A 72,089-nucleotide genomic window follows, 5' to 3' on the forward strand; every position below is an offset into this window, starting at 1 on the left:
CTGCCTGGTGATGACCGGCGACACCCAATCATACCCACTTTTTTTGTGGTAGGTGGGTCTCGACCAACTCTTCAACTAGATTCTCCCTGACATTTAGAATCATCTCCATAACTACCCCCATCTCCTCTAAACATAGAACCATTAGACGAACCAGATAGTTGATGACTACTCTTACTACCTGAACCCTTTGTAGACCTCTCGCTAGAATCTTTGTGAGACATACCTTATAGAGAAAACATAGTTGCTGCACGAAAAACACCTTAGATTTAGAAACCTTCATAGAGTAAACAATAGCATTAATTTTCACACAAATTTAGTTTCATAAGTGACCCCCAAGGCCCCTATTTATAGGAATGGGAGCACGACCTTTTCACATTTCTTGCCATCATTACGCTCTAAATTGTCATAACTGATACATTTAATGAGGCAACTATACATCTTCCCAAACAAGACTCTTGCACTTATGCCCCCTTTCGTCTTAACCTTTTTATCACCTTTACTCCTTGAGTTTGGGGGGCTACCATACCCTAAAGAAGTAGACCAAACAAAGGGGAATTTTCTTTGCAAAAAAATAATGATAAAAAGCAGCCTTTAGTATAATATTCATGTAAAAGACTTAGGGGCTGGTGTTCTATACAAACCAGACAAGCACTCAAATAGCCTTTAGTGTAAAGTACACGCAAAACACTGGAGGGCTGGTGTACTATAGGAGTCGAACAGGCCGCCAACCAAAGACCCACACATACAACACAACTGGATACATAGCGGTATAACAGAAATGAGTACTCAGGAGACTAAGAAGGTCAAGTACTTCACAGATCTTTAAAAGGGCAGGTGACTAACTATATATATTTAACGTGTGCTTAAGATCGCCTAGATAACAACAAATTTGGTCAACCACTCAGAACCATTAGCCAGAAGGAAAGAAGATATGGATGTCCAGCTGAATATACTATCGGATGAGAAGTAAGCAGACAGTGAAAGGAAATATACTATGCTAGTATGTTAACGAACCTCCCCTAACTTAGGCAAAAATAGAACCAAGTGAAGTTTGTCCAAAGGGAATTGGGCATGTAATGTAGGCCTAATTAAGCCTTATTAAACCCAATCAAACTTGGTCAAACCCAATTAAACATAATCAAAGCCCAAAGCTTAAGCCCTCAAAGAAACAAATAATGTGATACTAGGACAATTAAATTTCTATAAATATAGGTGGACCCCAGGTAATTAGAGGTACACAATTCATTAGTATCCTAATATGAGTTTTGACTTTGAGAACGTTTGTTAACTTGACTATCGGAGCCCATTTCTGCAGATTGCACAAAGCGACTAATGACGAAGACTCAACGGACAAAGCCGTGGAACATCCATCCAAGAAATTTCAAGACTATGGTAAGATAAGGTTTGAGCCTCATAGTAGCTTAATATTGTCCATACAGGAACAAAAATCATTATCAAGGTGTCTAAAAACCATTTTTAGTGGCAGTAGATGCATAAGATTTGACATGCTTGTACATCACAAAGGAGCAATTCACTTCATATAAGATTATTCTACTTACTTAATAAGAAACAAACCTTATTTTAGACCCTACATTATGTCATAATATTACGAGGATGGAAAATAAGGAATATTGAGGTACCCAAAGATGCAAAAAAAAGGGTTCCCATGACAAAAGTTGGGAGATGGGAATTTTCAAATGGGGAAAGTCACTAATTAATATCAATCTATTTTTTTGTTGAGATTGTGAAAGGAAATATTTACTGTATGGGTTTTGAAAAAGTATGAATCAAGTTTGTGGAGAAATATTTTGAAGATAAAAGTGAGGGCAATGGGAGTGTTGGAGAATGATCCTTCTCAAATATCAATAAATTTTTTATTGTATTAAATGGAAAAATTTTGGTGTTTGCTACTCAGAATAAGGTTTACTGATATCGCTTAATTGATAGCAAAATTCTTAAATTTTGGGATCACGAATGTGACTTCAACTTTATGCATTTCCCTTCTCACAAAGACAGGTTGTAGGTTGTGCACGTGGGATATTGGAAGTAGAAATTTATGTATACCCATACATGTGTAGCGATTTTAATATTTTCATTAACAATTTCACTTGGTTAGTTTGATCTTTTTTTTTGTAATTTTAATAAAAATTATATTGTTTATTTTTAATTTTAATTCACTTTGTTAGTTTGTATAAGTTCTATTATTTTAATCTCATAGTGACATGGTACAACTTTTTTTTTCAATGCCATGATTTTTGTTAACTTATTAATATATTTTATGTTAATTTTATTTCAAAATTAATTGGTAAAAGTTGTTGGAAAATGTATCTTTTGTTTTGAATATATCTTTTGTTTTCAATGTTAATAGACAAGTTACTCTGAAAATATGATATTTTATACTATGTTTTAAATTTTATAATATAATATAATATAATATATTATATTATTATATATTATACTATGTATATACTCAGCCTAACAAGGCCATTCAACTTTACTAAGCTAAAGTCCACAAACCTTATAAATATACCTAGTATTTCACCCAGAAATACACACTTTCAGAATTACATTCTCTTGCTCTATTATAGATCCAAACAATGGAAGGCTTAAGGGGACTGATAGTTTGTCTTAGAACATCGTTATCAACCCCACAGTGGGCGCCAATGTTCCGATTGCATGTTCGTCGAGTGTCGTTCTTGTTATCGACCCAACGGTGGGTGGCAATGTTCCCATTGCAAATTTGTCAAGTGTCATCATTAAGGTCAATTACCATACATATGAGGTATTATCCACTTTGGAGTGTAGAGTTCTGTCATGGTTCTTTCCTTAAAAGACGCCAAAGGCTTCTCAGAGGGTGGAAGGAGAAAGGAGTATTTAAATCATCTTTGACCTCAACTCCTAGGCGATCAAGGCCGGATTATTGAAGAGACCAGAGGGGGCCATGGCCCTCCAATATTTTTGAAATTTTTTTAAATTATATATATATATATATATATATATATATATATATATATATATATATATATATTATAAGCTTTTAAAATATTTTGAAATTTTTTAAACTATATGTATTGTGTGTTGAGAATTAATAAAAATTAAATTGGGTATCTTTTTATTTCTTTTATAAAGTATAACATTTAATACAAATAAATAATAAAAGATAAAATCAAATAAAATAAAGAATAAAAATATTTATTAAGATATTTTTTATTTGCAAATTATACTTATCTCTTACTCTCACTTGTTTTCTTATTGTTTCCGAAGAAAAAAAAATTTAAATATAAACTCATTATTTTTACTCTTATTCCTTCATTTATTCTCTTTCTTTCTTGAAAAAAAAAGGTAACCTCTTTTGTCTCACTTGATACTTAAATATTAGTTTAATAATAATTGACATTATTTTTTATGTCATGACCCTTTTGTGTATTCGTTTTTTATGAACACAAAAGAAAAATATAATATAGTATGTGTTTTTTCATAATTATTTTTTAATTATGGCTTGATTGTCATATATTTTTCTTTTAGTAATTATATATCATTTATTTTATTGAATTACGATAAATTATTTTTTATTCTTAAACTTAAAAAAGAAAATCGTATATTGATGAAAATAATATTAGTTTTAAATTTCAACTCCAACATTTTATTGTTGATACTTCTAACCATTTCGATTTGAAAAATTTATCAATCATGTTCAATCTTTGACAAAAATAAAAAAGTCGGACATTTTACTTTATTAATTGTGTAAGTCGTCTTATTTTAACTCTTTCTATTTCTACAGCTAAACAGGAAGATCATTTTCTGTAATGAAAATTATCAAAACAAGAATGTAAAATAAATTAAAAAAGATGATTTTTTTTTGCCGATAATATGATTATTTACATTGAAAACGAAATAAGTTTTGATTCAATTATTGATGAGTTCAAGGATCTGAATGAATGAATGACAATCCTGTAGATATATATGATTTCTTATATAGTTATCATTATACTAAATTATGTATTACTGAAAATCATTAAATATACAAATTTTGAGCATATTATTTTGGCTCCTCCTAAATGATTTGGTAAAGATCCACCATTGTAGACAATGTGGAACTATTGAACATGATAAGAACATATTATTTTATATTATATTATATTATATCAACAATATAAATAATCTATTTATAATATTGTTAATGTTATTATTAATATATGTATAATATTGTTTATCCTTTAAGCTTTACTTGATAAATATTGATAATCATCGTGATAACCACAATTATTATGAATATATATTACATTTTAATGTTATTCAAAATCATTATCTTAACAAAAGTTATAGGGGAAAAATGTTTCGAATTTATTTCAAAAATGTATATTCTTCTGTTAATTTTCTTTTATAATTTATATTCGTATAATAACAATAATTATAAATATGATAAAAATATTATTTAGTATTATATTTATAAGGCTCACTTATATTTTAGCCTTAATGTTTAAGGGCTGCCCAAATCAGTTGGGCCTAAGGTTGGTCAACCAGCCTAACACTCTCACTTCCATCTCACTTTTAGAAAATCAGTTTCTCAAACCCTCCCTTGTTCTCAACAGAAGCTCTGCTAGGGCTTGGTTCTCTCTTGTTCACGCTAGCTCAAAAGCTTACCCTGTCTCATGTAAGTTAGTTCTTGAACTATATTATCTCCTTTCTAAGTTGTTTCCGTGGTTTCTGTTGGGGTTCACAGTAGTAAACCTATTTTTCTTTCTGTGCCGTTATTCTCAGCTCTCGGGTCTGCTCCTAGAGCTGTTGGGCTCATTGGCTTAAGTGTTGAAGTTTGTTACTAGCTCCTTCAAGGTAAGGGAAGCTAGGGTTTCGAGTTTGGATGTACTTTGCTTGTTTTTTATGCTTTGTATTGTGCTTCTGATGTTTGTATGATGATTAACATGATATGAATATATATTCCACTTTGTTCTAGTGAATCTGTGTACTAGCCTGCGTGAACAATGGATCAGATCTAATAATCTCGCTCAAACGAGTGGAGCTTGCCTAAGCGAGAGTATCAGAAAACCCTCCCAGATGTTGTGAGAGCTATCACTCAGGCGACAAGCTCCAGTCTTGAGCGAGAATCCATCTCGCTCAAGCGAGGAGGTCTCGCCTAAGCGAGAGAACGTGACAGCACCATTGTTCCTCTTCTCGAGCTCTCGCCTAGGCGAAAGAAGCTCGCCTAAGCGAGGCCTTTCAGCTTGAGCGAGATCTGGGCGAGCATGTGCCCAAGATCTATTTTCTTCTCTATTCTTGGGTGTTTGCCACATGTTTTTGTTGGAGCATGTATTGTATATGGACTGGAATTGATAAGTTTGACATGATCTTGACATGTAACATGTATGGGATGGTTGGTTATAAAAGTGACATGGAATTGGTATGATCAATGATTTTAAAATTGTTGATGAAACATGATATTGGTGTGGTCAGGACGTAATTTCACGATAGTTTCGTGGTGGTGCCTCATTCGGTCAGGACGTAATTCCATGAATCTCTAGGTGAGATCTCATGGTGGCGCCTCTTTGGTCAAGACATAATTCCATAATGGTTGTGTGGTGGTGCCTCATTGGTCAGGACGTAATTCCATGACCCCTATTAGTGGGAGTTCATGGTGGTGCCTCATTCTTAGGACGTAATTCCACGAAGTTCGTGGTAGTGCCTCATTATATAATTTAGTAAGGATTCAAGGTAAGGATTGCATCCTGACACTCTAAAGAATCAGTTAGTCTCACGTAGAGCGTACTAACTCAAGTGGTAAAGGTAGTAGGAGGACTTAGATCTTTTAAGGCTAACCTTGTGAGTGGTGGGGTAAAACTCATTGGCAATTGGCTCTGTAGAGCAGTAGAGGCCACCAAAAGTGCAAGCATCCAGTGAATCTAACTCATTATATGTATCCGGATAAGTCATGTCTTGAGTCTTAGTGTAATGTTTGCGAGTCATCACATGATTGGTTGATGTATGTATCTTTGATTATGAAAACGTATGAAATCGTTTGATAATATGTTTTTCCTGCTCTAGTTTACCCTTTCTGCTTGTTTGTATGTTCTGTGTGTGGTTTTCTCTTTTTGCGATGGTCATCAATTTATTGATGGGAGCAGACACGAGAACTCCTCATGGTCAACAAGGTGATGGAGATTTCGCTGCATAGCTTATTGAGTTGGATCTCGCTTCTTGAGTTTCTTTTAGGGTTATGGCCCATGAATTGTCTTGCCTTTGAGTTCTTACTTTGAATATTGTCGAACCTTCATTCTATTTTTTTGTTAATGACATCGTAGTGTGCCTCAGTTTTATGTTCCAAGTATTATGGATAACTGTAAGGAGTGACAATATACTCCCTGACCTTGCTTCTTATATTATTCTGTGTGACATTTCATTTAATTAAGGTTATTATTTAAATGGGGTTTTACAATATCCACAAAAATGTCTACTTCTTAGGCCACACTATTAAAAGCGAATTAACATGATTTAAATTTATTTTAAAATTAATATTTTAAATTTTTTAAATTTTTTAAATTTTTTAAATTTTTTAAATTTTTTAAATTTTTTAAATTTTTTAAATTTTTTATCTTTTAACCTTATGAGATATTCAAATTTAAATAAATTTCCTAAAACCGATTTCATATTTAAAATTTAAAAAGTATCGTAACAAAAAAATTATAATTTATTTTATTTTATAATTTAACAAAACTAGACTCAAAGAGCTTTCTTTTGATACCAAAAACGTAATTTTTGGACCGCTGAGCTGGTACAGTTTAATGTTTTAAAATCGTCACGTTTTCTGCCAGCACTATTTTTGTGTGTAATGGAAGTGGATTTGAACCATACAAAGATAGCTGCAAGACAAGATTAGCACATGAAAAATACCATATTCAAGATAACCTAGGCTCTAGATACCAAATGATGAAGGATTATCTTGTTCCTTTTTAAGATTATTGAATATGGTGTGAGTTGATTAAGAAAGCTAAGTGAAATCCCCACTGGACATTAAGATAGCAAGCTATCTAGATGTGAAGGTTCCTTTCACAAAGCTCAAGAGAAGAAGATGATGGATTGATTCAAAACAAAAAGGAAATGGAAGGCACATAAACCATAGAACACCAAGAACAATTAAAGGAAAAAGAAAACATAAAATGGAAAGGAAAGAAATGGTAAAAATGTGAGAAGCACGCCACTACAAGGCTAGGCTAGAAGCCATGGCAACCTTGAAGATGAGTGGATGGGTGCCGCCACTTGCTATGCAAGATAATGCTTAAAAGTATTCACTCCCTTGGGAGGAAACTCTCACCCAATGGTTGAGACACAAGAGTGTTTTTACTTCAAAATGTTCAACCCTTTTACATGTCTAGGAGCACCCCTTATATAGAAGAACTTAAGGGCTTCTAAGCAAATAAAAGATACATAAGGATGTCTCTACAAAAACCTAACCCTAGCTTCTAGAAACTAGGTCAAATAAGGTTGCAAAAAATGAGAGACAAAAGAGCTAACTATGGTGTGTGCAAGGCTAATTTCGTTCTAGCACAAAAGGAGACAAAAAATGTGTCTCATATGTCTCCAAAAAGTGGCCAAAGTGTGCTAAAAACAAAAGAAACCAAAGGTACATAGGTACACTTGCTTCATGCCTTTTACTTTATGCTTTATGCCTTTGCTTTACTCTCTCCTCCACATCATTTATGCTCCCAATCACCATGTGCCACCTAGCATTGCTTTCTTACTCCTAATTAACCTACAAAGTAAATAAGCATAGATTAGCATGTTGGCTTAATTCAAGTCAACTATAATCAACAAGTCAAACCTAGTCAAAGGTCAACAAGTCAACTAAAGTTGAATCAACTAAGTCAACTTTGGGAATCAAAAATAACAAACACAAATGAAGGGGATGAAGGATTAGTGAACTTCCTTTCTAAACATGCTTATTCTTCTTAAGCATGTGCCTCCATCCTTGGTTGAGGTCAATCCTTCATCAGTACTACTGGTTTAAGCTTTGGGTTTTGGGATATCATGCATGGATTGACTATTGTGTTAGGGTTGTTTTGAGTAGGCTTGGATTGTGGTTAAATTCAAAGGGTGAAATTGTTCCAAATGGTGAAGGTACATATAGGTATGGAAGTGAAAATGAGGTGACTATGTGGTATACCATGAACATGAAGGATTACTTAAGGAGTACCTATTTTTGTTGTAAGTTAAAGTTGTGAATACATGATATTATATGTATATATATATATATCTAGCAAATTGATGTATATGAGATGGGATATGATAATTAGGAGCATGGTTGAAAGTATCTGGTGATACTAGTGTATTCTAGAGGAGTATTGGTAGGGATTGAACGTGTTAGAAACTATTCAGGATTAAAAAAAACTAGTAAGATGTGTTGTGGCGCCTGGCGGTGAGAGGCTTCCACCAGGTGGGCTACAACTAACTTTCGCCTGGCATAGCTAAGGCAGCACCAGGCGATAGCGTAGTAGGTAGGGTTGTTCACTTTTTAGTTATGCGTGGTCTACAATCCATTAGATTATACCTTGAGTATGGAACTTGCTAAGGCATTCCTTGAACTATGGCTCGGAATGGAGGGTAAACATGTTGCAATACCAGGTTGTGGCCTAGTGATATTGGAAAATCGGTAAGAGTATGCGAGTTATGGCTCGTATGGGTTGGCTCCACTTGATTAGGCAATCACAAGTAGCGGCCAATGATGTTGTTAATCTTGTGTTAAGAATACGAATTGGGGTTTGTATTGGGAACTCCACCTGATGTTACAAATAGTGGTTCATAACAGGATTATCCTGCACATGTATCTACGAGTTGTGGGATGTAGAGGTGGAACCACGAGTTGTGGCTTATGGCAACAAGAGTTATCTTAATCTCATCATCTAAGGATGTAGAATGTGGATGAACATGGTGGTGTTATCTTAATAATTGTTTATGTTCTTAGCTCACCCTATCTGCTTGTGTTTGGCGATGATCGTGTAATTCGTTACACGGAAGCAAATGATATTACAAGTGGAGCTGGTGAGGCTTAGAGGCCAAAGAGTGGGCAACATGGGAAGTTTTTACAGATATTTTTTACTATCTTTTGTAAACAGTTATTTTTAAATAAGACCTCGGGTTTTGTATAGCTATTTTGAACTTATGTATTGGAGTTATGATGCTTTAAATAAAGTTTGATGTTCCTGTTTTTTGGGAAAGAGGTTTTATTAAATGCGATATTATTGTTATTATTATTTTTATTTTATTTAAATTTGTAATAACCGACTAAGATGTTACAAGATACGTTCTTTTTTTACAATGAATGAAATTCTAACCTTAGCATCTCAATCAACTCAATTTAACACGTATTGAACAATGAAAGTTAAACAAAATCATTTGGTTAAGTATGGAGCGAGAATAAAATGAACTCATTTGTTTAGCGAGAATGTGGATGAACATGGTGGTGTTATCTTAATAATTGTTTATGTTCTTAGCTCACCCTATCTGCTTGTGTTTGGCGATGATCGTGTAATTCGTTACACGGAAGGAAATGATATTACAAGTGGAGCTGGTGAGGCTTAGAGGCCAAAGAGTGGCAACATGGGAAGTTTTTATGGATATTTTTTTACTATCTTTTGTAAACAGTTATTTTTAAATAAGACCTCGGGTTTTGTATAGCTATTTTGAACTTATGTATTGGAGTTATGATGCTTTAAATAAAGTTTGAATGTTCTCGTGTTTTGGGAAAGAGGTTTTATTAAATGCGATATTATTGCTATTATTATTTTTATTTTATTTAAATTCGTAATATCCGACCAAGATGTTACAACATACGTTCTTTTTTTACAATGAATGAAATTCTAACCTTAGCATCTCAATCAACTCATTTTAACACGTATTGAACAATGGAAGTTAAACAAAACCATTTGGTTAAGTATGGAGCGAGAATCAAATAAAAAAAACCTAGGTTAACTAACTGACGAAATAACTACTTTAACTGTCAAATTGGGATTTTTTATTTTAAGCTTTGAAACATAAATTAAAACATCCTAAAATATTTTCTAACTAAAACAGAGTTGTACAAATCATGAAACATGAAAAATGATGCACAATTTATGGAATATGAATAAAAAATTTGAAACAATGAAATGAAGAAAATGAAGAACAATGGTGAATTTGTCAGATTCTGAATTGAACTTCTAAATTACAAATTAAACATTCAAACACATTCTGATAGGCAAAATAAACATATATAAATCTAAAAATAACAAATTAATCGGTGGAAACTCGAAATTGAATCAAAAATAAAAATATGAGATGAAGAACTTTAAAGCAAAACAAAAAATGCTTTAGTTTTAGAATCTCCATGAATTTTGGTAACTTGATTTAATTGAGCCACAATGTACTCTTTCTAATGTTGAATGTGTTTTCACACCCAAAATCAGTTTAACGAGTGAAGATATTCATTAAGATAGTAAAACCATCAACATTTACTATTTTGATCAAAGAAATCAAAAAATTTGGAGAAATAGAAGAAGAATGATATGTGTAATCGAACAAGAAACATAGTACAATGTATTGACGACTCACAAACACAAAACAAATGGAAGAAATCACGAAATTTCGATCAAATCTTCAAGCTTAGCCTAGTGTTTGGTCTTTAAGACTCTTACTAAGCGAGCAATCTCGCTTGCTAGGCGAGTGTTCACGTCTGCAAATACATTTTTGAGTTATTTTTGTGGTTCATATTAAAGTTTGGGATCTTTGTGGCAATTATTCCTTGACGCATCAATCTGCTAGTGATGAGTGCGTATTTTTGCCCTCATTTAATGTTTAATTATGGGTATTTAATTGAATTTGTGTGCTTAAAGATTGATTTAATTGGGATTTCCTATAATTGGGTTTATTGAGCATGAGATACAAAAGCATGTTAAAAATAGCTTTTTAGTTGCATAAATGTTCTTTGGATATTTTGAGGTGTGTTAGTGCAGCTGCAGCTAAGTTGAGCTCATGAAGGTGTGGAAATAAATTGATTAAAGCTTCATGACACCTTAAAGATAAATCCAAGGATAAGAAATTATCAAAAGCACAAAAATTCAAGCCAAGCATCATATGAAGACGGTAAGAAAAACTTGAAAAAGTGAAGAAGTTTGGCTAAACCAAGAAGAGAGGAACAAAAAAATTGGACCTTGCAGTTTTCTTTATCTTTATGATAGAAGATAATTTGGGAAAATATATCTTTAGATATTTTATTTGATATTTTTAAATAATTATCTTATTTAATTATATCATAAAATATTAAAAGATATTAACTACCAAATCTTTTTAAATATGACAAGATCTTCTGGAATCTTTTTAGATCCACAACAAACAAATATATCTTGAAGATATTGGATTATTTAGAAGATAATTTGAGGAGATTGCAAAGGGTTGATTTGGAAAATTAATACAAATATTAATTGGTGATAATTTATCATATATCTTTAAGTAATTAATTTATTTAATTATATTAGATATTGATATTATCAACCAACTATATTTGTCAAATACTCTATATCTCTCCAAATATTTTTAAATATTTATATTTATCTTTATTTTAAAAGATATTTGAGAGATTTTAGCAACAGAAAAGCCCATCCCAATTCCTATATAAAGAGAGACCAAGGGAGAAGTAGAAAACAAGCTCGGGACTTCGGAGTTTTGGAACCCTTAGGGGTGCCTAATTTCGTTTCCTTTCTCTCTCTTTTCTTCTCTCTATTCTTCTTTTTATTTTGTATTCCATGAATTGCTAAACTTCTTGGGTTGATTCCATTGTAATTTCATTATGGATTCTGAGGTTAGAATGAATTAATTTCTTTGTTCTTTTTATTATTGTTGAGGTTTTAATTTATCTATGTCTTTTATCTTTGAATCACATAAAAAGTAATGATTTTAAATCTATATGCATATTGATCATATGAGTCAAGGGTTTTTAAATTTAATTGAGACTTTACTTTGATTTTATTTAGAAACTTTCATATGATTAAATGAGTTTTTACCAATAATTGAGACTTTACTTTGATTAAAGGTATTTACTCTAACGAAAATTAATTGAGACTTTACTTTGATTAATTAAGCTTTTTATTTGGTGAGGAGATAAAAGAATAGACATGATTAGGCATAGTAAAATTTGATTGAGACTGTACTTTGGTTGAATTTACTGTGGATAATCTAAAAGTTCTCACTTTTAATTGAGACTGTACTTTGGTTAAAAGTGAGAACGCCAACAAATTCATTGAGACTTTACATTGATTAATTTGTAAATCTACAACAATAATTAATTGAGCAATAATCTTTAGATAACCGATGATGAATCTATTTTGAAAAAGCAATGGAATCAATCTATTTTCTTTACTATTGTTTTTATTTCTTTTTATCTTTTAAACTTTATTTCTATCTTTGTTTATATTAATCCCCTATATTTTTTATTTTATTTGACTAACTCATTTGTATAGTTTTATAAGAACTAATTTGTTAAAAATCAATTCCGTGTTCGTTGGGATACGACTTAGGGTTACTTTACCCTTTCTAGTTCTTGACTACTATCTTAGCAATACTGAAGTTGCTATAGTTTAGTAGTATTAATTTGATCGCGTCAACGACAGCGTTATCAGCTAGATTGTGGCATCTCCATCCTTGTCTTATTTATGTTACGGGAGGAATCAAATTTCGAAACAATCGTACTCTTTCCTAGATACGATCGTAGCGTGCACCTATATCACTACATTGAGATTCTTTCTTTCTTAATACTTTTAGTTTCATAAACCATATTTACAATGTAAACTTAAACAATTATACACATAAAAGAAGCATAACAAACCCACCACCGTCATTTCATCCTAAGGACGAATTACTCTGATACCATAAATGTAACATTATATATTAGTATGATTACACCACTAAACAAAGTATTACAGACTTGGTAACAAGCATGAGCGTACACTAAAATATAAAGTTCATATGTACAAGTTTTGAAAATATGAAATAAACAATCTTTCAAAATGTAAAGTTAGTCCAACATGTATAGGAATTAATACGTAATATAAACTGTTAGCATAAAATGACTTTGGTGCATAGATAGAGATTTGATGAAGATTTGAAGGATTGATGAAGGTTTGAAGATTTGATGAAGATATTAAAAATTGATGAAGGTTGATTGATCTATACTACATGTAAAGTTGTTAAAGCTTGAAGTTGGACCTTAACTTGAAGACTATTTGACAGGTGTCTTGGAGGTTAAATATGTTAAAATAGCTTTTAATAGGTTAAATGACTTGTTATAGTTTTGCAAGTAAGATATTTGGTCGACTGAAATTTTAATTCAATTAGTTAATTTCACTTAAAGATTGAATAGAAATTTCAACTTGTTCAATATGTCAGTTGGTAGACTATAAAAGCCTAAATTTTTAGAGTGAGTGATGAGAGATTCATTTTTAGCACGAAATCAGTTTGATACTTCTGGAAATCTTGTTTTCTTTGAACTTCTCAGTGCTGGAACTGTTCCTCGTCTTTTTTTAAGGCTTGGAGTTGTGATTGCTCTTGGTTTGTGCGTGGAATAGAGGATTAGGTTCTTGGTTGGCCAGGGAGTGCCATCATCGAGGTTTGATCTCTCTTAAGCATTTGTGGTATTCCTTGTGGGATTTCAGGTCGGCAAGAAAGGTTCTTACTACTCTTTGTGAGGTTCTTATGGGATTTAAGAGCCTTGCTATATCGTTTTGGTTTTGGAAACTATAATCTTGTAAGGATTTTGTAAAACATTTGAAATAGTGAAAAGTCAAGCTTAAGTTGCCTTGACTAACTAGATGGGACTCAATTATGAGTGAACTTGTATAAAAATTTGTTTGCATTGATTTAACTTTTGATCTTAATTTGTTCTTTGTTAAAATCATCAAGATTGGTAATTGGAATGAATCTTGATTGGTAAATTTATCAGATTCAAAATCTTTAGTTAATTGAGTTTTACGTATAGTTACTTGATGAACTGAAATTGAGGAGTTAATCCAGGCAGGTCAGCTTCGACATTTCATCCAAAAGGAAGAGAAAGAGGGGAGAATCTATTATGGAAGGCATGACTCCCACTATAAAGAAGATCAAAGACAAAACATGGCAACAAAATAATAAGATAACTAAGAAGGTCATGTGTGGAGGCGTAAATCAGATCAAGACGTTCATCAAACACCTCGTGAAGCACCTCTCTGAGGTATTATCAAACCATCGTGAAGCACCCTAGGATAAATGACAACATCCAGGTATAACCAAGTGGATATACTCGGCCCTTCTAGCTAGGCAACAAAGGTCAGAATACGAAGATAAGGTGTCTATCACTAAAGAAGACAAGAAGATAGTAACAAATGCTCTTAAAAAAAACTAAAATATGTTTGCATGGACCACAACCGAGATCTTGGGATCATATCCTAACATAGTAAATCATAGATTATCAAAACATAAGGAGGCTAGGTCAATATCTTAGAAGATGAGAAATCTCGAAGATAAAAGAAGATAAATGACTATATTGGGCATTGAAAAAAATTTTCGAAGCAAGATTGATACATCAGGCCAAGTACACCACTTGGCTAGCTAATGTGGTTCTTTTGAAAGGAGAATAAAAAGTGGTCCATGTGCACATACTACACGAACTTAAACATAGCGTGTCCTAAAGACATTTATCCATTGTCGAGTATAAACCAACATATGGATGGCATTGTTGGCCACAAAATGTTGAGCTTGTTGGATTTCTATTATGGACTTAGTTAGAGAAAAATGCACCCATAAGACAAATAGAAGATTGGTGTTTATAATAAAAGATTAAGAAAATTATTATGATGTGTTATAGAGGTCGTAGCCCTCCAAATTAAAACAGATAAATGCAATATGTGGTAACCAACCAGAGTCGTCTCCCAACGACCAATGTTCTTGTTCAAAGCTTCAATTTTTCAGACGAACACAACACTATAACATAGGGGAGGATTTGGCAGATTCAGTTTCAACACAAAATTATTAAAATCTAATAGCGAAACTTAATTGAACAGAATTCAAAATGTATTGATTCCTTGATTCCACTGAAAATTCACTAATCACAGGTTACCAAGTCAATTATCTTATCCAATTTACTCTCATGAAACCTGAATTAATCAACTATGCGAAAATTAACACGGTTTCATTATGCCAAGAAGCATAGCACACATCCTCTTTCAATTTCACATACACACAAATTAAGCAACTATGGCAGAACCGAAACTCACTAAGCATGAACAAGGGCTCTGAAAGTGTAGAAAACATGGACCCATGATTAAGCATCACAAATTCTCATTTCATTCAAATTTACGAATTAAATAGGATGAAGAGAAAACAGGAACGGAAGTGCACTGCAAAACATCAACCTCATGGTTTCAATTCAATTTCTTCAAGGAATCAATACAAAAAGCTTAGTTAAACATGAAAATGGAGCATACAAGCCCTTTAAAACGGGATTCACAAAAATATAACGTCAAACCCTAACTTGGGTATTAGCCAAATGCAAATTCAAGACCAAAAGAGAGTTTAAAGCTTCAATGAAACAAAAATGGTTGTAATCATATAAAAAATGAAAACCTCATACATGGGTATTATTCCAAGTCAATACAATTCACAAAATGAGATGCCCAAGCTAGCAAATGAGTTCAAAACTAAATCCCACATTGGGTGCTGCCAAATGTGCATAAAAATGGTAAAAATGAGTGCTAAAACGTGAAAAATGAAAGAAGGCACCTCCATGGTCACCCACCAAAGCTCAAAACGCAAAAATGGAGGTTGGAAGAGACGAAGTGCGACTGGCCATGGTAAAAGACCTAAATCTCGTGGTCAAATCAATTTTGCCACTACTATTTACAAAAATGACACTATTGGGTGCAAAATTACAAAAAAGTGCCACTACTGGGCCTCAAATGTTGGCCCATTCACTTAGATGACATGGAAATGATGTGGCAACTCTCTTCATCTGAAGATTAATGTCCAAGCTCCAAACTTGCTTCACCCAAGTACCTAAAAATAATTATAAACGAAAATTAGGCCAAATAATGTGAAATTAACCCAAATTCGGAATAGTGACCCAATAAAGCCCAACAGATGAAAACACACTAAAGATAAACAATTAAGCATTGAACAACTATCAAATGGGTACACAAAGGTTAGTGGAATGGAGGAAAATAATGACTCATCAAGGTGGTTCCCTTAGGTCTCAAAAACATCGGTGCAGTATATCAAAGACACATGGACATGATCTTTATGAATTGATGGGCAAAAATATGAAGGTTTACAAAAATGATATGGTGGCTGAATAAGACTCATTGAAACAACATGCAATAGATTTGAGCGAAGTGTTCTCAGAGTTGAAATCATATAGCATGAGGCTTAACCCCTAAAAATGTGTTTTCAATGTTGATAAAGGTAAATTCATCAGGTTTATGCTTACACATAGGGGGATTGAAGCAAATCATGATAAGTTTTGAGCATTGATAGAAATGAGAGGTCCAAAGAACTTACAAAAAGTACTATCTCATGGAAGGCTAACATCCCTATCAAAGTTCATGCCAAAATTAGTCGAGAAGACAAGGTCAATTGTTTGGCTCATTTAGAAGGCACCTAAGTTTGGATAGGATATTACTTGCAAAAAAGATAGTATTAAATCATCTCCTCACCTTTCCCTTTATATTTGAAAAAACCTGAAGTTGGTCAACCCTTGATCATTTACCTTACCATTTCAAAAGATGCAGTTAATGCTACCTTGTTCCAAGAATACCAAAAGGAGCAGAAACCCATATATTTTGTATAAGAGAGAGCATGCAAACAAAAACTTTAAATATGCAAACATTATAATACTAAAACTAGGATCAAACAAAACATTAAAGCATTAGACAACTCAAACTAATAGCAGACGACATCACTTTAGGAAATGAAAGACTAATTGACTTAGCATTAGACAAACTAAAAATAAATGAACAAAAAATGATATAATGAAACTGACGAGGTACAAAAATAATAAAATAGACAAATAAAGCATTGAACAATAAGAAAACAACATAAAAGCACAAAACAATGCAAAAACAAACATTAGACGATCAAAACAAAATGTGATTAGACAACTGAAATAAGCAAAGCATTAGATGACATGAAAGCATTAGACGATTAGAAGTGAAGAAAAGTGTTACATGAAATAAAACAGAAAAGTACAAAACAAGTAAAAGAACAAAGCATCAAACAAAATAAAATCCAAAGACATATAGGAATGGACAAACATGTAAAACATTGAAAAGAGAATAACAAGAGAAAATGACAATAAACTAAACACAAAGTAAGAACACATAACAGAAGAAAATAGATCAAATTAGTAAATTGGAAACAATAAACAAAGATGAAAATAGAAACTAATTAAAGCAACAACTGAAGTAATAATAGAAAAATAAGAAAAGTAATAGAAGCTCATCCATGTTTCCTTTAACAAAACCAAAACAATCATAATATCTTAATTGAACTGAGTAAAAGAAATAAACAACTTGAGATTCATGAACGAGTTGAAATGAAAAGTGAAAAATGAGTTCTAAACATGGGCAACTACTAGATAAGCTTGAAAAAAATACAACTTAACCAATGAGACAACAAATAGAAGGAAAAGAAAGGTAAACACAATGGACAATAAGCAAGCAAATGATATGAATGAACATGAACAACGATTAGCTCAAAAACTATTGTTTCACCTCAAGATCTAAAGTACATAGAAACCTTAAGAACATATGAAAGAACAAGGCTAGATCATTAAGATAAAACTAAAAACTAATGAAATGAGAAAAAGTCTTTTGCTCTGCCTCTACTTCCTATTTTATCACTCATACTCTGCATGAAACATTTCCAACCGTATTCTCTTATTTTCCTTTCCAAAATGCTACTTTTGTGTCCTTTTCTAGTTTTTTAATTTTTGTCTGCAAACATGACAACGAGGTCTACTGACTCATTCCTTACCTCTTCTGGTTCAATCAAATCTAAGCTCAATTCTAAGTAGAACAGAAAATTTTACTAAAAAGTAGAATTGCTATTTGCTCTAAAATTTATCACAAGTTGTTATTTGCACTAAAACTAATTGTAATATTATTTTATATTAATCGGAAAACTCTTACATTTTTAAAACGTAGAAAAAAGGAAAGAAGATGATGTGATAAGATAACAATTAGATCATCTAGCCAATAAAAAAATTAAACAATAGAAACTCAATTGAAAAACATATAAATTTTGAGTACCTAAAAAGCAAACAATTAAATTAATAAAAACTTAATTAGAAGTATTCAAGTTTAGGAGAGACTAAAAATTAATTAAAATATATTTTTATTATTAATATTTCTTATCTCACACAATATTTTATAAATATTAGTGTTTTTTCTGTTTGAATTGATTCTTGATACAAAGATATGATATATCTCTAAAAGAGTAGGGTGCAAGGTATATTTTGAGAAGAGATTATAGATAATAGTAGAATCGTATTATTTTATGCACCGCAAAAATTTTGGAATCATAATTTCTAAATCTTCTTGGCACTAGATTCTTCCATTAAATATTTTTATGTGAATGGAATAAGAAACTTCCCCCTTTTTTTTATCTTTGTTCTCTCTTAACCTTCTATTTCCATTATTTTCTTAACATAGATTATAATTGCATCTCTAGATAAAAGCACTACTACTATATGATTATATATTATTAGCATTATCATAATTAGTTTTTGTGGAATAGTACTGGTTTTTATGTATGATTAATTTTCAAAGAATCTCTTCCTTTGGTTTCCCATTTATAGAATAAAGTCAACAAAAACTAGAGAACAAGTCAAAAATAATCATTTTATAGTGATAAAGATTTGTGTGTTAATGGCAATGGTTGATTCTTGAAAATGACCTTTTTCTATGGTTCTTCGTGGAAAGTTGAAGATACTTTAGTTCCACCACAAACTCAATTATCCAATGCAAAATTGCCCCATGAAAAAACTTTCAATATTATTTTTTATTATAATTAATTTTTTATGTCACCTTAAGTAGTTACTACATGTTCTAATTCCAACCATACATAATTACGTAGATTGGAGTTGTTAAATGGTGATTACCACTCAAATTTCAAGTACATGAACTAATACTTTAATCCTCCTTCGTTTATCATTTTTTTTTATTTTATTTATGTCACCGTGTTTAAGTTATTTGAGTCACTAACTATATACTAATAATTGTTGGTAATAGATGTTTTCAAAAATATTTTTTATTTTTATATAACTATCTCTCTTTCTTTAATTTTGTCATAAATAATTATGTATATCATTTCGTCTCTAACTTATCAGTTAATTCGATCCACTCACTTGACGAGTTGAAAATGAAAGATTCTTCAACTTGTCAGTTAATTTGAACTTTTTCTTTTAAATTTTCTTTAACTCATTCGGTAACTACTGATGATGAGTTGGAAATAAAAGAAAGAAAATAGTAGTTATGCCATCTTGTTGATGAAAAAAATATAATTAGACAAACATAAAAAAATATCTTGGATACTTAATAAAATAAATACCTAAATAAGAAGTTAATTTAAAATATCAAAATTAATAAATTTCGTTAAATTTAGTTAAGTTCAATTTTAAATATATATACGGTTAGATAACAATAAAGTAAAGAAAAATGGTTAAGTAATAAAACTAATACTAATATTATCACAACTTAATCTATAATATGTAATTAGAGACAATTTAAAGATGAATGTATACTTTATGAGTTTACACTATTTATGGAAGTCTTATTGTCCTACTATTCATTATCTTATATGAGTGGATTTGGTTTTCTTTTCAATTTATTACATTATTTGTTATATATATATATATATATATATATATATATATATATATATATATATATATATATATATATATATATTCTGAGTTAATCCATCATAAAATAAAAAATCAATCCATGCAAAAGCTTATTTCATAACTATAGAAAAAATCACGAAATATAAATCCGCAATATTTTGTATAAAGATTTTTTTTTAACGAAATCATAAAAGCACTTCTTAACATTCTTTTCATATCAATATAATCAAATTGATAGTTTGTCCATATTATTATTATAAAACGTGTAAAAATATAATTAGTTCATGATTAGAGTAGTTAAATAATTAAAATATGTTTCTATTCCTTTCATTTGATACAATTACTTTGTAATTCTTTAAAAAGTTAAAAAAATTATTCTTCCAAAGAACATAATCATTTTCTTAATCCTTTTAAAATAGAAATGCAGAAAATAGTTCTAAAAGTTATGTTAGTTCTTTTCATTCAGTCTATTAATATAATATATTTGCTTACAAAACACATTAATATGTGTCACACCTTTCATTATCTTAAGCTCCTTTATTGAGGGAACCAATTTCATTACTTAGACCTAAGAAACACTCATGACCAATATGTGTCACACCTTTCATTATCTTAAGCTCCTTTATTGAGGGAACCAATTTCATTACTTAGACCTAAGAAACACTCATGACCTCTTGACTGAATGCAACCTAACAACCAAAAACACGATTTTTGTATTCTCTTACTTATATCCAACCAATTTTATTATTAAAAGAAAACAAAATAATAATCCATTCACTCTGTAAGCCTCTTTTTCTGTTCCTAAGAGTTGGGCATGGCCTTTTTGTAGGTCCAAGGCCAGCCCCTCTGTAGGACCCCAATACCCTACCAAGCCTTCACACTTTCCATTTGTCTCAATTTCAGAAAGTTGTTCCCCTCCCTCAAACACCCTTGAACTCCAGCTAGCTAATCTGCTTCGTACTCTCAGGTAAGTTGAACTTCAACTTCATCCTTCTTCTTTTCCAGTTAAAAAACTCTGGTTTCGTCTTAGGTTCTCTCTAGTACCCCATTCTCAACTTCGTGAATGTTGTTTTCAATTTTGTAGCTTGCTCCAGTACTCTATTGCTCTTGCTTGGGTTACCACTCTTTGTGTTAGCATCCGAAAAGGTAAGGGAAACTAGGACTTTGCGTTTTTAGGTTATTTTTGTTCATTCCTGATATGTTTTGTGCGTCTGGTGTTTGACTGATATTGATGGGTGCATGAATCTATTTTTGCTGTGTGTATGCTTGGCTATAAATGGTAATGCAGGTGCTAACAGGTGCGAAACCTGCTAATCTCGCCTAAGCGAGTGACCCTCGCCTAAGCGAGAGTAGTAGGGATTTGCCTCTGGATTCCAGCTCGAGTTGCCGCCTAGGCGACTGGTTTTATTTTGAGCGAGACGCTGTCGCCTGAGCGAGAACTCGTTGGAATCATGCAGTGGCCACTGTTGAGCTCTCACCTAGGCGAGAAGGGGTCGCCGAAGCGGAAGGAACCCTTTCGCCTGGGCGAGGACCTCTATCTTGGGCGAGAATCCTTGACAGGGGCTATTGTGTTGGCTAATATGGCTCCAAGCTTGTGTAAATTCTTTTCCTTGCTTGTATGTATGTTTGAATGGGGCTGGAATGAAAGTATTATTACGAAAGGAGTTATGATTTTGTTGGATTGAATATTGGTATGCATGTGGAGAGCATGAAATGAGAAACATGATATATTTGTTGGAGTAACTTCATGAGAATTAGGTGATTTGTAAGGCATGTGGAATGTGTTGGGAAGGGAGTTTCTTGGGAAACTCTTGGTGACATATATATATGCCTAGTGTATACCTTGATATAGGAGATGTTTAGATAAAGGAAGGTATCCTGAACTCTAATAATTGTTCACGCTCACATAGAGCAGAATGGTTAATGTGGGGAGAGTGGCAGGAGGTCCTAGTCTTGGGACATATTGGGCCCAAGACAATAGAGGATTAACCCTGTGTGTGGTTGGGTGATAACCCCTTGCGTCTAGACTTTACAGAGTTTAGAAACCAACACAGGTGCATACTTCCTTTAGAATTCTATATCAAGTGTATGATCCGGATATCGAGTCGTAGTAACTTGCATTTGATTGTCCTCACATGATTTGAGTGTTTTCTGTTTAATTGTTAATAACTTGCTTTGCCTTGTACGTGCCCTATAAATTATTAAAGATATTTTACACTAGCTTACCCTTTTATATTTGTGTTATGCTTGTCTTGTTTTCTCTTTTGCATGATCACCATGTTGGTGGGAGCAGATGGGAGAAACGTTGAAGGTGGACCTGATGGTAACAGCAGTGCGATGTAGTGGGTCCTGTCACCTTTTGCTCCTAGGAGCAGTTTTATGGTCTTAGTGTTTTTTTTTTCTCCATTCCTTGCTCTGGAAGTTTTGCTTTTGTATAACTGTTGAATCCTTGTGGTTTATGTTTTGTTAGAGGCATGTACGACAGATATGTCTCAATTTCTTTAAGTACTTCTTGGATGACTGTAATGGTAAATCCTTATGTGTATTGTTTCTTCTGAAGACTCTTCTATTCCTATAACTATGCAATGCTTTATTTAGTAGATTATTCTATTTAAATGGGATGTCACACTCTCATTAACATTGGGGTTTAATAAAAAGTTTATAAAAGAAAATTTCAAAAATAAAAGCTTACCTTATCATTACAAGAAAATATTTTATTAATAATTACTTTGAGTGACAAAAAATTGTTAGTCACTATAGTAACCAATTTAGATATCAATTTACAAAATAAAAAATTATTGGTTACTAAAATAGTCACTGTTATGAATAAAATATTATAATTAGTCTCTAAATTGATTAATAAAATTTAGTTACCAAGGTTTAGAGATGGCAAATAAACCTCCTCTCGTGGGTATTGCCCGAATCCTTCCCCATTTTGATGGGGAATCTCCGCAGTGACTGGTGTGGGTATGGGTATGGGGAATTCCCGACTTTTTCAATTAGATATGAGGATTGGTATGGGGATTGGTACGAGGATGTACATATCTTGTCATAATACCCGTCCCCCCATATCTCCGTCCATATTTAAATTATTAATATATATATATATATCTATATATATATATATATATATATATATATATATATATATATATATATATATATACTTTCCACTTTTTATTTCTTCTAATTATTTGGTTTGTCATGTTAAAATGATGTATGTTTAATAAAAAATATTTATGTCTCACATTTGAATATTTTTATTATTTTTTAATATTTTTATTTATTATATATTTTCCTTTCACATGAGAATGTTTAATACTCTAAATTTAAGTGTTTAATAACATAAACATTTTATTTACTAGGTAATATATAAAAAATATTATTTACTTATTATTATTCATTTTTGTTTCATTTGAAGAAATTTTTTGTTTCGTTAAAATAATTTTCGTTATTTCTCAACCATTGAGTATATATGTTGATATTTGAAAAGTTTGCTTAGATCTAAGGTATTTTTTCATCTTATCATACCCTTAATTATACATTTATTTTTCTTTGTGCGATTTCTTTCACTAGTCTCTCAAATTGCTTCTAAGACACACATTTATTAATTTTTTAATATTTTTATTTGTTGTTTATTTTCATCATGTAGAATACTATTTCAATATATTTTATCTAATTATTTTTTATTTTCTAACTCATTATCAATCATACTGTAATTTTTTCATTATAATTGTATAAATAACTTTTATTTACTACAATATAAAAATTCAATGTAATTGTCATAAATATTTTTTTATCACCATCCAACTTATATTGGAGTTCAAAAGATACAAGATATAAAAGTAATGTATTATAACTTTTATTAGTTTATAAAAAAAGAGATTCATTACAATTTAAAAAATTGAAGTAAGCAAACATTTAAAATATATTTTAATTTGAATATTTGTTTTCCTTTTATATTTTTTTAATTTTTTTAAAATTTTATCAACTAGGTTTCATTAATGTTTGCAAATTTAATAAATATTTTGGTTCTCATGAAATTTTATTTGGTATTCTAATCTAAAATATCTAAAATGTACACATATATAATTTATTTCAAAGTATTTGATATCGAAGAAATAATTATCCTTCTAATATTGAATATTTCATAATATTATGTTTCCTTTACCATAATTTTTTATTATTTTATAAAAAATAATTAAAATTAATATTGAAGTAGAAAAAAAATGGTTATGTGTATATGTACGAGATTATACTTATTACCCGATGGAATGAAGATGAGACAAAAGTTTAATATCCATTAGATTTGGATATGAGAATGGGCATGAATTTTTTCTATGGAGATAGAGATGGGATAACGAAACCGTTCCTGCTTCACCCCGTTGACATCTCTACCAAGATTTTAACTAACAAAAGAAATTGGTTATTATATGAAACGGTGAGTTAGTCTTTTTAAGTTTTGAAAAACTTTTATGAAAGGTTGTGATGACACTATTATTTCCATGTGGTTATGTATGTATGTCTTCCTTTTTTAATTATATGACCATGTAAAATTTGTAGAAACTCATAGTATAAGTTGTTACATAATTGATCACATGTTTAGCTTTTAATAATTATAATAAATATTAAAAAGGAATAATTTGGAATTTTAAATTTATATCATTCTGTTTTTAGAAAATATATCTCACAATTATTAAAAGTTAAAAACGTTTTAAATTATTAACAGAATTCACAAAGTTAATAAAATTAAATTTTTTATACTAAATCTTATTTTTTAAACTAAAAATAAAATAAATAAGAAAGTATTATCGAACCAATTATTTATTTTAAAATCATTAATCATAATTCATATTTAGGTTATATCTACAGGTAAACTATGTATCATAATAGAATTATTTTAAAGACTAAACATAATTATGTTCAATAACTTTTTTCAAGAAACAAATTCTTGTTTAAACCAAACCAAACGAATTGTTTAAATATGTCTTGTCCATTACGTGAACCTTCGAGTGCTTTAATTCAATTGGCTGGATGTGTGATGGCTTATTTGAAAAAACGTGTGTTAAAATGCAACCTACTTCGTGAAAAAACAAAAAGTATTATATTGATTTTTCATTTTGTGCTTTGAAAAGTAAACATTTTGGGAAGAAAAATAAATTTCCAAAAACAAGAGGTTGTTATAAACCTAGTAACATTATTACAATTAGTATGAATGAAGAGAAAATGTTGGGTGGCGTCATGGACTCATCATGTCCTTGTAGTATTGTCTCTATCCATGTGAAGAAGGCACCCATCACAAAATTACAAAAACAACCACCTTTGGAAAATTTATTAAACTTAGTGCAATATGTTCTAATTTATGCAGTAAATTTTAAAATATTATTTATATCGATAAATTAAATTTAAAAAATCAATAATGAAAAAATCACACTTTAGTACATACAATTTTAATTTTTTATAATTGGGCTTGAATTATTTACAATCATAATTTCACTATCTTTTTTGCATTGAAATTGAATTTGCAAATAGCAGCACTTCCCTTATTTATAAATTCTTTTAACTAAAGTCTTACTTTGGCAGAAAAAGTGAAAATCATAAAGTTAAAAAAGTATAACTTCAGTCTAACTGAAAATAAAAAAAACTCTAAATTCTTATACTATATATATCATTGTTGTAACTTTTTGAAGTTATGTATGTAACTAAAATAAATTATTTATTTTTAAAGATAACTTATTTATTTATATCTTTAAAAGCAGTAAAAAAAAAGAATTTATAATTTGAGTTAATGGTGGTAAAATAGGTGAATTTATAGTTTATAAAAGCAGTAAAGATAACTTTATTTATATCTTAAAACAAATATAAAGAATTTTCTTTCAAAGGTGGAAGCTAAAGATGGTAAAATAGTTATAGACCATAGATTTCTTTTTTTTTTTCTTAGATGAAAGTAAGAGGCATTTATCCCAATGGTATTGGAAAGAATTGAGTTAGTTACACATAGTTTCAAAGTCACACGTGTATTGGTAATTCGAAAAAATAATAAATTATATTTTGATTAGGTGTTAACCTAATTATTGAATATTTGAAGTCCAATTGAAAAGGTGGCTTAAGGACTATCCCTATCCATAATACTTACCTGATAAAGAGGTTATAGTTGAAACTAAGGTAGTGATTGGTTTTTGTGAGATTGCAAAGTAGGTAGGAGTCACTATTGTTGAATTCGAAACCAAAGGTTGTGTGAAAAGAGTAGAATGATTATGAATTGTGTTGGGTTGTAGTTCCCCTATTGGTCATTCCCTTGCTGTGTCCTACAACAAAGGGAATCCTGCCCCTAATTCTTTTTTGGTTGCTTTCCATTTTGAACTTTCTATCTTCACATGCCTCACCACTTTTGGAATGCCTTCTTCCATTCTTTATGCTATCTTTGGTCCAACAAAGTAAGGACAAACCTGTATTTTAATAATCTAAAATCAAACAAAATATTGTTTAATATAAGCAACTCATCATTATATTCTAAGTATATATGGACATTCTTTACTATTTATATTTCTAGATACTTGAAAATATGTAAAATGTCACTAAAAGAGAATTGGTTTGATGTCGATAGTTTGAGTGATTATAAATATTTGATAATATAAAATACTTTTTAACAAGCGCATTTAAGATCATATTAAGATCAATATATTTTTTATTTGTTAGAATTAAGATTGTATATGGAAAGATTTAGTATTTTTGTATTGATTCTGGTCCAATCCAAATATTTTTTATTCGGATTTATAATAATAGTATCTTCTGCTATATAATTCTTGATAAAAATATTACTTATTCTATTAAATAAATCTTTTTTATATGTATTATAATTAGAACAAATTATTGTGTTTTTATTTGATTAAAACAGGGATCTATATCGATAAATATGAGTCTTTTTTATTTGCATAATTAATTATAGGATAAAAGATCATTTTTATATTATTTTCTAATTTTTTTAATATTATTTCTTGTTGTTCTTTGTAAAGAATTAATGGACTTATTTATAACTATTCAAATACTATGTTGAAACAACTGAAATTGAACGCTTATTCAAATATAAAATACAATTAATTAGACTAATTTAAAATATATTAATAGAAAGTAGCTAAAAGTTTGGTAGGAACGTCACTTATACTTTCATTAATAAATCAGTTATAAATTTTTATTAATAATACAAATTATTTTAGATATCAATAATTTTTAGTTTATAAATTAGTATTTAATTTGCTAAATATAAGCCTTAAATACTATTTTGATTCCTATTTTCTTTAAGTTTGTTCAATGTGGTCTTGTTTTATAATGTGTTCAATAAGGTCGTAATTTATGTCAATTTGATCCTTTTCGGTAATGACATTTAAATCATTAACAAAATGTGTACAGTGTATGAACGTGTTAGATCCTTTTTTTGTATTTTCTTTTATTTTTTGTTTTTTCTTAATGAAAAAAAATTGTTCATGTGTCTTGTCAGCATCATGTCACGTGTCAAGTCAATGTTAGTGTCACATATCAACTCAGTATTAGTATCACGTGTTAGTATTTTATATTCAATTCAATTTCAATTTTTTGTTAATTTTGTTCAATTCAATCCCAATTTTTGTTAATTTCTTCAATTTAGTTCCAAATTCTTTCAAAACGAATCAATTTTGTCCCTCTCCAAATTTAGTTTTTATATAAATTTATAATGAATTTTTTTTATTAAAATTCACACTTTTATTAAATATTTCTTTTCATTATTCTTAAATCAACTCTAACTATATTATCATAATATAATTATAAGATTTATGTTTGATTTTTGCTAAATATAAAGAATAGGGTTAGAGTTAATTTAAAAATAATAAAAAAAATTCTATTTTTAAACTAGTTATAACCCCTATTTGTTTAACCAAGTCTAACCCTATTTTTAACTATTCAAAATAATTATACAAACATTTTTTTAATTATAAAAAGAAAAATAATTAAGTTATAAATATTTTAAATAAATTAAATGCATATTTAGTATCTTTTAACAAATCAGCCTGCAACTTATTAGATTTAATATAGTGATCGATGTCAGAAAGAAACTAATCAAATAATAATGAGGAAAATTAATAGAAGAGGCAAACTATTAACTAAAGTTAAGTCAGGTTGGACATGTCTATGTCTATTAATTAAAAGAAATTGAGATCAAATTAAATAAAATTAATGAAAATTAAGATTGAATTGAACAAAATAAATGAAAATTGAGACCGAAGACATACTTATACTAACTTGACATGTGCTACTCATATTGACTTGGCATGTGGATATTTTTTTTTAAATTAAGAAAAAATTTAAAATTTTTTTTAAAAAATTAGAAAAAAATGCAAAATACAAAAAATACAAAAAAAAAATAATAAATTGAAACATGACATATAATGTTCACATTCCATTAACAATTTAAAAGTCGTTACCAAAAATGGCCAAAATTGATGGAAATTATGATTTTATTTAACACCTAAAAAAAAGAGGACTACATTGAACACACTCAATGAAAATAGAGACCAAAGTAATATTAAAGCCTAAATATAATGACTAATTATTTTTTGTCTTTAATCAGTTGTTATTTAATTTATTTTTGTGTTGTCGAATTTGCCAAAAATCTATTGAGTGTGTTTGGAGTTCTTTTCTTTTTCTTTTATTGTGATGTTTCGGTAGCCAAAAAGAAGTGCAGATAAAAAAGTACAATTAATAATAATAATAATAAAAGTAAAATAATATTTGAATATAAATGGACACAAATCAATAAACAATTAAAAAAACTAATTAAATCATTTATTTGTGATTCTTGTGAAATGAAAATAGAAATCCAAATAATTTTAACTAATTCAAATGCGTATAAATTTTATTATAAATAAATTCAAATATGTACAAAATATACAAAATATAATATTAGTATTAAGTCAATAAAAATATTTAAAATTAATATACAGAATTGAAGGGTAAATAAAATTAAAAGTCAATAATAATATTAGTATAGCTAATTAAAATTAAACAAACAATCAAAATCGAAAGTATAGATTTTCTGAAAAATTTGTTAAATTTAACCTAATAATTGTATTGAATATTCTCACCTTAAAATAGATAATGTTTGAGTATAACAACATTTTTTTGATTTCACAGTGCTTGCTTCCAATTATAAGAACTTGTAATATAAAAAAAATGGATCTCAATGAGTAAAAAACATATATTTTAAATAACAAAATACTGGAATTTTAGTTAAAGATGACGAGAATGTAGGTAACCTGAATTACTTTAGCATCTTGAAAGTTATTATTGAATTAAGTTAACCTGGTAGTGGTAGAAATAATATCATTTTATTTAAATGTGATTAGTGGGATGTGTATTCTATGGGGAGATGATACAAAGAAGATAAATATGAATTTATTCTTATTAGTAGTAAATGTAAGTTGAAGACAATACAAGTCTTATGTCTTAGCTAACCAAGTTCAACAGGTGAATTATGTTAAAGATACAAAATACTTGAATTGTCTTGTAGTAGTGAAAACAAAATTTCGATATTAGTATGATACATAACTTTATGTAGATAAATTAGTTCATTTATTCTTATCCAAACGTCAAATAAAATATAATATCAAAAAATAAGTAATGTAGAAAGTAAAAATATTAATCTAGTTAAGGAAGATTTAATTATTCTCTTCGTCGTCTCAAGTTTTATTGAAAAGTTATAAGTCGACTTTAATTAAACTTTTGTTTTAATTAAGTTTTAAGTTTTAATTTTTAAAAATTATTCAATTATGTTATTTTGATTAGTACTTTATCATTTTGATTAGTACTTTATCATCATATGTTAATTCATAACTTTTTTTAAATTAATTTATTTCTTGTTATCTATTTTTTTTCATTTTTTTTAAATTATTGTCCAAGTAAATAAAATAAAAAATTTAGTATTCAAGAGTTAAACTAGTGTTCTTAGAAAATATTATTGTACAAAAAATATTAATTTCAAATTTTAATCAAGTAGCAAATATTTATATAATAGTCGGTGTGTTAAACTAGGTGCTAGCTAGATTAGAACTCTCTATTTTGTTTCTAATGGATGCACCTTGTTGTTGATGGTGGCCCTTGCTCGAAGACTGAGCTCGTTGGGTGAGAAAAGAGTGGTATTGTGCAAAAACTAGTCAAATGTTTCTATGAAAGCTTTCTTGATTTAATGAGAATAGAAATATAAGGACTTTGTGGTGATGGTGTTTGTTTGGTTGAATAAAGCCTAGGTTGAATGCTAAAAATCTATTAGGGGAAAATTGAATTAATGATATTATGTTTGTGTATATTGTATGGATATGTTGATTTCTTTAAGAAATACCATATTGTATAGTGTAGAGTATACATTGGTGTAGGGATTTTGACATGAAGTCATCATAACTCTTCTAAACTTATAGACTCAAAGAGAATATGGTTTAGGTAGTGAGAATTGAAGGAGGTTCCTTGTCCGCGACATTTGTATGAAATAGAGGATTGATAAGAACTAACTTTATCATAATCAATTACCATAATCAATTAAGCTAAGTGAGGAAGCGCCAGACGACGCTTAGGCAGCGCTGGGCGATAGCACAGAGAGTAGTGTGCTCTTTTTTTTGCGTTTTGTGTATTTGTGATGTGGGACTTGGACTAGGAGATGCTTGTTTTTGTCATGGTTGGTGGTGAACACGTGATAATATGAGCGGGAAGGTTAATATTATGACGATCTTGTGTGAGGATAGAAGCGGGGAGGTTCGTATGTTCCGTGCTCACACTTGAGGGCTGTTGCGAGCGGGGAGGTTCGTAGTTGTTGGATCACGTGTGTTAGACTATCTCAAGTGGTTGAAAGTACTTAGTTATGTGAAGAGGACTTGGTTCGAGTCCTTTCTATGTTATTTGAATTAATTTTAATGGTATGCTTAATCATGATGAGTGAATATAAATTCCTAGATATATAGGAATTATCATGAAACATGAATTGGTTGAATGGTTGTACATTGACTTGACAATGGTGTGGTTGTGTGTTCGAACCTTAGCATATGCAAAATAAGGTTCCTTTTTCCTCTTATATACATGTTGTGATTTAATTACGTGTTGTATGACTTGTATGTGAATTAATTAAGCTGTTTTTCGTATTTTTGCGGAGCAGGTATCGTCGGATTTAGCCAGGTTCCTCACTTCTGGGCATTAGGCACAACCATTTTTCTAGTCTGCGCAGTTTTCGTAAAATTGCATTTCTCGGTTCGTTACCATCCGATTTAGGTGAAATTTTGACAGGTGGTCCATAACATGTAGTTCTTCACTTTGAACGGTGGAGATTTGATTTGGAGGTCCGTAGCTAGAGATATATGTTACTCATGATTGCTGGTTTTGAAGTCCTTAAAATGCATGAATAAACTCTTGATAATTTCAAGTAAGAACTAATGTGGCATGAGTTGGAAGTATGATTAGGTTATATTGTACGTCTCTATGAATTTGAATGTTTGTTTTGGTTTAGTCACATGTTGAGAATTGGTTTATTGGTGAATGCATGTGTATTAATATAAATTAAATTGTTGCATAGGAGGTGTGAAGTACTACATTAATTTGAATTGGTGCATAGAATTATGTGCTTAAGTTGTTAGAGGGTTGCTGCTTTATATTTGATTTGAACATGCATTATTCATAAGTTGAAATTGAATGCTAACATGGATTTAAATGGTGGAGTATATATATGAATATATAGGGATTGATGTATGTGATATGTGGTGAATTCTATTAATAATTGAATAATGGTATGATCTCAACTGTGAACCCATTGGGTATATGAATGCGTTCAATTGTGATTCAGTCATGCTAATATGACTGGATAACTATGGTTCATTTTTTGGATTGCCTATGGATTGTTTGGGTTCATTGAGAACCTGTCCAAAGTGCCAAAAACCAATAGCCTTAACTATACTGGTATGGCGCCTAGCGGTGCGGGGCAAGTCGCTAGGTGATAGCGGCCAAACAGAGTCCATTGAGATCGTGTAGCGCTTAGCGGTAAGGGTGGTTTCAATAGTTGACTACTATTAGACAATGACTCTATTTTTGTCTGGCGCCTAGCGACGCTTAGGTAGCCCCAGGCGCTAGCATATAGAGCAATGTGCTCTTTTGGTTTGAGTTTTGTGTGTTTGTGATGTGGGACTTGGAATAGAAGATGCTTGTTTGTGTCATGAGTGGGTAAGTTTATGGCTGGTGGTGAACACGTGATAATGTGAGCAGGGAGGTTAATATTATGATGCTCTCGTGTGAGGATACCAGCGGGGAGGTTTGTATGTTCCGTGCTCACACTTGAGGGCTGTTGCGAACGGGGAGGTTCGTAGTTGTTGGATCACGTGTGTTAGACTACGGCGAGGAGGTCCATAGAGTTGGACTACGAGTAGGGAGGTTCGTAGAGACAGGACCACGAACGGGCAGGTTCGTGGAAGCATCATATATCCTGGGTCCATGGTTGAGTAATTGCTTGGTGATTTGGATGTGCTTGACCTACGAGGCTTTGAATGAAACCTTAATGATGAACTTTGTTGTAGCATTCCTTGAGTTGTGGCTCGGAATGGTATCCCTTGAGTTGTGGCTCGGGATATTGGGTAAACACGTGGCATTCCTTGAGTTGTGGCTCAGAATGACATCCCTTGAGTTGTGGCTCGGGATGGCGGGTGGATATTAGTTGGCGAGTTTGGTAGTCTTAGGATAGATACGAAGTATGGTTCGTATTGGGAACTCCATCTAGCGTTACAGAGTGTGGTCCGTAGTAGGTTTCCCGCATATGTTCTATAGGTTGTGTCTTGTAGGTGGAGGCAACAAAGGGTATCTTGAGGTTATCATCTAAAGACGTAGAACACGGATAACATAGTGGTGGCCGTGTGGTATGGAATCAAAGGATAGAGTTCCTTTGATGAGTGTATTCATATAGATTTGATTTGTATATATAATTTGATACTATTAGCTCACCTTGTAAGACATGAGAAATTTAAATAATAAAATAAATAATTATTTAATAAATGCGGGTAGTAGGAGCCTTTAAGACATTTAATGCGAATTGTTATGACGTCGAAAAGTACTAGCTCAAGTGGTTGAAAGTACATGTTTGTGTTGAGAAGGACTTGGGTTTGAGTCCTATGTATGCCAATTTGTATGTTATTTTAATATGTGTATTATTTTAATGATATGTTTGAATGTGATTCGTGATAATGTAATCCTAAAATCATAAGAATTATCATGAAACATAAAATAGTTGAATTGGTTGTGCATTTACTTTATAATTGAGGGGTTGTGTGTTCAAACCTTGCTAAGCCAATTTTTATTTAATTTTTCGTTTTAGTGGATTAAAGAGTAATGTAAATGGTTATTGAATAACCATTAAGCTAATTTTTATTTAATTTTTCGTTTTAGTGGATTAAAGAGTAATTAAAGAAGTATTAAACATGAGAGAAAAGAGAATTAGAGGAGAGTGAGGCTTGTAATTTTGTGTGAGTCACTGAGCAGAGGAGTTCTAGAATTTTCGTGCTGGTTACGGAGAAGAATTGGAGTGGAAGCCATTGTTGGAGTGGAAGCAAAAGGCTAATAGAGTTTTGGGGTTAAGGACACACACCAAACTCGAATTGGGCAAGGATTGCAAGTAAGGGAAGCTGTTTTCGCTTGTTTTAAATCGTATATAATGTACTATGTATTGTATGAACCAAATTGCATGAACATCCTTCCTAATTGCGCTATTTTTCGTAGTTTCTGGGTTTCTGCCCAGAAACCGCCTGACAGTAAAGCCCGAGCTGCCTAGAGACACATCAAACTCTGCCTATATTTTCTGCATTTTTACATGAACCTCCTGGCAGGGATGAATATATGTCAGGGAGCGCGACATTGTTCGCGTTTTCTTGACTTATGAGTGTGATCTTGTGAATAATGTTATGTGTTTGATATTATAAAATTTATAGCATTGGGGTTTAATGGTAATTTGAAAATATCCCTTATGATTAACCATAGATAGAGGTGGGGTTTTGGAAGGGAAGCACTCGAAGCTTAAATTTTCACAGATCAATGGATATATGAGTTATTGAGAATAAAATCATTGGAATTTGGGCTGATCAATTAGGTGTGAACTATCGTGTTATGTTGCAATAGGTGTCTGTATCGAATTGTTGGACATTTCGTATACACCGTAGGTACAACAATCTGGAGATTTACCCAGGTTCTGATGTACCGCCTGGCGTCACTCATTCTACCGCCATGTGATGACTGGTGTAGAGGCAAATTCTGTGTCTGGAATTGGTTGGTTGCGAGAGAGGTTGTCGGTTAATCGAATTGGGAGAAAGTCCAGCGTGACTAGATGATAAAAATAGAGGAATAATGGGGTTGGTGCGAATATAAGTAGTGCATTGATTTGGAGAGTGTACTTGGGATGCATGGATGTCAAATAGGTATTGAAATTCTAATGAAGACCCATACTCTGATACAAGTGAACAACGACAAGAGAGAATAACTAGAATTAAATGGTGGGCTACATGACTCAAGGGCTTTTAGTGATGCAGCAATATGGGGATTGGAAGGTGACTATGTATTAGATAATACAAAATAGAGGAATCAATAGGTATAAAACTAGGAATGGACAATTTTGTTGAGTATGGGATGTGGTAATGAGTTAGTGATGTTTGAGTGAAAAAATGGGACGTGAATCAAGTGTTTGAAAAATATTGACAAATATACATGTACGAGATGGAATGATATGAGTGGTGCCTGGAGCTATGATGTTAAGCAATCCTTAGGGAGTGAGTATGATTGAATGGGAATGAGGATTGGGTTAAGTTAGGACCAGTGTTGGTGCCAAAAACCAGTAGGAACGAGTTACTGGTATGGCGCCTGACGGTAACGTGAGCTCCGTCAGGCGATAGGAACTCCAGGGAAGTCTTTGCACCACATGACGCCTGGCGGCAAAGTGTCCTCTGCCAGGCGACGTACCCTAAAACAGTAAGTATGTCTAGAGTATGGCACCTGGCAACGAGCAGGTCCCGCCAGGCGGTCTGCATAAGTTTCGCCTGGCGCCGCTTAGGGTACGCTAGGCGATAATGCTGGGATCAATGGCTTATGTGTGTTGCTTTTATGTAGTGATGTGATACTTAGATCAGGGGATGTTATGCCATGAGCGGGTAGGTTCATGGATGGTGGTGAACACGTGATGAAATGAGCGGGGAGGTTCATATCCTGATACTCTCGTGTGGGGATACGAGCGAGGTATGTTTGTATGTTCCATGCTCACACTTGAGAGATCACGTGTGTTGGACTATGAGTAGAGAGGTTTGTATAGGCAGGACCACGAGCGGGTAGGTTCGTGTGAGCATCATAAATCCTGAGTCCAAGGCTAACTATTTGTGTGATTTGAAGGTTGAAAAGCCTTGGGGATTAAGGTCTTGGCCAAGAACTAACTAGGAGGAGTTAGATGGGTGTATTGCTTTTATTCTGTTACATTATATGTTATTTTTATTTTATAAGCTCACCCTTTCTGTTTGTGATTGGCGATGATCGTGTGACTTGTTACATAGGAACAGATGATGATACAGGTGATGCTGCTGACACACAGTGACAAAGAGAGGGCTAGCTTGGGGACTTTGAGCTAGGAAATTATTTATGTTTTCTACTATCTTTATTGGATTTTGGAATTGTAATAATTTTATTACTATTGTTATATGAACATGACGCGCTGATGAATGTTTTAAATTGTCCTGCGTTTGGGAATAATAAAAATCATGACATTTGAATTTCAACTCTTATTTATTTTATTTAATTAAGTAATTTCCAGTAGGGATGTTACACACCCTATCTTCTTGTGTTTGACAATGATCGTGTAATGTGTTACACAGGAGTAGATGATGTTGGAGGTGGTGCTAGTGAGGCATACCATCAGAGAGAGGGTTAGTTGGGAAAAGCTTTTATTGGAGTTTTATCATTATTATTTTTATGAACTTTGTGAACAGTGTTTTACTAATTTGTGAATTTAGATATTGTATTGGAGTTTTATAAATTATGGATTTTTGGATAACTTCCGATGTAATAAATGTTTTAAAATTTCCCACGTTTTTGGGAAGTGAAGTATAATAAATGAGGTTTTTCATCATATTTCTTAATTTTATTATTTAAATTAGTTAGATCCGACCGAGATGTTACATTTGGTATTAGAGCAAGGGTTTTCAAATGATTTTTTGGCCTTGGGGAGTGAGCTTGTCGTGTTTCGATTGCGAAACCTTGTAGGAATGGACTGGCAGTGTATCAATCATATTATTGATTGTGGACTGCGCAAAGTGGTGAACTTGGAAGCATTAAGAACAAAAAACATCTTGGTAGAGTGATGATGGTGCACACTCGTGACTATATCAGAGATAGTTTCCTTTGTTAATTCGAAAGGTTTTGGTAAAAGAGAGGGAAGTTATAAGTTGACTTTGTCTCCTATACCTTTTCCTCTTATGTTTGCACTTTTGTGGTATGTGTTTGTTGTTTGTGGTGGTAAAGGGATGCAGATTCAAGGTCAATCTTGACCTGCTTGCCTTGCAAGGGTTGGGTAAGGCCTTTGAGGTAGTCTCTTGATCCAAGATATGTATATGCAGAAGGTTGTGTATCGGTGGACGAGTGAAGTTAAGCTGTGGATTTTTGGGTGAAAAGTGTTGGAGGAGTTTAGAAACATCGTGCTAAACTGAGGAATCTTCAAGAATAGATTTTTGGAACGAATATCATAAGTTATGCAAGAGAAGTTGAGTCCAAAGGTTAGATTAAGGGAAGGTATCAACATATGCTTGTGCAGCAAAGTTGAGAAGTCAAATTAGTACTACATCCTACCATAGGTTTGAGTTCGGAGGTGGAAAGTGGTAGAATGTTTGAGCCTAAGGCTATAAAGGTAGAGACCAGGAAAGGAATAAGGAAGGGAGAATCTCAAGTGGAAGATTAAGTTAAGGTAGAGCTTGGGAGAGTAGCGTGACAAGGCGGTGTTCTAAGACAAAATGGAAGTTTGTGAAACTGGGGTGTCTTGATAGTTGGTGAGGGATCAATTGAAGCAAATAAGTAAATTCAAGGATACAAGGTGTAAAAGTGGTGCTTGGGGTATGGGTTTTGGTTTTAATTGAGATTGTATACTCCTAGGTATCGCCAATATGGGAACTGGGTCTGTTTTTCTGTAAGAGAAAGTGTAGTGAGAGGTTGGTTTGGATGCAATTGTGGTTAAATGTGGAGTACTCAAGTATGTGTGGTGTTTCATAGTAATCAAAAGATTCAAACTTAAGGCTAATTGGAATTGATACCTTGCGAGGTTGGTAAGTATACTCGAGGGGAAGTTGGTTGTTTTCCAATTCCTCTTCCTGGACGATGCGTTACCCAATAGAGTGATGTTCTGGGATTCAAGGAGATAAATCGGTGGTCACGTGTCAACTGTAGATCAATCAGAAAGGTGAGGGCAAAATGTCGTGTGAACCAAAGTTACCTAGCAAAGATAAGAGAAGAATAGACACAAAGGATCTCAATGGTGGAAGAGTCGTAGACTCGTTTTCAGGTAGGTACTATAATTTCACCTTGGAGTGGTGAAGTTCTTTATTGCATTAGTATCTAAGGATAAGTTGGTGTCAACAATTTCTAATCGGATAGTTTCACAGGGAATGGGAAGAAAGAAAAGCAGAGGAATAAGATATTGAAGACTTAATGGCAAGGACTCAGTGTAAACACCATAATTATTGCAAGTTTTATTGGATCGCTAAGAAGAAGCTAGTGAACTAAACCATTTAAGTGAAGTATTGACTAAGATCAGAATGGTTCCATATGAGGCGTTGGATGGTAAGAGAGGCATAATGCAGTTGTGTGGATACCAAGATTGGGAGTCAGTGATCATTAGACTGAGTTGCTGCAGTAGACAACAGAGAAGGTTAGTTTAATCCAAGGCTGGATGCGTGCGCCATAGAACAAACAGAAGTTATATGGAGGTATGAGTTGTAGGAGTTTTAGGCTGAAGAGCATGTGATTCTCAAGATTACTCCAACTACCAACAATGAAAGAGCGATCAACTCAGGAAGCAGACTCAGAAATTCATCGGACCATATCAGATAACACGGAGGATAGGTCCAACAGCCTATGAGAGCACTTTATCACTACACTTGGCAAACTTGCATAATGTCTTCCATGTGTCATAGTTAAGGATGTACATTGGAAGTCCTACGCATGTGTTGGAGGAGGAGGACATCCAAGTGCGTGAGGATCTGACAATGGGAGTTCACCAGTGAGAATATTGGATTCTCAAGTCAAGCCATTCAGAGGGAAGGAGATCCGGACTATGAAAGTCCTCTAGGACGAGGCAACCAACGAGATCACTTGGGAGATGGAAGACCTCATTAAACAGTCGTATCCGCATCTATTTCCCGGTAAGTCCAATTTTCGAGGACAAAAGTTTTTAAGGTGGGAGGAATGTAAGACCTAAGAAATTTATATAATTAAATAAATAATTATTTAATAAATGCGGTTAGCGGGAACCTTTATGGCATTTAATGTTGGGGTTTATGACGTCGAATGGTACTAGCTCAAGTGGTTGAGAGTATTTAGTTATGTGAAGAGGATTTGGGTTCGAGTCCTTGTATGTTATTTGAATAGTTTATTAATTTTAATGGTATGCTTAATCATGATGAGTGATTATAAATTCCTTGATGTATAGGAATTATCAAGAAACATGAATTGGTTGAATGGTGTGCATTGACTTAGCAATGGTGTGGTTGTGTGTTTGAACCTTGGCTTATGCAAAATAAGGTTCCTTTTTGCTAAAATTATTTTTGGTATGGATGGGAAGAAGAAGAAAACAGTGAGTTAAGGGTTGAGGTAGAGTCCTTTTGATACTTCTAATCAATCTGCACTAAAAAGAGAGAGAGCTAAGAGGGTATTTGGAAGCCATTGGACGTGGAAAAAGTAGAAGGTGCCAGGGGGTGGGATTTTGCTATCATCAAGGATCATAAGCTTTGCAAATTGGAAGTGAGGAAACCAGGTTAGGGGAGCTGAACCTTTTAAATACATGTTGTGATTTAATTACACGTTGTATGAATTGTATGTGAAACCTTTGATTCTTGTAAATTTTGCAATCATTGCTGGTTTTGAAGTCTTTAAAATGCATGAATAAACTCTTGATAATTTCAAGTAACTACTAATGTGGCATGAGTTGGAAGTATGATTGGGTTATGTTGTACGTCTCGATGAAGTTGAAGGTTCTTTTGGGTTAGTTACATGTTGAGAATTGGTTTATTGGTGAATGCATGTGTATTAATATAAATTAAATTGTTCCATAGGAGGTGTGAAGTACTATATTAATTTGAATTGGTGCATAAAATCATGTGCTTAAGTTGTTATAGGGTTGCTGCTTTATATTTGATTTGAGCATGCATTATTCATAAGTTGAAATTGAATGCTATTATGGATTTAAATGGTGGAGTATATATATGAATATATAGGGATTGATGCATGTGATATGTGGTGAATTCTATCAATAATTGAGTAATGATATTATCTCAACTGTGAACCCATTGGGTATATGAATGTGTTCAATTGTGATTTGTAACATCCCTAGTGAATATTACTTGATTAAATATTAAATATATAAATTAAAAAAAATAAACGTCGTAATATTATTAAGTCTCATACTCGGGAACTACAAAATTTAATATTCAATGCGACAATTTTTTTTAATGTAATTAAATCCAAAGTCATTACAAGTTCCAAATAACACTATGAAAACACTAATAAATTCCTAGCTCTATCCCAGCTACCCCTCACTCCGTCGCTTGAGCACCCTCGGTATCACCTGTATCACCATCTGCTCCCGTGTAACGAATTACATGATCATTGCCAATCACAAACAGAATGGGTGAGCTCAAAAGAATATAAAACATATATCAAATAAATAATATAAAACATAAACACCCAATTACATTCTCATAATTAGACCCTAATCACATCCTTAATACCCCCAAGGCTTTTAAAACCTCCAATTTAATCAACAAAGTTAGTCATGGACTCACACAAACCTGCCCGCTCATGGTCTTGCCTCTACGAACCTCCTCGCTCGTAGTCCTACTCTTCGGACCTGCCCGCCCGTAGTCCAACACATGTGATCCACCAGCTATGTACCTCCCCGCACGTAGCATCTCTCAACTGTAAGCACGGAACATACGAACCTACCTCGCTCGTATCCCCACAGGAGAGTAATTGAGTATGAACCTCCTCGCTCATACCGTCACATGTTAACCACCATCCATGAACCTACCCGCTCATGGCATAACATCTCCTGATCCACGTTTTCATCAATGTGTACAAACAACACACACAAACTGCACTAAACTCGCTTGGGCTAGAAGCCTTAGCTTAAGCGACTAGGCTTGTCTCGCTTAGGCTAAGCTTCCTCGCCTGAGCGAGCGTGCTAAACTGGTTTGCCTGTGAAGTCTCGCTTAAGTGAATCTCTCCTCGCTTGGGCGAGATCGCCCTTCGCCTAACACCCTAAACTCTCGCCTAGGCAACGAGTTAAGCAAAACGCAAAGTTAATCACGAGGTCTCGCTTGAGCGAGAGCCTCTTGCATGGGCGAACAACCTTGTCGCCCAAACATCAATCTCCCCGCCTGCGCGAGGTGCCCCAAAACAAAGTCTCACTCCCTCGATTTCTCGCTTAGGCGACAGGTACTCGCCTGAGCGAGGTAACAGGTCGCCCAAAACCCTAACACTCTGCTTGAGCGAGTAGCTCGTGCAGATGCACAATTTCAACTCTGCAACTTTTGCCTAGGCGAGCCTGGCTCGCCTGAGCGAGATTATCAGATAGGTCCGCTGTTACGCGCACACAAGCACACATCCCATGCCAAATTCACATCCCGAAACCCATACTTGCAATTTGAAAACCAGCACGGCACTTACAACATCATTACAGACCAACACAATTCCAGTTTTATTGAGTTTAAACCATAACAACCTATAAAATGCAGTAACCCAATCAAATTCTTGCACATGATTAAGCCATTCAATCAAACCCTTTTAATGCATTCCAACCCCCAATTCATAACATGTATAGCACAAAAATTCATAACCAAACCCTTTCATACGCGCATTTCAGAATACCCCACATTCATAAACAGATAAGCATACAAAAGAACTCCCCTAACCTAGAATTTCTCCGCTTCAATTAAAAGAGGGTGGATGGTTCTTCTGGCCTCAAAATAATTTCCCCTTAGTGCTCTCCCAATTCAGCCCTCTTGAATTTCCTCTGACCCTCTTTTCACTCAATTTTCGTGCTCCTTACCACTCTTTAGGTTTTCAGACTTCAAAACCCTCCCAATTACTCTATTTTCTCTTTTTATATGGTCCTAAATATGGTTAATATAAAAAAAACGAAAAAGGATTTTAATTATTTATAATTGCCTCTCATATCTCATTATGGGCTGTTATCTTTCCCTTCCCTTGGAAGCCCAAGGGCTCTAGGGTTTTCTCACCCTTTCACATTCAGACCATAAGTATTTTAACAAAAATAAAGGGCTAATTTGTTCTCAGCAAGGGTTGAACCCACAACCCCTCAATCACAAGGCAATTGCACAACCAATTCAACCAAGTCATGTTTGTGATAATCCCCAATATTTTAGGATTTCATGCTCACATCTCATACTCAAATATATCAATAAAATAATTGCACATATTAAAATAACACATAAAATTGACACACATAGGACTCAAACCTAAGTCCTTTCACACAATCAAAGTACTCTCAACCACTTGAGCTAGTACTTTTCCACATCATAACCCTCTGCATTAAATGCCTTAAAGGCTTCCATTACCCGCATTTATTAAATAATTATTTAATTAACTATTTAATTTTCTCGGATCTTACATGATTCACTCATGCTAATATGACTGGATAACTACGGTTGATGTTTTGGATTGCTTGTAAATTATGTGGGTTCATTGAGAACATGTCCAAAGTGCAAAAAACTAGTAGCCTTAACTCTACTGGTATGGCGCCTAGCGGTGCGAGGCGAGTCGCTAGGCGATAGCGGCCAAACAGAGGCCATTGGGATCGCGCGGCGCATGGCGGCAAGGGTGGTTTTGACAGTCGACTACTGTGAGACACTGGCTCTATTTTTTTCTAGCGCTTGGCGGAGAGAGGGTTCTGCCAGGCGGTCTGCGTTGTGATTTCACTTGTGTGTTTGTGATGTGGGACTTGGACCAGAAGATGCTTGTTTGTGTCATGAGCGGGTAGGTTCATGGCTTGTGGTGAACGCATGATAATATGAGCAGGGAGGTTCATATTATGATCCTCTCGTTTTAGGATACAAGCGGGGAGGTTCGTAGCTGTTGGATCACGTGTGTTAGACTACGACGAGGAGGTTTGTAGAGTTGGACTACGAGCGGGGAGGTTCGTAGAGGCAGGACCACGAACGGGCAGGTTCGTGGAAGCATCATATATCCTGGGTCCCTGGTTAAGTAATTGCTTGGTGATTTAGATGTGCGTGACCTACGAGGCTTTGAGTGAAACCTTAAGGATGAACTTTGTTGTAGCATTCCTTGAGTTGTGGCTCGGAATGGTATCCCTTGAGTTGTGGCTCGGGATATTGGGTAAACACGTGTCATTCCTTGAGTTGTGGCTCAGAATGACATCCCTTGAGTTATGGCTCGGGATGGCGGATGAACACGAGCAATCCTTAAGTTGTGGCTCGGATTTGCGAGTGTTGCTGGTGTGAGTGTGCATGTTGTGGCTCGTACGGATGGGTCCAAGAAGATTGTTCTCTTCGACGTTAGCTAACGAGTTTGGTAGTCTTGGGACATATACAAACCATGGTTCGTATTGGGAACTCCATCTAGCGTTACAGAGTGTGGTCCGTAATAGGTTTCCTGCACGTGTTCTACAACTTGTGGCTTATAGGTGAAGGCAGCGAAGGGTATCTTGAGGTTATCATCTAAAGACGTAGAACACGGATAACATGGTGGTGGTCGTGTGGTATCGAATCAAAGGATATAGTTCCTTTGATGAGTTTATGCATATAGATTTGATTTGTATATATAATTTGATACTGTTAGCTCACCCTATCTGCTTGTGTTTGGCGATGATCGTGTAATGCGTTACACGGGAGCAAATAATGTTGTAGGTGGTGCTGGTGAGGCATAGCATCAGAGAGAGGGTTAGTTGGGAAAAACTTTTATTAGAGTTTTATCATTATTGTTTTTATGAACTTTGTAAACAATGTTTTACTGATTTGTGAATTTGGATATTGTATTGGAGTTTTATAAAGGGTTAAATATGTTTTTGGTCCCTCAAGTTTTAGTGAATTTTGGAATTAGTCCCTCTTTGAAACTTTATACCAATTTAGTCCTTCATCTTTAGAAATGCGTGGATTTAGTCCTTCTTACCAAATTTTATTAAGTTTATTTGACATTTTAAACGCATTTTATGATAATATTTGAGTTAACATTGAAGTAAAAATGTGTCAAACATTGTAAATAAGTCAAATACTATCATGAAATGCGTTTGAAACGTTAGATAAACTTAACAAAATTCGGTTAAAAAGACTAAATTCACACATTTTTAAAGATGAAGGACTAAATTGGTCAAAAGTTTTGATGAGAGACTAATTCCAAATTTCGCTGAAACTTGAGGGACCAAAAACATATTTAACCCTTTTATAAATTATGGATTTTTGGATAACTTTTGATGTAATAAATGTTTTAAAATTTCCTGCGTTTTTGGGAAGTGAAGTATAATAAATGAGGGTTTTCATCATATTTCTTAATTTTATTATTTAAATTAGTAATATTCGACCGGGATGTTACACTTGTACCCCAACCTCAATCACCATGGCTAGGTACTGAGTACTATCTCCAACAAGACCAAGAATCCTACAATATTTGTATCTGGGCTTAGTCTTTATGGTCAGGTATTGGGTACTATCTTCAACAGGACCATGAATCCTATAGTACCAGTACCCGGCCTCAGTCACCACAGCCAGGTACTGGGTACTATCTCCAATAGGACCAAGAATCATACATTACTCAAACCTAACCTCAGTCACTATAGCTAACTACTAGGTATTATCTCCAACAAGACCAATATTCCTACAGTACTTGTACCCGACCTCAATCACCATGGTCAGGTACTAAGTACTAGCTCCAACAGGACCAAGAATCCTACAGTACCTATACCCGCCCTTAGTCACCATGGCCAAGTACTAGGTACTTGTTAAGACAATCAAGCTTGCTACAAATATTTGATAAAGTAAATTGCATGAAGATCACATGTGGTTGATGAAGATTGATAAAGATCCACTTGAAGATCATGTTTCTATTATATTAAATCTAGAAAAATGTGTTAAATGTAATAGTTACATGTTATACCATATTCGTAGGCTATATGGAATAGGTTAGATGTCTTATTTGTCTTGGTGTATCCTTTTTAATATGTTAAAATGAGTTTTAAAAGTTAAAAGAATTTATGTATATAGTTTCTGGTATGAATATATTCAATCAGTTGAATTGTTTTTCAATCGATTGATTTCACTTAAGTCAAGTAAAATCAACAAATTGTACGGAAATTCAACCGATTGATTTCACTTAAGACCAAACTATATAAGTTGTGTTTTCAAGAGTAGAGGCACGATTCTAAATGTTTAAGCGTGAAAATATGTCATTCATCACTAAAAAACTCTCTTTATCTGAATTTCACAGCTGCAAGATGAAGATTGAAGATCTTTGTGACATTTTGGCTTGGTAGAAGCTTGAAGAACTCGTGTATGGTTGCCTAGGGAGAGCCACCGTCAACTTTTATAGTTCTTATGCCTCTTGTTCTGTTCCTGATGTGATTCTAGGTCTATGGTTGAATGCATTTCTATGTAATCTGATAATGTAACCTTGTTAGAAATACATTTTGGAATGAATCTTGTGTGTGAAAGTATGTTGCTTGAGTGAAATTCGTGAAATCTGCATTCTACATAATTTCCCAGAATTTTAGCTGATTGTTTTGAAATTTTAATCAACTTATTCATGGGTGTATTAGCAGATTAATTTGCTGCTTTTATTTTTTGACTAGTTGAAAGTGTACTATCTTGCAGGTTTTGCATTTGAATTTTGTGGTCCATTTGATTCAATCAAAAGAGATTTTATGCTTCCGAAAAAGTTTTAAACAACCAATTCAACCCCTTCTTCTTGGCTTAAATCACCAATTCCATATCTAATAGTACTATCTCCAATAATACCAAGAATCACATAGTACCCGTACCTGGCCTCAGTCACTATGACCAAGTACTAAGTATTGATCTCAACGAAGGACCAATAATCCCATAGTACTCGCACTCGGCCTTAGTCATTATGACCAGGTACTAAGTACTAATTGCAACAAAGAAACAAGATTCCCACAATAATTGTACTTGGCCTCAGCCACCATGGTTGGGTATTAGGCAATAGTTTTGGCCAAAGAATAAGAATCGCGCCATGTCTAGCCTTAACCCATGATGGTTGGGTATTAAGTACGAACCTTCCAGAATCAAAAAACAACAAGGGCTCTGAGGTAATTTCACCAACCCCAATGGACCCCAAAAATAGTTAAAATTGGTATTTTAGACAAAAAAGGCTCATCCTAATGGGACTCACAAGTAGAATAGTATATATATATATATATATATATATATATATATATATATATATATATATATATATATATATATATATATATATATATATATAGCACGTTACTTAATGCATTCATTACACAATTATTATACCTTGAAATTCTCTGAGATTCTCTGATAGCACCAATACTAACTTAAGCATCAAAATGTCTTTTTTTAGGCATCCTTGCACCCTGGACGAAGACCGCTAGAAGTGGAAGGTTTCTGGATAGAAGACCGAGTAGTCAATTTGAACTTCGGAGGTTTAATAAAGTAAAGTTTGGTCTTATATATATATATATATATATATATATATATATATATATATATTGTAATTTCACATTGCTTAATGCTAAATATGTTGTAATTTGATTTAATATATATATAATATATATATATATATATATATATATATATATATATATTTTGTAATTTCACATTGCTTAATGCTAAATATGTTGTAATTTGATTTAATATATACTAATGAGGTTCGTTAGAAAAAGTTCATGATTACTAACAACATTTATTATTAAGTTTGCAAACATCGAGTAATTTCACCAAGTGAAATAAAGTTAATAAATTAAAAAATATTTTTTTAAATTATAATTTTTATACCAATAAAGATTTCAATACATTACTTAAATAAAAACGAGCAAGGAAAAAGAATAAACCAAAAATAATCCAAATTTAGAAATAAAACTTATATCTTTTGAATTTTAATATATTTGGATACCGGGTAACCAAGATTCATGACATGAAATTGTCATGTCTTAATAAATGAGTTGTGTTTAAAAAATTTTATAAGAATTAGTTACAAAACAAAAACAATTATATAAAAAACTAAAATAATATTTTACAATGATAAAATAAATAATAAATAAAAATATGTAAAAGAAGTAAAAATGATCAATATGTTTTAGAAATAATTTGACACACCATTAAACAAAATTTCACAAATAAAATGTATAATTAAATGTATAATAAGAAATAAATTGTCTTGAAGACCTAAGAAAACTTGTTAGATATCGAGCTAATTGAATCATTAAGAGATAGTAAAAATTATTTAGTTAACAAAGGTTCTTCAAATTAAAAAAAATTAAGAATCAAAGAGAATAATAAAGATGAGTTATTTATGTTAGTTAAATGAAAGGTTTACGCAATTAAACCCTTGAAATTGAAATTCAAACATTCGCATGTGAAAAAAAATAAACAATAAATACAATGTTTAATTACTCGGATGATACTCACTTTGCTAGAGTGGTCAATCTGGTACCCGCTTTTAAATAAGTGTCAATTGCATCCCAACTTTTGAAAAAGTGCTTCAATTAGGTTCCTTTCAAACATAAATTATTAACGCCGTTAACGGTGTGCCATGTGTTAGTTTGTGGTTTTTTTTTTAATTTTTTTTTAATTTCTTCAAATTTTTATTTTATTTTTATTTTTTATTTTTTTTTTTGCAAAACAAAAAAAAATGCCACATATCAGGTTCTTGGTGTGACACGTGACATTGTCAGTGCCATGTGGCAATGCAATGCCACATGTCAGTGTTACTATCAAATGTTATTGTGTTGATTTCAATTTAGTCCCCATGTATGTATTCTTGATTCAATTTAGTCCCTACTTACGTGTATGTGATTCAATTTTGTCCCAATATTTTTTAATAATTAAAATACTTTTGTAATCCATTTTTATTAGATTAAAACTAATTAAGTATAAATATTTTTACAAAATTAAGTACTGATATTTATATTGTTTCTCTCCAATTTCAGACCAAATTTATTATTTGTATAAATTTTATCCTAATATTTTTTATTAAAAAAGTCTTTTTAACATATTACTTTATTAATTACTTTTTATTAAGTACTCATGTTTTGTTAATTATTACTTTTTTTTTTCAAAATAAAACAATATTGTCTCTCACTAATTTTAAACCAAAGTTTTTATTTGTATGAATGTTATACTAATATTTTTTTTATTAAAAATGACTTAATAAAATGACTTTTACCACTAAATTTTGAAATAAATATCAATACTTAATTTTTGTAAAAATATTTCTACTTAATTAGTTTTAATTTTATAAAAAATGGATTTTAATTATTAAAAAAAATGTGTCAAAATTGAATCAGAGATACATAATTAGGGACTAAATTGAATCATTTAGATGTGAACTAAATTGAAATCGAGATAATGACATTTGAAGGTGACATTGATACGTGGCATTGCATTGCCATGTGGTACTGACAATACCACATGTCACACCGGGAAACTAACACGTGACATTTTTTTATTTTGCAAACAAAAAATAAAAAAAAAACATAGATTGACACGTGGCACATTGTTAACGGTGTTAGTCATCTCCGTCTGAAAGGGACCTAATTGAAGCACTTTTTCAAAAGTTGAGATGCAATTGACACTTTTTTAAAAGCGTGTACCAGATTGACACACCTCTACCAAAGTGGGTACCATCCGAGTAATTAAACCTAAATAAAAATATTAAAAAGAGGAAGAACTATTATAAGATATGACCTAAAAACTATTTGATTAAATGAAATTGATAATACACAATTTGAACGTAACCATACAAAAGAAAAAATGTATAACTAATAAAATAAGTACTTTGGAAATTTTAATGGATTTTGGTGAACTATTTTAGGTTACATAAGAGAATATATATATATATATATATGTGTGTGTGTGTAACTTTTTTAGGTTACAAAATAAATTATGGGTATTCCAATAATTTGAATGGAAGAAAATGGATGAATATTGGGATGATTTGATGGGTAGGGCACATAAGTACATATTGTCCCCACACCCAATTAAAAGAAGTACTTTATTGATGCAAAGATTTCGTATCAAGACATAAATGAGTTCATTCAATGTTATTTGCCATTACAAACATAAAGTCATGCAAGGTTACTACTGCAATACATTTCTTATATCCTCATATATTAATAGGTGTCACAATCGAAATTACAACGAACGATAAACAAAAAGGTATATTTAAAAAATAGAGAGTAGTTGCCACCACAGTTTATTAAGAAAAACTATGAAAAAACCTAGAATAAGAATGATCTACAAAATCAGATCGAGTTTGGAAATCGATTACGTGTGGGAAATGTATTAACACCCTACAACGTCCATTTGATGATGAATCTTTTAATTAGGTGTGCAAAATTAATGTAATTTTTAAAATATTTGTTTTTCCCCAAAAATTAAACAAAAACGTGCATATAAGAAAAATATTATTGAAATTTTTATTTCGAACCGACAAAGATTGACCTGTAATCTCATTCAAAATGAAAAATCAGAGTTTCATAGTTTTTTTTAAGTTTTTTTTTTGGTTGATATTTTACTTTTTGAAAATTTAATAGCTTTTGAGATTTTTATTTTAACGACAATTGTAATCAACAAATAAATCTCATACTTGCATAACAATTAGTCATCTTTAATATTTTAGATGTGTTCCTACAAAGACAAATAAGAGATATTAGGGACACAAATAACGCCTTACCTCAGTCCTTGACCTCTCGAGCTAGTTCCTTTTCGGTTTGCACATGTCATCTGCTACCGTACACGACTTGGACCCTTAAGGGGTTCACTACAAAGAAGGCTCTAATGATCAAGTTAGCAAAAAGACTCTCAACAAGTCAAATCTTGGCTTAGGGAATTAATGAAAGTGTACCTCTTAATTACTAGGGTCCACTTGTATTTATAGAGTTTATTAATTATATTTGCCACCCTTATGGGCTGGACGGATATTTGGGCCCTGGATGGGCCTGGGTCCAGCGCTAGGCCCTGTATTGGTGTTTGTTGGTATTTGGGACCTTGTCTGCAATATTCTAAGTTTAGTGTTATGGACCTATTACACATTATCCTTTGAAGTAGGCGGCCTGGGCCACTGTGTTTCTGTTTGACTGGTGGCCTGGGCCGCTATATGGTTCTGCTTGACTAGTTATATACTTAGTAATTTTATTTGTGGAGCTTTGTGTAGGTAGTCTTGACCGTGTGGTTGCCTTGGTCCGCCTAAATATAGTACAAGATGAAACTTTAATTATCACATGAATCTGAAACTTATCATGATGTTTTTTTAATATTAAAATTTTAATTATTAAATGACTATGTCGCTGGCGACATTGTTCACACAAGACCCTGCATTTCCATTGGTGGTCGTGGTGCAAGTCCACCACTGTTCTCTCTAACTCTGGGCGTCGTTGTGAATCAGATCACTTTAAATATCATAGTCGTTGTCGCCAGTGGAAAGTTTGCCCTCAAATCAGAATTCGTTGTAAACCTAAAGAGTGGAGAATAGCCCAAATCGTCACGGGAAATGTTAGTTGTCTTCCTCTTTTATCACACATTATCTGGTTCTCTTTGTCATGACATAACCCATAATGAATACATGTCCTCAGCACGGTGAGTTACAAACCATGAGGATGGGATCAACGAAGTTGTATTGTGTTTGTTTCCAATTGATGAAAAAAGCGTAGGGAATAATGGTATGAAGCAGAAGCAAGGATGATTGGGGATTTACTTTTTTATTTTTGTTGAATTAATTGTAGCATGACATTTTGAGTAAAGGTAAGATTCTCATCATCATTTAAATATTGAAAATCTGGAATTGGAGTGATATAGAGTAGGCTTAATTACTCGGAGCATTCCCACTTAGGTTCCAAAATTTCAAAATGGTACCCACTTTTAAGTTTGTCTCAATTTAGTACCCAAATTCATAATGTGCATTAATGTAGTACACTCTATTAAGTTTTCGCAAACGTCGTTAAGTACCTTGCCACGTATTAGCCTCTGGTTTTTGAATTTTTTTTAAAAAATAATAAAATTGCCACGTGTCAAATCCTTGGTGACACGTGGCATTGTCAGTGACACGTGACATTGTCAGTGACACGTGGCAAGGTACCGCCACGTGGTAAGGTACCCGCCAAGTGTCATTGTCTTGATTTCAACTTAGTCCCCATATATGTCTATTTGTTTCAATTTAATACCCATATTTGTTTATTTGTTTCAATTTAGTCCCCGCTCTATTTGTTTCAATTTTGTTTGAATATATTTTTACAAAATAGAGAAATATTGTGTCTCCCTTAAGACCAAATTTATTATTTATATAAATGTTATATTTATATTTGTTATTAAAAATGACTTATAAAATTAAGTATTGAAATTTATATTAAAGTTAATAGTAAAATACTTAATATAAATTTAGTAAAATACAAAGTTAAATTTAGTAATATCTGTTACTCATGACTTTTACCATTAACATTAATATAAATTTTAATACTTAATTTCATAAGTCATTTTTAGTAACAAATATCAATATAACATTTATATAAATAATAAATTTTGTCTTAAAAGAGATACAATATTTCTGTATTTAAAAAAAATATATATTTGAATAAAATTCAAACAAATAGAACAGGGAATACATTGAAACAAATAAACATATATGGGTACTAAATTGAAACAAATAGACACATGTGAGGACTAAATTAAAACCAAGACAATGACACTTGGTAGGTACCTTGCCACGTTGCGGTACCTTGCCACATGTCACTGACAATGCCACATGTCACATCAAAGAATTGATACATGGCAATTTTTTTTAAATTCAAAAAAATAAAATTAAAAATTAAAAAAATTAAAAAAACCATAGGCTGACATGTGGCAAGATACTTAATGGCATTTGCAAAAACTTAACGGAGTGTACTACATTGATGCACATTACGAATTTGGGTACTAAATTGAGACAAACTTAAAAGTGGGTACCATTTTGAAATTTTGTAACCAAACTTAATATATTCCGAGTAATTAAGAGTAATAGTAAACTATGAGTCTTCAACATGTGTCTCGGTTGTTGTAATCGCCAAAATTGATAAGTGGACAGGTTGGACCTTGTTGTATAGAGAAAAGCGAAGTTACAAATAGAAGGACCAAAGGGAACAAAGTTATGAAAGCTTTTTTTTTCATGGAATAATTTAATAATTTAACCATATTAATTATAATTTAAATATTTTATTATGTTCTGATTTTATTTAAATTATTATTTTTCATTTTAATTAAAATTTAAATCACAAATTAAATTTAAATTTAGTGAAAGAATTTTTATATAATTATATAATTATATTATGAATTTTTTTATTTGAGAACACTTTTATATTTTTATTTTATTTTATTTTTAAATTATAGAACATAAAGTTACAAATTTTGTAACGTGAATTTATTATTTTTAAATGATGGTTAAAATACCTTTTTGGTCTCAATTTTCGTCAAATTTTGTCAAATAAGTCTTAATTTTGGTTTTGTGTTCAAATAGGTCCTAATTTTCGTCAATTTTGTTCAATTAGGTCATTTTCTGCTAACACCGTTTAAATCATTAACCACCATGAACAGTGACTGCCATGTGTCACTTCATAATTTTTCTGAATTTTTTTTTTATTTTTTGAATTTTTTTTAAATTTTTTTAAAATGTCCATGTGTCAGTCAACCTAGTAGCATGCCACATGTCAAAATCAATGTTCTATATTAAATTTGGTCCCTATATTTGTTACTTTTGTTCAATTTAGTCCTAATTTTTGTTAACCAAATTGGAACCAAATTTAATTTTTATATCAAAGTTATAATGATGTGAGTTTTAATATATTACATAAAAATATTTAATAAAAATGTGAATTTTAATATAAAAATGAAATTTCGTTCCAATTTGGAGATGGACCAATTTGGTTCATGTTAACAAAAACTAGGACTAAATTAAACAAAAATAACAAATATAGGGACAAAATTGAATATAGAACATTGACTTTGACACGTGACACATTGTTGAGTCTACACGTGGACATTTTATAAAAATTTAAAAAATAAAAAAAATAAAAAAAAATTCAAAAAAACCACGAAGTGACGGTGGCAGTCACTGTTCATGACCGTTAATGATTTAAATGGTGTTAGCAAAAAAGAACGCAATTCAGCAAAATTGACGAAAATTGGGACCTATTTGAATACAAAACCAAAATTATGACTTATTTGACAAAACTTGACGAAAATTGGGACTAAAAAAGTATTTTAACCTTAAATGATCAATTAAAGTTTTATTAGATATAAATTTATGAAAAAAATAAATTATAATTTTACCTAAGAGAGTGAGTCACTAATGGACTCACTTTTAGTACCAAATATTTCTTAACTTGAAATTTCCTTGAAAGAGAATTCCACAAATTTTGTGATAAAAAATTCAAAACAAAATTTCTTTAGTGTGTATGAGTGTGTTCACACCCTAAAAACAAAAGGAAGGTCACTAATAGTATTAGAGACTTTTTTCTTCCTAGTCTTGTCATGGATATAAAAGCACTAAAGTATTGAAACCATACAAGTTTCTACAATGAAAGTCCAAATCACATTTACAACCTCATGGGACAATTTCACAAGTCTAAATTGAAACTATTACAATATTCACAACAGGAGATGAGATTGCACCAAGATTGCACCAAAGACATTTTCTTAAGACATCCAACAATCAAAGAAAACTAAAGTAATATAAAAAAATATAACAAATTTTTTGTGAAAAAAATGTAAATTGAAGAACAATAATCGACGTAGTTATTAGAAAGTTTTTGTCACAATCTCGGTTTCCACAATTTGAAGTCTTTTTGAAAATGAAAAAAGGTTTTTTGTTTATGTTTCTTCTCTCAAGTGTTTACTCTCTTAAACCTTCTCTACTTTGTCTCTAAAATTCACCACAAGAGTAGGGTCCACAGTCCTCCAATCAACACCTAAAAATGATACCTTAAAAGAGAGGTGAGTTTCAAAATATAAATGAAGTATTAATCAATTTATTTTCCACTTAAGTGAAGAAGAAAAATTTCAAGAAAAGTTAATTTGAAAACCATACTATTTCCAAATGAAAGACTGAAGATGACAAACTCAAAGTGTTATAAGAGAATGACAAGCAAAAAGTTAAGGTGAAATTTGGAAGTAAGCAAACAAAAGGAAACCTAATGATTAGATATAGATTATGAGTACAAAAAAAAAAAACTAATTGAATCAATAACAAGAAAATTACACAATTGTAGTTTCAATAGAAAAAAATAGTTTAGTCAAATATGGTCACTAGATAACTCAAGTCATGTAATTAACTAAAATAGAAAAATTGCATCCAAGAGTGATACTAAGATATGAGTTCTTCTATGCTTTTCACAAATTTCTAAGAGAAACTGAATAATTATTGAATCCAGGAAAAGGTTCTTAAAGGAGAAAACGAGAAGAATACTCTCATTTAATGACCTTAATAGAAAAGAAGATTAACATAATAACATATCATATCAAATTGATTCAAATGTAAAGGTTACAAGATGCAAATGGCTCAATATAAGATGTAAGAGCCTTCTTGCACAATGTAAATTGAAGGATTTGGGAATATTAAGGATTTGGTTATCTTTCTAATAATCATAAAATATTAGATATATCTTTTCCCACATTTATGTTTTTTTTTCCTCGAAAATATCTTATCTATAACAAAAATCACTCACATAATAAATCTTATATCTTTTTGATGAATTTGTTTAAGAAATAACCCTCTTATATAACTAGCTTATATTATGATAACTACTTTATATATCTTTTAGAAAACTTATATTATAATAACCACTTTATATATCTTTTGAATAAAATAAATCTCACAAATAATTATTAAACTATAAATATTTTTAAATGAAAGGTTAAAATACCTTTTTTGTCTCAATTTTTGTCAATTTTTGTCAAATCAGTCCTAATTTTGTTTCTGTGCTCAAATAGGTCCCAATTTTCATCATTTTTGTTCAATTTGGTCCTTTTTTGCTATTGGAGCCTATTTGAGGACAAAAACAAAATTAGAATTGATTTGACAAAACTTTACAAAAATTGGGACCAAAAAGGTATTTTAACCTAAATGAAAATAATAATAAACTACCTTGAATAAATATTGTAAGGCCTAGTTTTTTTGCCCTAATGTTTTAAGGGCTGCCCCAACCTAATGGGCCTAAAGGCTGGCCCAAATGGAATTCAAATCCTAATCTGCCCTAATCCCATTCTTTCACTCCACTTTCAGGGCCTAAGCGAGAGCTCACAAAATCTTCCAGGGGCATTGTCGCAGTCTCGCCTAAGCGAGAATCTGCAGCCTAAGCGAGAGCTCGCGAAATCTTCCAGGGGCATTGTCGCAGTCTCGCCTAAGCGAGAGTCTGCAGCTTGAGCGAGAGCACTCCTCTCGCTTGAGCGAAGGCTCCCAGCTTGAGCGAGAGCTAGCTTGGGTTCTTGCTCTTTTCCTTACATGAATGTTGTTGATTGTTTGATTGGCTGGTTTGCTTGGTTTTAAACATAGAGAGGGTGGATATGCATGTACTACGTATGTTATGGGTTGGAATTAATGAGTTGGTAGTGAACTTGGCATGAGATATGTTTGATGATTGGTAAATGACATGTTATTGGTGTGCATGAGAAATTTATGATTTTTTGGCAAGGCATGAATAAGGTTTGGGTAGGAAGTAATCCCATGACCCCTATAGTGGGAACTCATGGTGGTGCCTTATCACATGGACGTCATTCCATGGACCCTCCTAGTGAGAGTTCATGGTGGTGCCTCAATGTAAGGACGTAATTCCACGAGGGTATTGTGGTGGTGCCTCAAGGCCATGACGTAATTCCACGAAGGCCTCGTGGTGGTGCCTCACTACTAGGACATAATTCCACAGATCTCGTGGTGGTGCCTCATGATACGTATCCGGATAGTCAAGTCTTGGTGTCTTATATGGTTTGGTACCTCTTATGTGGAAGTTTGTTATTTATGCTTGACTATGAATTTGTATGTTGAGTGTTATCATATGAGAATCTTTTACACTAACTTACCCTTTCGCTTGTTTGTATGATTGTGTGTGTGGCTTCCTCCATTGCGATGATCATCAATCTTATCGATGTGAGCAGATGTGAGAACCCTTGACAGTGGTAACGATAATAGGGATGCCACAGCTTGATGATTATGGAGGAGTATCGGGCTCACTATGGAGCCCACAGCTGATGGAGTTTTAGTAGTTTAAGTTTCTCTCGTTTTGGACGAGACTTTATACTTTGTTTTGGGCCATGTGGGACCTCTTTTTACTTGTTATAGATGTGTTTGGGGTACTATATACCTCCTTATCTCAAACCTTGTACGCTCGGCTTATTTATGTATGCGACGTCTTACGAATTTGAGGTTATAATTTTCTGGATGTTACAAATATTTCCCAAGTGTTATAATCTTTCATGGTCTTACATTTAATCTATGTATGCACAAGTTTGTCTAATGTATATTGTTAGACTTGTCTAATCAATGTATAAACATGCTCGTCTAGTGTCTGTTGGTAGACTCGTTTAATTAGTGTATGAACATACATTATTTTAAATGACTATGTCATTAAAGTTTAGAGTGTAATTAAAAATTATAAAAAGGATAAAATTAAGAATGAGAAAAATTGTATTGAAACAAAATAATTAATGTTTTTTACATATAAGTTATTCTTTAATAATAAATATATTAAAATTATGCTGGAAAAAAATTTAATGATGATTAAAATGTATCTAAGGATGCACATTAAGAGATGTAATTATTATATATATATATATATATATCATGAATTAAATTCATTAACAAAAGTATTTCAACTATAGTCATAATTGACGATTTAGATATTAGTATGGACATTTTAAATTATAATGGATAATAGGTTATTTTACAAAATAAATTAAAATATATATTTTAAATTTAATTTTATTAAATGACTAAGTAATGAAAAATGATAGAAAAAAAAAATAGTATAAAAAAAGAATCAATAAAAATCATGGCTAAAAACATAAATTAACTCTCTAAAGACATGTGAAGAGAAAAGATTAAAAGAAATAAAAAATGTTAAATGACTAAAACCAACAATTGGGACACTTGTCATTAAAATAACATAGGTAAGAAAGTAACTTCTTAGATAATAGACAAGTTATTTGATTATATGTGAAACTTTCTTTTCTATATAACTTATATGCATTAATATTGGTATTTCATTTTTGTAAAATGAGAAATATTTTAAAAATGCCTCCATGCATATTTGAACTACATACCTTCAGTTTACAAGACTGACACTACCACTGAGCTATAAAGGCTTTCTATTTTAAATTATTTAAATTAAAGTATTTATTCCTCAATTATCTCATTAATTTATTGGATTGGAGGAACTATTGTACAATAATATGAAGAAGGGATATTTATATGGTTACATTGTAATAGATTAGGTTAGACAAATTATATATTACAAAGACATTATATTTTTTGAAAGAAGGGTATCAGGATCACGATAGATATGATATTTTGGTATGAATGATATCAATGAATGGGGTGGTATGTGATGGAGGAGCTCCCATTAGTATATGAAAAGGTAATGGGTTGACCATGCTTATGTGCATTATTATGAATATGGTATATGGTGATTATATAGGTTGGTTTTAGCAAATTGAGCTTATATGAGAAAAAGTAATTTTATAAATGGAAAGAAATACAACAAAAAATTTTGAAGTTGGATGAAGAATTCACTAGTAGGCATTGTTGTGGATGAGTAATAAATCTTGGATTGAGCTGCATGATTGTATATGCAATGATTTATGATGATTACACAAACAATTAAAGTTGATGATTTGTAGTAAATGCTTAATATGCATGTGAAAGTCACACCTTTGAATTACATACAAATGTTGGCTTCTTCTATATTTGGGGGATTTGGAATGAACCATCTCTCCTCTTGGATTGATTTTTCACTTCCTCTAATAGGGAAATCTTTACTTTCTCAAGCATAGTCAAGCTTAGTCTCCTTCCACAAAGGTTAATTTCTTTCTCCCTTTGTTGTTGTATTCCATATATTTTTAAGTTTTTTTTTTTCAATTTAGTCTTTAAGCTTCATGTTATAGAAGTTATCTCTCTATAACTCTTTTCAAAATTTCTCTTTGCCTTCTCTCTAACTCTCTGATTCCCCCCACTCATTTGTTTGATGATCAAGAACCACCATTGGAGTCAACAAAAAAATGTACATATATGACCAATCAGAATTGAAAACCGGGTAAGTTCACTTGGAAATTTAATTTCAAGGAGCTCCAAGGGTCTGGACACTGGACACTAGCATTATGCCACTAAACACGAGCTTAGTGACGTTGTGTGTAATATCCCTACTTTTAAATAATCATAACATTCATTTTATCCTTATTTAAAAAAAAATAAGTTAGAAAATCTTACGCTTTAATTCCTAAGATTAAGCTCATGTTTTGTATTATATCTACACAAAGTCTGAACATTGAAAACTAAGTCAAGTAGCTTTTAGAAAATATTCTGACCTAGTAAACCTAAAATAGTAATGAAAATAAATAAATAATAAGAACATAAAACACATAAAAATATTAATTAAAAACTTAATTAATAAAATAATTTTAGTTGGTACTTTAAATACACTATGTTGGTACTTAAAATATCTTTTCAATATATTTTAAATTTTCAAAATCAATGGCCATCAAGGTATTTTAAAGGCACAATAGAGGGTTAATACAAAAAATCTTAGTAGAGAATCCAAATTCGATATAAAGAAAAAGGGGATAAGACTTATCTATTCTTTAAATGAAAGTCACCACGACTTAATCAAATTGGTGGGTTATATAAACGGGTGAATTGGAAGAGAATCTGTGAAAAAAACTGTAGAAAAGGTTAGATACAAGAGAAAGAGAGAAGGAAGGATATATATATATATATATATATATATATATTGCACCTAGGCGGCCCAACAAAACTGCTCACACTTCTCATCCTTTGTTGCTATATCTCCATCGACAAAGGTTGGGGGACTGGTGTACTGCACATAGGCGGCCTAACACGACTATACGATAAAAGCCACCTACATATAACCTCGCAAGCATGCAAATAGTTATCAAATGAATCAACGAACAAGCACAAGCGGCCTAGAACGCCTACTTCAGAGGACAAGACGACATCTGCCAACCATTCCAAACTTAGAATATTAAGACAAAACCCCTAAGATCAACAATCATTGAATTAAGGGGGCCTGGGCCAGGCCCAAGCCCACCTACAACCCAAACAATAGCCCAGCCCATGACAAGGCCAAACATAATTAATAAACTATATATACTCATGGACCCCAACAATTAAAGCTACGGATTCATTAATCCCTTAATCATGAGATTTGACGATTTGAGAATCTTTTGGCTGACTTGATCATCGAAGTTCTTTCCGTAGGTAACCCCTCATGGGTCCAAGCCGTGATACCAGTAGATAACATACGGGAGCCGAGGAGAAGCCATCTAGAGAGATTGCGAATTGAGGTAAGGTGATATTTGTGTCTGACTTCTCTTACTTGTTCTCCACGAGAACAATATATATATATATATATATATATATATATATATATATATATATATATATAGAGAGAGAGAGAGAGAGAGAGAGAAAGAGTAAGAGTAAGAAAGAAAGAAAGGGAGAGAGAGAGAGAGAGAAATAAAGAAAGAAAGAGAGAAATAAAGCGAGAGATAATAAGAAAGAGAGTGGGAAAGAGAAAGAAATAAAGAGAAAGAGGATGTGTAGCAAGAGATTGAAAGAAATCTTGATATTCTAAAAGTATTTTTAGTGTATCAATCGAACCGAAAAGGTAAGGGAGGAGTGATATTAAATTCTTTATAAACTTATATATGTTTTACTAAGCATTTACTTATTTTGAATTATATATTATTTTATTTACATCCTTTTAACTCATTTTCAATTGTTATCTTCTTTATTTATTTGTATTTATATTATTTATTTTATCTCTAATTACGTTTTGACTTATTTATTCTATTTAGTTTATATGTAGTTACACAATGATTTTTATTGTTTGTTTTATTTAATTTATTTTTAGTTACGCATTTTGATGCTACTTATTTATTTTATTTAATTTTTTTCTAATTAAGCACTAGTTTTCCTTATTTATTTCTAGTTACACATTGGTCATTCTTATTTATTTCATATAAATTATCTTTACTTACACATTGGTCTGGTTTATTTATTTATTATTTATAATTATGTCATCTAATTTATCTTCAGTTACACACTGATCTTATTTATTTCATTTAATTTATCTTTAGTTATACATTGATCCATTGATATTGCTTATTTATTTATTTCAATTAATTTATCTTCTATTACGCATTGTACCTGTTTATTTATTTATTATTTATAATTATGTTATTTAATTTATCTCAAATTACGCATAAATCATGTTTATTTATTTCATTTCATTTATGTACTATACTACACAAATAAAGCCTAAAACAATGAATATCTGGCCCTAGCCGCTAACTTATAGTTCTATTTGATTACATCACCAATCAACCGTGTATAAAATTAATGCATACATTGCGGCTAAACTTACATATCGACATCAACCACCTACTCTGAACTTATGGAATAATAGCCAAACACAAAATTGATCTCTAGGCCTACAATAGTAAGGTATCAAGGAGCATAAATCATGTCTTACCCAATCCTCGACTTCTTGGATTGGATACTCTTCGATCATGTTGGGCATGCCTTCATGTCTTATTGTCGGACTGAATATTTTAGAGGTTACCAATACAAAAGGACTTCGATGATCAAGTCAGCGAGAGCTCCCAAAAGTCAAATCACAGTTTTGGAATTAATGAATTGCATACCTTTAATTATTGGGGTCCACTTGTATTTATAGAATTATTAATCATGGTTTACCTGGCTTTGTGGGTTGGGACTTTGCTTGTCTCGTTGGGCCACCCTTTAGGCTTGGGCTTGTGTGGGCCTGGTCCAAGCCCAAGCACCAGGCTTATGTTACTCTTTGTATGCATTCTTCTCTATGTTACTCTTTATTTTAATTTATTTAAAAATGTGTGCGCAAAATGATCTTAAATTGTCTATACGCTCTACTCAACCCCCCTCCTAGAACCACCTTGCGCCAACAAACATATATATATATATATATATATATATATATATATATATATATATATATATATATATATATATATATATATATATACACGAAGTTATGTTATTATTAATGTTCTCTTATTTTTAAGAAACTCATTTGAATACGATTTTTAGTGATAAGAAACTCCTGTTAGATTAAAGATACTCTTTACTTGTGCCATTGCACTCGTTGAATGAGGAAAAGATAAATTATATATAAATTTAAATCTAATTTATAAATTTCTCAAAACATGAAATATTATATAATTTTTCAAACTAAAACTTACGAGATAAAATTTAAATATACAAAATTGAGGAATTTAAATATCCTTAATCATCCCCTCAAGTTAGTGAATATGTGTTCTCCATTCCCAACTTAGATATAATTCTCTCAAAGTTTACTATTATTTAGTTGGATATTACTTTTGTTGAATTGAGGAACATACATGTGTCATTGATTTTTGTAACCATTGGATTTCATAACCATGCCATGATCGTGGAGTCTTCTTCATCCCATGACTTGAATTTATGATCATCTCCCACAAGGGCATTAAATGACTAGCAGCCGATAAAGAAAATGACTAGCATTTCCTTTTTATATTTCAAAATGGTCTTAGTGTGGTGTGACCACTTGAGATGATTTTTCCCATTCAACCTATAGGTTCAATGATCATGCTATAATTCTCCTACATTGTAGGACTTGTCTCCATTTTCCATTTCATCCATCGCAAATATGTGCAGTTAAGGCATAGAGAGGGAAGAATGAATTTGGACACAAAATGAACCTAGATGCAAAATGAATATGGACAAAAAAATGAATCACAAAATAAATATGGACAAAGAATGAATTTGAATGCAAAATGAATATAGACACAAAATCGAATAATGCAACAATGGAAGTTGCAATATACCAAAGAAGGCTACAATAGGTACTAAAGAGACACAGCAAGGAAGGCTGCATTTTAGGGTTTGCTCAACAATAAAGGTTGCGTTATAGTGTTTGGTCAGAAAGTTGTGTTTTAGGATTAACACAACAATGAATTTGGCGATTTAAAGTATACAACAATGAAGGTTTCATTTTAAAGAGCTTACGTATCAATGAAGGTTGCATTTTAGGGTTTACACAACAATGAAGGTTGTAATTAAACCACACAATTAGAGAGGCCCACAAGGATCAAGAGCTCTAATACCATCTCAAATTTTGAAGAGAGTAATTTCTCTCTTACTTTTATCATTATACACATTGAGTTGTGTGTGTGTGTATAAATCATTCCGGATAAATTCTGGAATCCTACAGAACAATTTTATAAATAAAAATAAAATATACAGAATTTAAACCCAATAAATGCATAATTATAATTAATAAGAATAATAAATTTCCTAAAATATCTTAACACTAATGAATAAAATGCCTAGTGGATTCATATACCATTCAAAGTAACAATAGGATGTTTAAAAATAAAGAAAATGAAAAATCTAGTAGTATAATTCAAACTACTTTATATAAATTGTACAAAAAGAATGGATGAAGAATAAGTGGATGCTTAAGTTACTAATTTGTCTACATGTGTCATTTCATTCAGCGTTATCAAAAGTATGAGTATTAAAAAATGTGACATGACAAAGAGATATGGTGTCGGCTATAAACCTTCATCCTATCACAATGTTTAGAAAGAAACTCTTGAAAAAGTAGTGCAAAAAAATGATTTAATTCTTCTAAGTACAAGGATGGTTGAAAATGAACTCGTTCACAATGATGTATATATGTTGGGTAGATAGACAAAAAAGACATTCAATTTTGTAACTTTTTGGTGAAAAAATATAGATAGAGTGCGTATAAGATGTTGGATGATGTTGTCAGATGTTTTGGAGAGGAAATGAAGTGCAAGTAGTTACTGATAATGTTGCAAATTTCAAGGCTATTAAAATGTTATTTATGCAAAAATCAAAAGCAGTTATAATTGTTGGGAATCCAAGTGTGAGTCTACGTCCCACATTGAGTAAAAATGAGAAAGTTGAGCACCATATAAGGATGAAGACCCATAAACCCATCGTCTTAAGGTTTTGGGTTATGAGTGGTGTTAATCCCTTATATGTGAGTCAGGCTCATGTCTCATTGGTGTTGTATCTCCCTAGTGATCTTCTCTCGAAAGACCTAAGAGTGGTATCAGAACTAAAGGTTCGTGTGGTGACCAACTTAGACGAGGCCTTGTATCAAAAGTCTTCATGATAGTAGGTCAAGTAAGCATGTCCCGTTAAAAAGAACGACGGTACAGGAAAAGAGATACTCGGTAGTTAGCTAGAGGGGGAAGTACCAATGTGAAGGGACTCACACTTAAGGGAAAGATTGTTGGGAATCCAAGTGTGTTGGGACTCACACTTAAATAAGGATGAACACCTATAAACCCATCACCTTAAGGTTTTGGGTTAAGAGTGGTGTCAATCCCTTATATGTGTGGCCTATTGCAAGATTGGTGTTGTATCTTCCTAGTGATCCTCTCTTGAAAGACCTAACAAGATTGGCTCTCATGTGTGGCCTATTGTAGTGATATGATCTTCGAAGATTTTGAAAAGCATTAAAAAGTCCATAATGTTCTCATCAAGAAGGGAATAAAGATGATCATCACCTACATTAATGGTATAACAATGATAATTAGCATATTGACAAGGCTCACAAAAGGAAGGAACTTGATAAAGTTTGGTATGACTAGTTTTGTCATGACTTATTTAACTCTAGCCTGTCTTCATGAATTTAAAAATACATTAATGAATATATTTAGCTCTTAAGAACAAAAAATAAGTGAGTTTGGAACTTCAAGAGAAGAAAAGTTGAGAATATGATGTTAGATAAACATTTTTGGAAGAATTTAACCATATGTTTCAAGGTTTTTTTTGAAGAATGTAACCGTGTGTTTCAAGGTTGTTGTTGGTCCTTTAATTGATATAAAATCCACAATGGTTTCATATATGACGGGATTATTTGTGTAAAAGAAGAACATTAAATGCAACTTTGACATTATTTCTAAACCTCCTCTCATTTAAAATCAATTATTTATTTGTCTAATTATTCATAGTATGACATAATTTTTATTTTCATAATTATGATATTGTTTAGATAATTATTAATGATAAGTGGGAAAATTAGCATCACGGGTGTTCACATGTTGTTAATTATTACATTAACATATGTTCTATATACCTAATTTAAGAAATGACAATCCTAAGGTGAAAGAGAGATTGTATATATACATGAAAATATTGGCTAGAGATGTTATAGAAAGAAAAAAATAACCTTACAACTTAGGACTTCCAATGTGTTATAGGACTTTTTCCTTTGAAAAATTAAAAGATTATGGGAAAGTTATGCAATGTGAATAGGAGAGTTTGTCTCAAATAAGGGAAGCTAATTTTAACTAATTACTTGTTTTATTTCAATTAATTGTTATTTATGCGATTGAAACTGAAATTTTATGACAATTTGGTATGTTTGATGATTAGTAATTATATTAAATGAGATAGAGGAATTCAAATGCATGTTTTGTGTGTGCTGTGAAATTAAAGGATTGGTATGTTATGCATTGTTGTATATGGACTTAGTAATGAAATTGTGAAATTGATGTTGTAACTAAGATAATTTGTCTTAATGTGATTCTTTGTGTGCTTGAGATTTCTAAGAAGAATTGAAATGGATTGTGGCATGTTGGGGGCTGGAAAATTGTGGGATTTGAGTTTTTGTGTTATGCAAACTCACTTGGTGAGCCCTTAGCAAAGAGTTAGGGGAGGGCTGCTCCTTGGGAAAGTAGACTCTCGTTGAGCGAAAGTCAAACTTGAGTTTAACAAAGAGTCAGGGGAGAGAGACTTGTTGAGAAAGTCTAACCTCACCAAGCGAATAATCATGTAATTTGATCCACTACTAGATTTGATAGGCAAGATACCCAATCGCTGAATGAGTGCACCTCCAAGGGCTACTCGTTGAGCAAGTGTGTGATCTCGTTGAGTGAGCCTGTCAGTTTTTAGGAAAAACATATATGTGTAGGAAATTATGAGGACAATTGAGAATGGGGATATTATTATTACAAATTTGTGAATTTGAAAAAATATATCGATATATGGTTGGGATGTTATGTTTGTTCATATTACAATATTCTTCCTAAGGAGGAAGTGTGTAGTAAGTTAGTTAAGTTATGCATTGACTAAGGACACTCATTTTGAAGTTATCCTTGATTTACAAACTCATTTAGAGGATGAGGTTTAGGTGATGAAGAGTGAAGGAGGTTCCTATATCTAGTTAAAGAGGTCAGGGACCCCTTTTCTATTAAGCTATAAGGACTAAACCTTAAGGAAGGGGAAACGAGGTATCACTATTGATTTGTAAAACTTGAGAATTTCATTTTTTGTGATAGGCAAAGTTTCTAGAGTCTGAGTCAATGCATAAATCTGAATAATCGAGGCTAGATTTAGCTTGTGCCTAGATGTGATTGTTTGAGTAATGTATTCTATTTGGAATGGTAAATTGTGATTATTGGATTCCTATTTGATGTTAAGGAGATGGTAGAAAGAATAGGTCATAGGAGTGGTTGCTTAATATTGCTCTAGAGTTGTGAAGCATAATATTTGAAAATGCATGGAATTAGTCCTTTAAACCAAATTTGTTTAAGTTTATTTGATATTTCAAATGTATTTCTCAACTAACATTGAAACAAAAATATATCAAATGGTTTAAACAAACTAAAATACTATAAAGAGATGTGTTTGATACGTTAAAAAGACTAAATTCATGTATTTACAAAGTTAAGGGACTAAATTGATTCAAGATTTCCAAGAAAGACTACTTTCAAATTTCACTAAAAGTTAAAAGAGAAAAAACATATTTAACCTATATATATATATATATATATATATATATATATATATATATATATATATATATATATATATATATATATATATATATATATACACTACTAAAAAAACTCATATTCCCTGCCAACTTTGTTTTGAATTTTTTTTTTAGGAAATACTTACAAATTTTGTTGTGAAAAAAAAGTTGCAAGAAATTGCTACTAATTTTCTTGCAAAATATTTTGTATAAAACACATTTTGCAACAAATTTTGTAGGAAATACTTGCAAATTTTATAATTTTGTAGGAAATAATTACCCACGAATGAATTATCTACCAATTAAAATTCTTAGAAAAAATGGTAGGAAAAAGTATTTTCTTGCAAATTTTTTTAATAAATTTACAAGAAAAATCTCATGTAATATAAAATTTTTTAGTATATATATATATATATATATATATATATATATATATATATATATATATATATATATATATATATATATATATATATATATATATATATATATATATATATATATATTCATTTGATATTCCAATCATTGCATGGTGTCATGTTGTATTAATCAAATTGTAAAGATGTAGACAAATTACCCTAAAAATACTGTATACTACTATTTTATTATATTATATGTTATTAATAGTTTAAATTATATATTTATAATATTATTGATGAAATTGTTTATTTTTTAAGATTTACATGATAAATATTGGTAATGACTATGATAACAACATTTAATAAACATATATTTCATCTAAATTTTACTCAAAATTATTATCTTACCGAAAGTTATTAAAAAACAAATTCACAAAAATGTGGAGTCTTCAGTTTTTTTTTTTTTTTTTAATTTATTCTGTCATATATTTTGTTATGAAAATCTATAAGTAATGACAACAATTATAAATATGATAAAAATATCTTTTAATATTATGACATTAAAATACTTATTTTTAGACAACACTATTAATATCAAATTAACATGAATTTAAATTTATTTTAAAATAAATATAATAAATTTTTTCTGTTTTAACTTTGTGAAATCTTCCAAATTAAATAAATGTCCTAAAAGTGATTTCATATTTAAAATTTAAAAACTATTGTAAAAAACAAAACTAAATTTATTTGACTTTTGTTTGAAATGTGTAAAACTATTAGGAAAAATATCACAAATATATTTTATTTTAATGATTTTTGAGTTTTTATTATAAAGAAGAATGATTCATATTAATTGAAAAATATCTGAAGATTAAATCTTTTGATTAATTAATTTTATTTCTATTAATATTTATTTTTTTAACTCTTATTATTTACAATTTTTTCTTTTAACTAACTTTCTACTTTTAAAATTTGATAATTATTATAATAACCATAATTATGAATATATTTTGTCTTATTGTTTAACTTTATCAATTTTCATCTTCTTCTTATTATTTTTATTTTTATTATGATTAGAGATGGCAAATAAACTCGTCTCCGTGGGTATTGCCCGAACTCGTCCCCGTTTTGACAGGGAATCCCCGCATTGACTGGGTATGAGTATGGGTATGGGGAATCCCCGACTTTTTCGATTGGGTATGGGGATGGGTATGGGGATGTACATATCCCCGCCATATCTCCATTCCCGTTTAAATTATTAAAATCTTGACAATTAATTAAGTAACCTTATATATATATATATATATATATATATATATATATATATATATATATATATATATATATATATATATATATATATATATATATATATATATATATATATATATATATATATATATATATATATATATATATATATACTTTTTATTTTTTATTTCTTCTAATTATTTGGTTTGTATGAAACTCATTTGTATCCAATATATTTTTCATCTTATCATAAATCTTTATGTAGTTATGTTAAAATTATTTATGTAATTAAAATTTGGGTTAAATATGTTTTTGGTCCCTCAAGTTTCAGTGAATTTTGGAATTAGTCCCTCTTCGAAACTTTATACCAATTTAGTCCTTCATCTTTAGAAATGCGTGGATTTAGTCCTTCTTACCAAATTTTATTAAGTTTATTTGATATTTTAAACGCATTTTATGATAATATTTGAGTTAACATTGAAGTAAAAATGTGTCAAACAGTGTAAATAAGTCAAATACTATCATGAAATGCGTTTGAAACGTTAGATAAACTTAACAAAATTTGGTTAAAAGGACTAAATTCACACATTTTTAAAGATGAAGGACTAAATTGGTCAAAAGTTTTGATGAGGGACTAATTCCAAATTTCGCTGAAACTTGAGGGACCAAAAACATATTTAACCCTTAAAATTTTTTATGTCTCACATTTGAATATTTCTATTATTTTTTAATATTTTTATTTATTGTATATTTTTGTTTCACATGAAAATTTTTAATACTCTCAATTTAAGTGTTTAATAGCATAAACATTTCATTTACAAGGTAATATACACAAAGCTTTACTTATTATTAATAATTTTTCTTTCATTTAAACAACTTTTTTGTTTCGCTAAAACATTTTTTGTTATTTCTCGACCATTGAGTATATATGTTGATATTTGAAAAAAAAAATAGATCTCTAAGGTATTTTTCATCTTATCATACCCTTAATTATACATTTAATCTTCTTTGTGCGATTTCTTTCAGTAGTCTCTCAAATTATTTCTAAGACACACATTTGTTAATTTTTTAATACTTTTATTTGTTGTTTATTTTCATCATGTAGAATACTATTTTGATATATTTTATCTAATTATTTTTTATTTTCTAACTCATTATCAATCATGCTATAATATTTTCACTATAATTGTATAAATAAATTTTATTTACTACAATATAAAAATTTAATGTAATTGTCATGAATATTTTTTATCACCATCCAACATATATTGGAGTTCAAAATATCCAAAATCTATGTCAAAGTTTTATTATTATGCTTATTATTTGTTCTTTGCGTTATTTTGATCAAGTGATGTATTATAACTTTTGTTAGTGTATAAAAAAGACATTGATTAGAATTTAAGAAATTGAAGTAAACAAACATTTAAAATATATTTTAATTTAAATATTTATTTTTTTTTATATTTTTTTTTAAATATTTTTAAATTTTATCAACTAGGTTTCTTTAATGTTTGCAAATTTAATAAATATTTTGGTTCTAATGAAATTTTATTTGGTATTCTAATCTAAAATGTAAACAATTATAATTTATTTCAAAGTATTTGATATTGAAGAAACAATCATCCTCTTAAATATTTGATAATATTATGTTTCGTTTACCGTAATATTTATTAGTTTATAAAAAATTAATTAAAATTAATATTGAAGTAGTAAGAAAACGGGTATGGGTATGGGTACTAGATTATACCCGTTACCCGGTGGGGATGGAGATGGGACAAAAGTTTGATACCCGTTAGGTTTGGGTATGGGGATGGGGATGAATTTTTTTTATGGGGATGGGTATGGGATAGCGAAACCCATCCCCGCCCCGCCACGTTGTCATCCCTAATTATGATGGTGATTATTATTATTATTTTGATGATGATTATTATTATTATTAACATTATTATTTTATGTGCTAGTTCTAAACACGCGAAACGTTGCAAAATTTGGATTTGTGACCCTTGATATTACAAGGAAGAATTCCTTATATTGGATTTTAAATGTTGATATATATTTAGATGCAATGGATATTGGGATTGTTGACATGTGAAGCCAAGGTGGTTTACTTCTTGAAGATTTGATGAAGACTTAATGAAGTTCTTTTGAACTATCTTGAAGCCATTACCATTGGAATGAATCCTACATTGATGAAGGAAAGGAGATTTGATGATAACTATGTTGATCAAGGCTGGAACATGTGCTCTCCATGTAGTTACATCATTAAGAAAGTGTATTTGTAGTTTGTAATTAATGTTGTAGACCTTATAGCATTAATTAGATGTAGTTTGGTCTTTATTGTGTTTTTAATCTATTGAATGGTTTTTCAATAGGTTAAAATGTCTCTTTTAATTTGTTGAATGACTTTTTAACAAGTTAAAAGGTTGGTTGTAGTAGTCTTAAACTGCAACAAATTCAATGAGTTGATTTAGTTTTTAATTGACTGATTTCACTTAAGTCAAGTAAAATCAATCGATTGATTTGAAAATCAACCTGTTGAATTTCGTAACAGTTTGACTATAAAAGCTGTGATTTTCGAAAGAGTTGAAAGTTGATCATTTTAGAGCACAAATTTATTCTGGAAACTTGTGGAAACCCTCTCCTTCGTGATCATACGTGTTGCAGATGTTGAAGATTGATCTTGGATCAATTTTTGGAGCTTTTGGCTTGGTTTGAAGCTTGGAGAAAGTGGTTTGTGGTAGGATGGGTTGTGCTACCACTGAGGTTTTATCTTTCTCAAGCTTTATGTGTGTGCCTGGTGGTTTTCCAGGTCTGCAAGAGGGTTCTTGCTATGCTGGTGTGATTCTTGTGTGATTCAAGAGTCTTTTGTGATGTTTTTGCATATTTTGGAAGTGTAAGGGTGGATACTTTGTAAAACTTTTGAAATAGTGCAAAGTCAAGCTCAGGTTGCCTTGACAAACTGGATGTAGCTCAGGTTTGAGTGATCCAGTATAAAAATTTTGTGGTGTCCTTTCTTCTCTAACCTTTCTCTCTTGCATTTTGATTTTAAAGTTTAAAGAACTTGTGTTTTAATCATCTTTTTCATGTTCTTGCATGTTTTCATAGCATTTGCAGCATTAAACATGTTTCCATAATCATTTGGAACCTATCTTGATCATTCTTGTGCATTGTTCCTGGTTTAAAATTCAAATTCGCATTTCTGCATTTTTCCCAATATTTCAGTCGACTGTTTTCCTGTTTCAATCGGTTGATTATACTAGAACAAAATCTGTTTAGTAAAATCAATCGATTAACTCTGTTTTTGATCGATTGAAAGTGTACAGTTTAGAACTAATTTGCATCCTAACTTAGTGATCTATTTGATTCAATTAAAGGTAGTTTTTAGCTTGCAAAGATAACCTAAATTTTTAACTAGCCAATTTAACCCCCCCTTCTTGGCTTTTCAACCATTTCAAAACTAACAGGGATACCATTAAGTAAAGAAATAAAGCATCTATGTAACTAATTTGCTCATGACAAAAATATTGTGAAAAGAGATTTCACAAATATTATGAATTTATTTCTGCCTATGTATGGCTGGATGGACAAAGCAATAATGCTTTTGATGAAAAATCATGAGATCCGCCTAATCTGCTCCATTCCCAGAAGTGAATGCAGCAATAAATATTATGAATTTATTTAATGTCTTTGTATGGCTGAACAAAGCAATGAGCTTTTGATAGAAAATCAAGAAACTTGTCCAAATTGGTTATGCTCCATTCCCAGAAGTGAATGCAGCAACATTTGATTTATATTTTCATGATCGTGATCGTGATATTGATTATGGACATGGTTATAAAGAAAATTTCAAAGACACATTTTGTCACCAGAAGTGGCACAATAATGAGAAAAAAGGGGAAAGGAAAATGTGAAAATATTGACAAAAAGATGAAAGTATATATTATCACTACGGCGGTAAACGCCATTTAAGTTGTACTTATTGTACACCAAAGCATCTTACAAATAATGAGGAAAACATAGAAACACACTTTGCTTATGAAGATGGTGATTCTGATTATGTCCATATGGATGTTAGTCATCTTGATATTAGTATTTTCTTTGCTAAAGCAAATGGAAGCATTGATCACCTCATTGATTATGAGAGTGTTAAAAAAAATAAATCTCATATTGATATTTACGTTTATATGAAAAACGAATGTTTGCACTAGTACCAAAGGATATGTGTCTTATTGATAGTGCAACAACTTATACAATTCTCAAGAGTAATAAATTTTTCTCTTGTTTGATAATGCGAGACATCAATGTTAGTATTATTTATAGCACTACAAATATATTTGAAGACTCTAGAAGAGCTATTATACTTCTACCAAGAAGTTGAATAGAAACTTATTAAGTTTCAAGGATATTTGTCTAAATGGATATTATATTGAGACAAAGAATGAAAAAGATATGAAATATCTTTATATCTCTACGATTGAGTTGAAAAAACAAATGTATATTGGAGAAATTATCAACATTCTCTTATGGTTTATACTACACATATATTAGTACAATTGAAATGCATGTCATGGTAAACTAGAAGTTTACGAATCAAAATGAATGCCTTGTTTGACATGATCAGTTGGATGATTTGTACTACGCATATATTAGTACAATTAAAAGTCATTCATGGTAAACCAGAAGTTTACGAATCAAAATGAATTCCTTGTTGGTATGATCATTTGGGTCATCCTGGATCTATTATGATGCGAAAAAAGGGTTGAAAAAGTCATGTTGACACCCACTTAAGAGTGAAGAAACTTCTTCAGACTAATGAGTTTTCATGTACTATACGTTCACAGAAGTTGATAATTAGACCATCACCAGAAAAATTAGAAATGAGTCAATCTCATTTTCAGAACGAATACAAGGTGATATTTGTGGTCCAATACACCCACCATGTGGAACATTTATTTTCATGGTTTTAAATGATGCATCAACTAGATGGTCACATATT

The sequence above is a fragment of the Vigna unguiculata genome, chromosome 9 (assembly GCF_037176805.1).
Source record: "Vigna unguiculata cultivar grain cowpea cultivar isolate G323 ecotype 2 chromosome 9, ASM3717680v1, whole genome shotgun sequence".
NCBI classification, from domain to species: domain Eukaryota; kingdom Viridiplantae; phylum Streptophyta; class Magnoliopsida; order Fabales; family Fabaceae; genus Vigna; species Vigna unguiculata.